The following is a 72,089-nucleotide window of genomic DNA, read 5'->3' on the forward strand; positions in this document are numbered from 1 at the left end:
GGGATATAGGGGTAAGCCTTGATAAGATGCTAAGTGTTCAAGATTCGAAAGGTAATAGGACTCCTTGATAATTTTGAGGTTTTAATTATCGTCTATTGGTTGCAAACAATAGATAACACCTACTTTGATTTTCTTGAGATATGAAATCAATTATAATAGGAAGTTAACTATCAACAAGGACTTACAAGCACTGAAAGCTTCCATTTAATAATTGACACTGTAACAAGGTTGATTAACTCGAGGTAAAGTTTTGTAAGTGAATATAAATTTTCAAGTTCGAGAGGATTAGGTAATTAAATACTTAAGTAGGTCGAGGGACATTTAGGCATAACTTCGATAAAATAATCTGTTGTCCTACCTACTGTGAGAATCTTGAATCACTATTCACATCTTCCAAGTTCCAAAACCCCCATTGATCATAATTCTCATTTTTCCAAAAACTCTTGATTACACACACCGAAGCTAAAGTGACCAACATTTATTGGCTAATCTCCAAAACCCCCCATTTTTTCTTTTTGTATCATCTGTTTGAATTCAACTTGTAGCTATAGTTTTAAATTAGTTTAATTGCCACTCACATTGTTTCTTGTTGATTCGACCCCGACTCCAAAAGTTGGGTAAATATATTAAAGATGACCGTCTTGCACTAAATTGACGTGTAAGCTGAGCGTTACCAATAGTAGAAGAAGAGTTGTTAATATTTAGTTTCCAAATAAACCAGTCCTTGAGTATAGGGATATTACTTCAGCACTTAGAGGTCAGCTTGTTTCATACCTTAGAACAAGAAAAATGATATCCAAGGGGTGTTTCTACAATCTGGTTTGATTTAAACACATTGATTCTAATGCTCCAAGTCTTGAGTTAGTTTTAGTAGTGAGGGAGTTCCCAAATATTTTCCTTGAAGATCTTTCCAGAGTCCCTCCTGAAAGGGAAATTGACTTCAGAATAGGCCTTCTTCTAGACACCCAACCTATCTCTATTCTACCCTACAGAATGGCTTTAGCAAAGATTAGGGATTTAAAGAATAGTTGAAAGATTTGTTAGATTAGATTTATCAGGCCTAGTGTTTCCCCATGGGGCACTCTGATACTTTTCGTGGGAAATAGAGATGGTTCTCTCAAAATATGCACCAATTACTATCAGTTGAACAAAGTCACAATGAAGAATAAGTATCCACTCCCCAAAATTGATTACTTGTTTGACCAACTTCAGTGTGCCAGTTATTTCTCTAAGATAGACCCCATATCCAGCTATTATCAACTCAGAGTTAGAGAATGTGACATTCAAAACACAGCTTTTAGAACTCAGTATGGTCACTTCAAATTTCTAGTCTTGTCTTTCAGTTTTACAAATGCCCCAAAAGCTTTCATGGACTTGATGAACAGAGTGTTTAACTAGTACTTGGACATGTTCGTCATAGTCTTCATAGATGACATTCTTGTCTATTATCGTAGTGAAAATAATCATGCAGACCACCTCAAAATATTATTGCAGTCTCTTAAAGCCCATGAATTTTTCACCAAATTTAGTAAGTGCGATTTTGGAAAAGATCAATAGCTTTTCTTGGCCATATTATTTTTGATGATGGCATTAGAGTTGACCCTTAAAAGACCAAAGCAATGAGAAACTAGCCCAGACCCATTTCTCTATCAGATATAAGGATTTCTTGGGTTTGGATAGCTATTACAGATGGTTTGTTGAAGGGTTTCTGTTTATTGCATCCCCCATGTCCATATTGACTCAGATGAAAGTCAAATTTCAATGGTCAGATTTTTGTTAGAAAAGTTTTCAGGAGTTGAAGGCTCAACTTACCTCAACGCCAGTTTTGACCTTGCTGGATAGTTCAATAGGTTTGTTGTTTACTGTGATGCTTTCAGAGTTGGTTTGGGTTATGTTCTAATGCAGATAGGTAAGGTCATAGCCTATGCCTCTAGAAAACTTAAGCCCCATGAAAAGAATTATCCTACCCATGATCTTTAGTTAGTATTTATTGTGTTTGCCTTGAAAATTTAGAGGCATTATCTGTACGGGGTGTATGTCAATGTGTTCACGGATCACAAAAGCTTGTAGTATGTGTTTTCACAGAGAGTTAATCTTTATCAGAGGAGGTGGTTAGAATTATTGAAAGATTATAATATGAGTATTTTGTATCATTCAAGCAAGGCCTATGTAGTTGCAGATACCCTTAGTAAATTGTCTATGGGTAGTGTTGCTCATGTTGAGAATGATAAGAAGAAGTTGGTTTAGGAGGTTCATCAGTTAGCTGGATTAGGATTTCTCTTGGTTGACTCAACTAAGGGTAGTGTATGGGTTCAGAATAGTCAAAAATCTTCTTTGGTTGCCGAAGTGAAAGTAAAGCAAGATAGGGACCCTAGTCTAGTTAAGTTGAAGGAGTCAGTCAGAGATCAGAAAGTAGAGGTTTTATCCCAAGGGGGATATGGTGTGTTTTGGTGTTAGGGTAGACTGTGTGTCGTGTATAGATGGTTTGAGATAGCTAATTCTTGCAAAAGCGCAATGAGCGCATTACTCTATTCACACAGGAGTTACTAAGATGTACTGTGATTTGTGGGAAATCTATTGGTAAAGCAGTATGAAAAGGTATATTACAGAGTTTGTAGCCAAGTGTGCTACTTGTCAGTAGGTTAAGGTTGAGCACCAAATTCCTAGTGGGTCTATGCAGGAGCTCAGCACTCCCACATGGAAGTGTGAAGAGGTGAATATGGATTTTGTGATAGGGTTGACTCGTTCATGTTGCCAGCATGATTCAATTTGGGTTATTATGGACAGAATGATCAAATCAGCCCATTTCTTGTCATCCCATACTTCTTATTCTGTCGAGGATTATGCCAAGCTCTATATTAGAGAGTTGGTTAGATTCTATAGAGTCCCATTATTTCAGATAGAGGTACTCAGTTTACCTTTCATTTTTGAAAGGCTTTTCAGAAGGATCTTGGTACTCAAATTCATCTCAGTACAGCCTTTCACCCTCAGATAGATAGTCAGGTAGAGAGGAATATTCAGACCTTAGTAGACATGTTGAGAGCTTTTGTTATCGACTTTAAGGGAAGTTGGGATGATCAATTGTCATTGATTGAGTTTGCTTACAATAACAGTTATCATTCAAGTTTTCGGATGGATTCATTTGAGACTCTTTATGGGAGGAGATGTAGATCTCCTATTGCTTAGTTTGAGGTAGGTAAGATTGTATTAATAAATCTATATCTAGTATTCGATGCTTTGGAGAAAGTTTAGTTGATCAGAGTGCGGTTTATGACAGCCCAGAGTCATCAGAAATCCTATACAGATGTGAGAAGGAGAGATCTTGAGTTTGAGGTTGGAGACTTAGTTTATTTGAGAATCTATGCCATAAAGGGAGTGAAAATGTTTGGCAAGAAGGGGAAACCTAGTCCCTGATATGTAGGCCTTTATAGGATTTTGAGCCATTTTTGAAAAGTAGCTTATGAGCTTGAGTTGCTCGCAGATTTGGATTCAGTGCAACCAGTGTTCCATGTTTCCTTATTAAAGAAGTGTATTGGACATCTAGCTATCGTTGTTCCTTTAGAAACTTAGATGCTCAGAAAAGCCTTTCTTACGAAGAACTCCTAGTTGAAATCCTTGATTGTCAGATTCATAGACTAAGGAATAAAGAAGTTTCTTTGATCAAGGTTCTTTGGCGAAATCACAATGTAGAGAGAGACACTTAAGAAACAGAAGCAGATATGAGAACCAAGTACCCTCACCTTTTCTCTGCAAACTCAGACTCAGCTCAAGGTAACAGTATTTCTTAGATTATCTATTTTCCATTCTCAGTTCCATCTATGTAATCATGGTCATGTCATTGCATGCATTCATGAATCAGTTTAGTTAGTCACTATGTTTCAGACTCAGTCATGTAGTCATGTTTTTAGTTATGCATATTCAGCATGTAATGTTAGTACCTCTGTATTTTCTCAGCTTAATCAGTTTCATTCAAGGATGAATGTTCCCAAGGGGAATATATTGTAATGCCCCATATCAATTCAGCCCATAGTACATGTATAAGAGGCTTAGAACCTGAAAATTTAGCTAAGTGTTGGAGACTTAGTTTTTATTTTTGGCCTCTTAACATCGAGGATTTTCAAGTGACCTTCTCGACCCCGAGATGTAAGTTTTTAAGTTAATTATGCTCAGGAATGTAAGTAGCATGTCTTGGGTAAGTTTTGGATTTTTCAAATGAGGTTTGGAACATATTTGGATTTCCAAAATAGCAAGTCACCTCAATTGTGGTGCGTTTCGGTGGAAATAGAGGTGGAAGCCTTAGTGCATCATGGTGAGAGCCCAATCAGCATTCTAACTACTAATTTTAATTTCCCAAGGGAAGTCTGACTTTTCTCACTACCCCAAATCATGAAAACATGGGATTAAACTGCTGAAAGGGCATAATTTACCCACATTCCCCAATTTTATTCAACAAGAAACCCTAAACTCTCTTATTGTTCATCAAGCTAAACCTTCGGTCCATCCAATAAAGATCAAGAACTGGTGTCTTCCTAGCTAAAAACATTCAAGATTGTGATATTCTTTAGGATTTAATCCTTAGAGGTATGTTAAATGTTCATCCATGGGATCTTTTCACCCATGGAGTCCAAGTACCTACTTTTGTATTCTAAATCATGAATTCACATGTTTACAATGAGTTAATTTCATGAAACTTTTGGGAATTTTGATTATGTATGATGTTTACAAGTGTTTTTAGTTGGAAAGTAGCCTTTACATGTTTGGAGCATGAAATCCCATGTTAAATTCACCAATGTATGCTTTTAGTGTTATGATTATGTTATTCCCACATGTTTCAATCACTCTTATGCCTAAGTTCATGAATTTCAGGTGTTTGATTAAATGTCTAAGTGGTGAATTTTGAGCAATGACTACTTATTATACTTTTAAAGTTTTGGTATGCTTTTACTGTTAATGTTATAGAGTCTTACGTGTTATGAAAACCCAAAATTAAGTTGTATGCTTAGTCTTAGTACTTTCAGAAGGGTTTTTAGACATATATGAGTATTATTAGTTTAGCCATTTATCCTATCAATCAAGTTTAGATCAGTTCAGTAGTTCGACTTAGTTCAGTTGGGACTAGGAATTAGCAACAAGCAAACCCAGGGATGGGGGCTCACCTACCAGTTTAGGATGTGACCTTTAGAAGTAGTCCCTATGTTCCATAACTATGTAGCCAGTGTAGGTTAGAGATATGAACCTTCCAGTTGAGGGTTCACATATATCTCACTAGAGCACCTGCCAGTAGAGAGTGACTTTTTAGTCCTTTAGGACTTCACTTCATTTGATCAATGCAGCAATTGTTAGTGCTTGTGGCATGGTACTGACACCCTTCCAACTGGGTCACAAGTTGGACCACAATTATCTCATATTGAGGCATGTCGGTTAGATGATATCTCCCACATTCTCAGCCCTGTATTCAGTTCAGAGTTCAGTTTTCAGGCTTGCTTGACCATGACATACTATTTTTAGTTGTGCAGTATTAGTATTTCAGTATTTTAGTTTACAGACTATCCCAGTATCCTGTCATATGCTTGGTCATGCATTCTCAGATTTTACAACTTCCTCGCATACTATTGTAACGCCTTGAGACTACACCCTAGGCATCAAACGGTGCTTACAACCCCGAAGGACTATAAGCTAATCCATGACTGGCACCTGCTATGAATACTGAATAATAATCATGGAATTATACGGGCATAAAACTAAAAATTCCATAAGGTTCAGAAACTTAAATCAATACTGAGTACAACTATGGAATAAATGCCTACTGAAAGTATATGAAAGCCTCTAAATATCTGAAATAAATGAGTTGATGGGACAGACCCCAACTAACTCAACCCACTGTCTAAAAAATAAATGAAGTAATGAAATAATGCAATGACTGAATAAATATCACATGCTCGATGGATGAGGACTCACTACTATAGTTGCGGCTAATCGACTGATCTGGCTAATTACGGTCAGGAACCTGAACGTCTGAACCTATGATATGAAACATTATAGCGCAGAGAGAGTATGTGTTAGTACTTCAAATGTACTGGTATGCTAGGTGAGGTTAGGATAATATGCATGGGTTCATGTACATGAGTAATAATAACTAAATATCGTAAAGTAACTGGACTAGAGTATATATAAGACTGAGACTACTATAAATGCTAAACATACAATACCAAGCATATATCGTCTGTCTAAATTAGACTGAAACTAAAGTACTGACTTCTGGTAACTGAATAATGATAACTATAAGTCATGATCATGTAGAACTGAACTAAGTTCTGTACTGAATATTGAATACTGAATACTGAACACTGAATACTGATTACTAAATACTTAAACTATAACTGTGGAAGTTATCATCTAACCAATATATACTGATTATAGACTGATTTAGGGTCCAACCTGTGACCCCAGTTGGAAGGGTGTTAGTACCATGCCACAGGTTACTAACACTGGCTGGGTCAACCCTAATCTGGCAGGAAGACTCATGAGATATATATGGTTATGTCAACCCTAGCCTGGCAGGAAGATGATTTACCCTACACTAGCTACGTAGTTCTGTAACTCAGGTACTACTACTAAGGATCAAACCCTATGCTGGCAGGAATGACCCCATCCTTGGATTCGCTCTGTGCTGAATCCTACTACCAACTGATATGACACTGATCACTAGACTATACTAAGCTTGACTGAACTCAAACTGATTTTGTTAACTGGCTGAATGCTACTGTTTGGGATACTACGAGATCATTCTATTATGATTGGAAACCAAGAATGCATCCAATTTTGGGTATATAACACCTCCAAGACTCGATAGCATAAATAATGGAACCATATCACAACTCTAAGAGCATTACAATTAGGACATCATGCACAATTTTTTCACATAGACACTTTGTCAAACACTTGGTGAACATGATTCTTGGGAATGATAAAGAATAACATGGGGATATCATGGATACAACATTCAATTCACAATTCATGGGTTATGACATGAGGAGTACATAAATCAACAGACATGCTAGTTTATTCATATGAAATTCATAATCTTCCTAGTTTGAAATTTATACAACAGCATATTCATGAACATAATTCAATTTATGAATGTAAATCATAATTTAAGTTCTCAAAAAGGATTCTTGAACTCCAAGGGTGGAAGGAACCCAAGGATGAACACCTAAACATACCTTAATTTTTGAATTTGTGAGAATTAATGGTGAATTCTTGACACTTGCACTTGAGTTTGGTGAACCTAGGGTTGTGTTCTTAAGAGTTTTCAAGTGAAAATATCAATTTGGGGGGGGGGGGGGGGGGGATGCTGTTTTAGGACTCAAATCCTACATTTTGGACTACTTCGGTAAAGGTAAAAGACCATTTTTCCCTTAAAATGCTAAATAAAATTGTAAAAAAATACACCGGCTGGACTGGCCAGGGGTCCGCAGGCTCCAGAGCGCTGCTCTAGGCTGGGCACCATGGGCTCCATTGTAGGATCCCCCCCAGCACCAGACTAGGATATGCGTCGCGGGCTAATCTCCCTGAGCTATTGTTTTGGAGTTTCAAACACGCCCTTAAGCTTGTCCGAAAATTCCAAAACTCACTCGAGATGTACTATTAACTTCCCCGATCATGAAACAACTTAGAAACAAACTTTTTGATGTTGAGAAGGTTGAGAATAAATTCATCAAAGTTGAGGGCTCTATAAATGACTAAGTCCTAACACTTAGTAAAATATTCTAAGTCTTAGACCCCTTCCTACTTGCAAGAATAAGCTGAAACGAACCTACAATCTTATGAGGTCTTAAAATATCTCCCCCTTGGTAACATTCGTCCTCTAATGAGGCTGGTTAACTAATTAAGGCCCTACTACCGCGGCCTCACCTACTTCAAACCAACCAATGGGAGATCTACATATTCTCCTATAAAGAGCCTTAAGCGGAGCCATTTGAATACTGTAATCATAGCTATTATTATACGTAAACTCAATCAAAGGTAAGTGGTCATCCTAACTACCCTTAAACTCAACGACAAACACTCTCAACATATCTTCTAAATTCAGAATGGACCTTTCTACTTGACCATTTTTCTGAGGGTGGAAGGCTGTATTGAGATGGACTTGGGTACCCAGACCCTTTTGTAAGGCTCTCCAAAAGTGAGAGGTGAACTGTGTACCTCTACATGAAATGATGGACAATGAGATACCATGTAACCTGACCAACTCTCTGATATAGAGCCTGGGATAGTCCTCGAGTAAAAAGGAAGTATGGACTACTGGAAATAGGCGAACTTGGTCATCCTGTCTACAATGACCCAAATCAAATCATGCTGATGAAGACTATGAGGAAAACCCATCACGAAGTCTACATTCACTTTTTCCCACTTCTATGTACGAATACTGAACTCCTGCATGGAACCACTAGGCTTTTGGTTCTTAATCTTCACCTACTAACAAGTAGAGAACTTAGCCACAAACTCTGTAATGTTCCTCTTCTTCCCACTCCACCAATAGACTTTCCATCAGTCGCGGTACATCTTAGTGGCCCCTGGATTAATAGAGTAACATGCACCATGTGCTTCAGCAAGAATTCATTTTCTCACATCATCTACATATGGTACATATAGCTTACCCTGGCAACGCAACACACTATCTCCCCCATGGGAGAAAACCTCTATTTTCTAGTCTCTGAATGAATCTTTTAATTTAAATAAAATGGGATCCCTGTCCTACTTTTCTTTTACCTCAAAAACTAAAGAAGATTTCGAACTATTCTGCACCCAAACACTACCCTCAGCCGAATCCACCATTCAGACACCTAGTCTGGAAAAGTGATGAACTTCCTAAACTAACTTCTTCTTACCATCCTCAACGTGAGCAACACAACCCATGGACAACTTGCTGAGGGTGTCTGCCACTACATTATCCTTTCCTAGATGATACAAAACACTCATGTCATAGTCTTTCAAAAACTCTAACCACCTTCTCTGATGCAAATTTAGGTCTTTCTATGAAAATACATACTACAAGATTTTTTGGTCTATAAATACATCAACATGCAACCCATACAAATAGTGTCTCCAAATCTTTAAGGAAAACACAACAACTACCAACTCAAGATCATGGGTGGGATAATTCTTTTCATGGGGCTTAAAATGTCTAGAGGTGTAGGATATAACCTTACCCTCTACATCAAAACACTCCCCAAGACAACTCTGAAAGCATTATAGTATATAAAAAAACCCATCTAAACCATCTGGCAAAGTCAAAACTGGGCTATAGTGAGTCGAGTCTTTAACTCTTGAAAACTCTTCTCACAAGAATTTGACAATTGAAACTTGACTTTATTCGGATTCAATTTGGACATGGGGGATAAAATAGACAAAAATCCTTTAATAAAACGTTAGTAATAGCTAGTCAAACCCAAGAAACTCCTGATATCTAATGGACAGATAGGTCTAGGCCAGTTTGTCACTATTTTGGTCTTTTGAGGATCAACTCTAATACTATCACCAAAAATAATATGGCAAAGAAAAGCTACTGATCTTACCCAAAATTCAAACTTAATGAATTTAGCGAACAACTGATAGACTCTAAGAATCTACAATTCTATTCTAAGATGGTCTGCATAATTATTTTCATTACGAAAGTAGACAAGAATGTCATTGATGACGACTATGATGAACATGTACAAGTACTGCTTAAACACTTTGTTCATCAAGTCCATGAAAGTTACTAGGGAATCGGTAAGAACAAGTCATGACTAGAAATTTAAAGTGACCATATCGAGTTCGAAAAGCTATTTTTGGAATGTCACATTCTATAACTCTGAGTTGATGATAGCCAGATCTGAGGTCTATCTTAGAGAAGTAACTGGCACCCTGAAGTTGGTCGAACAAGTCATTGATTCTAGGAAGTGGGTATTTATTCTTCATGGTGACTTTGTTTAATTGATGGTAGTCTATACACATTCTAAGAGAACCATCTTTATTTTGCATGAATAGAGCTGGTGCACCACAAGGAGATACATTGGGCCTAATGAATCCCTTATCTAAGAAATCCTTCAACTATTTTTTCAACTCTTTGAGTTCAGCTTAAGTCATTCCGTATGGTAGAATAGAGATAGGCTCAGTATCTAGAAGAAGGTCTATTTTGAAGTCAATTTCCCTTTTGAGAGAAACTCTGGGAAGATCTTCAGGGAGTACATCTGGAAAGTCCCTCACTACTGAAACTGACTCAAGATTAGGAGCCTCAGGATTAGAGTCTTTAACTTGGACAATATGATAAATACACCCCTTGGATATCATTTTTCTCGCTCTAAGGTATGAAATAATTTGACCCTTAAGTGTTGTGGTACTACCCCTCCATTCAAGGATTGGTTCATTTCGGAACTGAAAGTAGACAATTCTGCTCTTACAATCAACTGAAGTATAGCATGAATGGAGCCAATCCATGTCTAGAATGACTTCAAAATCCATCATCTCTAACTCTACAAGGTCTGTTAGAGTAAATTTCTGAGACACCATAACCAAATAGTTCCTGTATACCCACCGGGCTATGATAGACTTACCCACTAGGGTAGAGACTGAGAAAGGCTCTATTAGGATTTTGGGGTTGACTTTAAAGTTGATAGCTGTGTAAGGAGTTACAAAGAATAGAGATGCTCCAAGATCTAAAAAAGCACAAACATGTAAATGAAAGACTTCCAATGTACTAGTAACCACATCAGGAGAACTCTCCTGATCTTGTCGGGACTGAAGTACATAGATCTTGTTTGTGTGCTACCCATTGGTGGCACTGGAAGCAGCACCCTGCTGATACTGGCAATCGGACTGAACTATGGGATGATTATGCTGACTTTGTGAACCCACCTGAGGACATTCTTTGACCCTATGTCCTAGCATACCATACCTGAACCACACGTCGCTACCATCCCTATAGACACCCTGATGGTTTTTTCCATATTTATGACAAAGAGGATTTGTTCGAGCATTATTCGAACTACCCTAGGATGTAGATCCCAGTGCCCTATTTTTATTGTCATTCCTAAATTTCGGCATCAGTGAAATACCCGAAGACAGAAATAGGACTAAATATATTGGGCAAAACTGAGCACTAACTTTGGTTGAGAAAAATTGAAACTACCTATCCTAGCCCTCTTGTTCTCTCTCTTTCTCCTTAGTCTTCTATTTCTCAATTTGTTGAGCATGGACCATCAACCTAGATAAGCCTATCTCCTTAATCAGCATTGCAGTCCTATACTTCTTGACCATACTGTCAGACATACCAGACATAAACTTGCTCATCATAGACTTGCTATCAGCTACCATATAAGGAGCTTACCTTTCCAACTAAGAAAGATTGAGGGAATACTCTTTCACACTTATATTGCCCTGCTTCAGGTTGATGAACTCTAACACCTTATCCTCTCTCAACTCCAATATAAAGAACCTATCTAAGAAGGCAGTAGCAAACTCTTTTCAATCTATAGGCCATGTATGAGCCATATCTTACAACTAATAGGCAGTTAACTCAGCACTCTAACTAGAATTTACCCCCATAATGTCTGTTATACTCTACACCAAGTTAAGGAATTCTTGTGGATCCTCCTTAGACTTAGACCATAAAAATGAAGGAGGTTCATTTGGGTGAAGTCTCGAATCCTAGCTACAGCAGTATTGGCCACTGGGTTAGCCTCAACAGCAGCTGGTCAAACATTCTGAGCTACCATAGAATGGTGTAGAGTGGTGAATACTGCTCTGAATTCTGCATCAGAAATATGCTTATTTAGGGGATCTTCCGAAATGGACGGAGATGTTGGCTGGTTCCCAGTTCTTCTTCTGTTAGTTTTTCAGTGAGGCATGTTCTATAAACGGAAGGAAAAGTTGGATTAGACAGAGAGTTTAACTTGAGCCCATGCTCACTCGCATAATATGAACACTAAAAGAATGAAACTTTTCTTAAAACACCTCATAGCCTCTTTCCCATAATTATGGCGCTCTACTTACCCATGCACAAGACTCTACTTGACATAGCTTTCAAACTCCCTAGGATACTTTAGAACCTTAGGCTCTGATACCAAGTTGTAATGCCTTGAGACTACACCTTGGGTGTCACACAGTTTTTATGACCCTAAAAAATATTAATGGATTAGGACTCACTATTATAGCTATGGTTGATAGATTAATCTAGCTAAGTACGGTTAGGAACCCGAATGTCCAAACCTATGATATGAAATATCATAGTACATAGAGAGTATGCCTCAGTACTTTGAATGTATTAGTATGCTAGGTGGGGTTAGGCTAATTTGCATGGGTTTATGTATATGTGTAATAATAATTAAATACATGAAATAACTAAACGAGAGTATATATAGTACTGAGACTACTGCAAATACTAAACACACAATACCAAGCATATATCATCTGTCTGAATTAGACTAAATTGAAGTACTGAGTTCTGGTAACTGAATACTGATAACTATAAGTTATGATCGTGTAGAACTAAATTGAGTTTTATACTGAATATGAGTACTGAATATGGAGTACTGAATAGTAAAACTATAACTGTCAGAGCTATTATCTAACTGATCTACCCCGATTATAGATTGATTTGGGGCCCAACCTATAACCCCAGTTGGAAGGGTGTTAGCACCGTGCCACGAGTTACTAACACTGGCTATGTCAACCCTAATCTGGCGAGAAAACTCATGAGATATATATGGTTACGTCAACCCTAGTCTGGCAGGAAAATGATTTACCCTACACTGGCTACGTAGCTTTATAACTAGGTACTGTTATTAAGGGTCAAACCTTATGCTGGCAGGAATTCTCCCATCCTTGGGTTCGCTCGATGCTAAGTCCTACTCCCAACTGAAACGACACTGATCACTGGACTATACTAAGCTTGATTGAACTCATGTTGATTCTATTAATTGATTAAATGCTACTATTTAGGATACTACAGGATTATTCTATTACGATTGGAAACTAAGTAAGCAGCTAATTTTGGGTATATAATACCCCCAGGACTCGATAGCATAAATAATAGAACCATATCACAACTCTAAGAGCATTACAATTAGGACATCATGCATAATTCATTCACATAGACACTTTATCAAATACTTGGGAAGTATGACTCTTGTACATGAGAAATAATAACATGGGGATATCATGGGTACAACGTTCAACTCACAATTCATGGGTTGTGATATAAGGATTACATAAATCAACACATATGCTAGTTTATTTCAACAACACATTCATTAACATAATTCAATTTAAGAATGTAAATCATAATTTAAGTTCTCAAAACTGATACTTGAACTCCAAGGGTGGAAGGAACCCAAGGATGATAACCTAAACATACCTTGATTTCTGAATTTGTAAGAAATTATGGTGAGTTCTTGAGACTTGTACTTGAGTTTGATGAACCTAGGGTTTTATTCTTGAGAGGTTTTGAGAGAAAATATCAATTTGGGGGTAAAAATATTGTTTTGGGACTCAATATTGAAAAAAACTATAGAAAATACACGGACCGGACTGGCCAGGGCGCTACGAGCTTTGGAGCACCGCTTTAGGTAGGGCACCACGGTCTCCCCCCATCACCGGACTGGGCGGAGCACCGCGGGCTAATCGCTCTGCGTTACTATTTTGGAGTTTCAAACATGCCCTTACGCTTGTCCAAAAATTCTAAAACTCACCCGAGATGTACTATTGACATTCCTGATCATGAATCAACTTATAAAATAACTTTTCAATATCGGGAAGATCTAGAATAAATTCATCAAAGTTTAGGGCCCTATACATGACTAAGTCTTAACACTTAGTAAAATATTCTAAGTCTTGGACCCTTTCCTACTTGCAAGAATGAGCTGAAATGAACCTAGGATCTTACAGGGTCTTACAATTATACATCAGTTATCTCATGTTATTTATTCAGTCAGTTATTATTCATGCATATGACCAATGCATATCATTCTAACCTCATTTATCATGCCATTACATTCAAAGTACTGATCGTATACTTGTTTCTGACGCTATGATGTCTCATATCATAGGTCCAGACGCTCAGGTTCCCAATCGTACCTAGATATCCCAGCACACCAGAATTAGCAGCAGTGGTGGGTCCTCATATTTGGAGGTTCGCTTATGTTTATTTTATTGTTTCAGTTTAGTAGTCAGCCAGAGTTAGTTGAGGACTTGTCCAATCAAATCCACAGTCAGTTAGTTAGAGGTTTTTAGATAGTTAGTCTATTATTTGATGTTATTGACAGTCTTTACATTATTATTTTTGGACATCTTATTTCAAAGATATTTTTGAATGTTTAAACCTTATGGCTTATCCAGCTTTGTTTTCCGTACATATGCATCCTTTTATTACTAGTTTATTCAGAACTCACAGTAGGTACCAGCTTATGGGTTAGCTTGTGGTCACTTGTGACTATAAGCATTTGTGGCGTCCAGGGTGTACTCTAGGGGAATTACAGTTAAAGGTAAAAAATATACCTTTCTCATTGACTCTTAGAAATTATATGTCATTATATATCACTTTACAATTCTATGTACAAGTTCTACCAGGAATGCTTCAGTTGAGTTATGAACTTTCAATATAAGTTAGTTCTTATATCCAACTATTCAGTTCAGCGATCAGGCAGATAAGCTCTTCTAGATTCTCATATTTTCATCTGGTCTTACTATACTAAGTTTCTCGTATATTCCTATTCCATGAGGTTCTTTATTTCCATTCATTCCTTGTGTATACTCAATTGAGTCCTTACTCTAAGTTTAAATCAATCCCAATGATAACAGATACCCAGATTTAAAAACTGATATCATGTTAGTTATCCAACTTCAGAATTCAACCAGACAATACAAGTGAGCTCCCTAATTATCAAAATAGTCAAATTTTTAGTTGGAAATTTATTCATCATGACTATATTCAGCTCTTAGAATTCTATGTCATGGATTATATCTCTTTCCCAATTCTTACAGCCAAGTCATTCTTCATTCGAGGACGAATGATCCCAAAGGGGAGATATTGTAATAGCCCAAAAATCCAAGTCAATATTAGAACCATGTTTCAAGTAAATGCAACATAAAAAAATCATGTTTTGATAGTATGATAAGTGATTTATACATATATTAAGGCCACAGATGGCTCCTAGCTCATAGATAAATCAAAATATTCCATACTGATTGAATTCTTGTGAAGAATATTGATATAGTCAACTTCCAACGAGCATAAAATTTATATTAATTATAATTTTTAAGATCAATATCCAAAAAATATAGATAATTGAATTAGCTTTCCAATGTATCCTATTTTACCTTAATCTGATATCGGAGCAAGAGTTATATCCAATTTGCTGAAACACTGTCAAAGCTTCTAATGATGACTTGTCATCAGGGCACTATGAGTAGTAGGATGACTTATTGTCATGGTAGTGGGGACAAAAATTTGAGTCCAAAATATGAATCAGGCTATGACTCATCCCCAGACCCTATGGATCGTCACCAAACTCATCAAGAATACCAACAACTTTTCAAAATATTATTAAGGGGTTATTTGGTCTTTTTCCACTCTTTTAACCCCAAACCTACGTTATTTTAGTTGTTACAAGAGGTATAAATCTATTTAATCATCCCAAATACCTCATTATTTTATCTAAACTCATTTTAAGTTAGAAAATCTAGCGATTCAACTCTTAAGCAAGCCTAAGCCTAGGGTTTTTCTCAAAGCCAGATTCCTAAAGATACATTCCAATATTTCATCGATTCAGGTATGTGGGTATTCAATAAGTGATTCCTTTCACACTTATTCCCAAAACATAGCTCTAAAATATAAATGTCAGTTATGATTTCTGTGATTCTCATAAACTAGGGTTTTCACCCAAATAGAATTCAAGATTAAATTTTGTTCTCCTTTATATATTTTACATTCATGAGCATGTTTTTACGATTATTTATGATTTCTTATGACTGTATTACAGTACGTAGTTCTCAAATCCATGCATGATTTACTTGATATTACTTCGGATATAAAGGATATGATCAAGTTTTGTGTTGTTTCAGTTTTCAATACTATTATGCATTATTTATCTTAATTTTGGGGATTTTAGTCTATACTAGTTGACATACTATGTTTTCTCATGAAATTTAGTATTTTCACCTACTTAGAATTATGAACCCTAGTATGTTGCTAAATTCATGATTTTGGACTCGTGTTATTAAATTTCACATTTCTCTTCAGATTATAAAATTTATCATGATAGTAGCATTCTTTAGAGATGATGGGTTATGAACACTCCATGACCTAGTATATCATGCATTATCAGTCAAACACGCAATCCTTTAGTTTTCATAATTTCTAATGATTTTAGGAAAAAAGAACTTATATATCAACCGCAGGACTTCAGTTTTATTGAGTTATTCAGTATATCAATTAATATTCAATTGAAAGTAGTACTTAGCACCGACAGACGTAGGAATAAAGGGTCACTCATTAGTTAGGCTGATACCTTTAGTAGAAGTCCCTAAGTCCCAAAATTACAATGCCACTATAGGTTCTAAAGGGTCACCCATCAGAATAGGATTGAAACCTTAGTCTTTTTGGAAATCAGTTAAGTGGTACCACGTCAGATCAGCCTTTATACTCTAGCAAGATATATTGGCCCTTTTCAATAGAATTTATGCATCGACTCCATGTTCATCTCACATAGTTATATGTCAATTAATGGTTTCTCCCACATTAAAACTCAGTTATTGCATGACCTTGTAATCAATTTATTCAGTATAGTGTTGATCAATTATATGTTTATTTACTTGGTCGTCGCATCTGTACACATCCTACCATTTAAGACCCAGTATTCATACTTGACCCTGAGTTTTGTTTTACTTTCTTTTATATTATGAATTTTGAGACATCACTGCACATTAGTGTATATGTATTTTATATAGGGTCATTCTACTACAATTCAGCTCCATGCATTCAGTTTGCACTCAAGCTCATTTCTTTATTTTCAATTAGCATTAAGTATTAGTTTACATCATATTCAGAATTAACTTGAGATTAAATACTTTTTCATGTGATGTATATTCAGGTGCTTACAATTCGGATCATAGTCAAACATATCATTGCATTCAGGAAGCAGGTGATGAATTCTCTTATTTTGAGGAGTCAGGTCAGTTATTATTCTTGTATTTTATTTTCTTATTTATATATAAGATTAGGGAGAGTTAGGGTCATGTGCCAGCTACCTATAGTTCTTATCTATAAAGGCTTCATAGATCGATAGTTAGAGTTATTATATGTAGTTTCAGCCCCACTTCTTTTAGATTACGGTGTCGTAAACATTGAATAGTAATGTACTAAAGCAACTCATCTCATTATTAAGCTTCCACTCAATTAATTTAACTTTTACATATGTTTTAATCAATTTCTCATGCATTATGTCAGTATCATGGGTTAGCTTGGGATCACTTGTGGTTTTAAGCACTGTGTTATGACTATGGGGTAGTCTCGGGTGTTGACACTACTCTTCAAACAAATACTTCAAAAAGTCAAACCCACTAGCTATATCCATATTCATGGTTACATATTACCCAAGGGTCAATTAATTCTCAACCCATCTCAATTAATGGAGTTTTAAAGATAAAGGTCGTATCTTTATTTAATTTAAGATCCCCAATTATCAAAATTCATATTTTTGAACCAAATTTTTATACTACAAGAGCTAATTTACAATCTAAATCAATTCAAAAGTGAAAATATACATACGCATAAGTTTTTTCTATTATTTCATGAACATAGGATTCTAACTTATAAGAATTTCACCATAATTTTCCATTCTTATGATTCTAGAAGAAAAATAGATTAATCGATGTTAAAATAGAGTAAAATCTTCCCTCAACGAAGAATTTTCACACTAACCATGAGCTAATCACCCCTCAGAGCTTAGGAATGAAATTTTGGAGTTTATGAACTAAATTTTGGCAAAAATAGACCATTATACTCCCATTATCCTGCTATAGCAGGAAAATTCCTGCAATAGCGACTTCAACTTCTCTACACGAATAGTTTTCAGTAAAATGGTCATAATATTTTACTGCACAAGAAGATTAATGAATGTCCAATGGCATTGATGAGAAGACTCAGAGATCTTTAATTTGGTGCATATTGGGCCCCATAATTCTTCATATTCTAGGAGAAGTGCTCGTTTGAAGTTGACCCTAGTTTAAACTTAGCCCAAAACTAAATAAGTATGGGCATTTCCAACTTAACTTTCTGTTAGGGATATTATCCAGCCTTAATTTATGTCTAATACACTCCCATACTTAGGAATAGATTCTAAAACTTCTGATGAAAGAGATTCTTATGAATTTACTGTAGAATCTTTTGTAAACGATGGAAGAGGTCATTACATCATAAAAAGCACATTAAATATCCTTACATAAATAAGCTAACACTATCAACTTTGGCCAATGAATGGCCTATTATCACATGATAGATACATGACTATCCTAAATGTAGTTTCCAACCCCAACTGCTAGGCCATGTTTAAACTTAAATACTAATATAATGCTTATCCAAAGCTGCTAAGTGAGCCAAAATGTCCAAGAGATAACGAAACTACTCAAATGAGAGCGCCTGTGCAAGGCTCACGCTTACAACCCTCAATTTAGGTGCCTAACACCCACTTTGGTGCTAAGCTTATATCTTTCCGACATGCCCACCTTATGTGAGGGCCTTACCTCACATAACTTGTCATTGGTGCCTATTTCTCTGTCTTTATTACTCAGTACATAGCCCATGAACTTCACTCAACCACATTCATACGACATCTAGCCTTATCTTATCTCAGACTGTGCAGTCCTTAACATACCTTAGATACACATTTATCTTGTATTTCTTAGCCACAGAACTACCAAGTTCTTGCTATGACCTACCGACATGTTCATATTGGCAGACTGACCTCAAGGGAACTTAATCCTAACCGAATTGATTGGGACATGAATAGGTTTATCATCTAAATTCCTAGCCATCCCGAGTAGCCTAAACCATCAAGCCAAGGGTCTAACAAGAACCATGCCACCCGCACCTGCATATTAAAAATACCATGATGCAACTACGGAGAGGAAAAATAATCAAAATACCACAAAATTTAAAAATCACTATAATCGTTGTTAAAAAATTCAAAATATCATAATTCTCACATTTTTTTTATTTCATATCATTGTAAAGTATTCACTGCCATTGAAAAAATGTAAAATGGTAAGTCAAGAAACAAGTAAGATAAATATATCTATTATAATATTTATTTATTTCTCTTCTATCTATAGACTATGATTTGATTCAGTTTTCTTTTAAAGAAAAATAAACTAAAATTTGAACAAAGAAGGAACGATTTAAGTCAAAATTTTACTTTGTTCTTATCTACATGATACAAGTTATATCGCGTGATCTTAAGATTGTTGTCTTTATTTTCTATATCATTTTTTAAGAAAAGACTTGATTCACTATTTTATCATAAAATAAAATTCACATTCTCTTATTGTTAAAGATATCACCAACCATAAATTTGATTGAGAAAAAACTCTACATTTATGGAAAAGAAAATTCAAAATTTTTTACCTTTATATATGAGACCTATTTTTGTTTTTCTATATTAACCCGAGAAAAACAAGTAACTATACGTATTTTAAATTAAATCCTTTTTATTTATAGCTAATATATATAAATCAAGAATGTAAGAAATAAAGTAAACAAATAAAAGAACTGAACATGTTATAATAATACTGTAAAGGATAAATAATAAATTACACAAATAATACCCTAAAAAATTTATTGTTATTATCTTTTCTTATTTTAATAAGAGGGTCATTTTATTCTTATTTTAATAAGAGGTTCTTTTTATTTTCTACTTTTCTCTTTAAAAAATAGTTTTGTGATTTTTTTTGTTTCTAATTTATTGACTCCCATTTACCTGCATATTTTTAAAATGAGTAAAAGAATATGGTTGTTTGCAAACTCATTTCACTTTTCTTTTTCAGTTTATTACTGTGCCCATAAGTATCTAGATTTTTTATTCCTTGATTCCTCCAACAAAAATATCTTGCCATGTGGTACACACCTCAATCACAAACATAATTATGATGGGTATTTGTTATGTTTTTTTTACTAGTCTTTTCAAATAGTTAGTGGATGATGATAATCACTCCCAACAACATTACTTATGTGGCCTTCCCTAATTGGATGATGATATTTTTTTGGTTCAATTCATGCAAATTTTGTGAAGAGATCTATAAACGTAATCAGACATTGATTACAAAATAATAGAAAGATAAAATAGACATTAAAGCATCAACACTTCACTCCTCCTATATAAATCTCTCCTTTGTGTCTTTTAATTTCACATTATGTTTTTCTTTTATACTTGCTCTGTCATCTGTCTAAGCTCACTCTTTATCTCTCTCTAGAATTTCATTTCTCTTTATAGAGATTAGGGTTTTCTTATTTTTTCCGATCTTTAATTTCATTTGAAAGCTTCAAATTAATTCAAGGTTTCTTTCTGGTTGACTATGGTTTTAAGTGTTGTAGAGAAGGATGATGCATTTTAGCTCAGATGAAAGGTATTTTTTTTATCTTCATTATTTTTTTCAGTTAGTTTTTTTTAATTTAATTTAGTTTTTCTTGTTGTTGGTTTCTTTAATAACTATTTAATTTTTTATGACTTCTTTGATTGTTTATCTATAAGTTTATTCTTTGGTGTATCAACATCATCGACACTACAAAAATAGTTAACTTGTCATCAATTTTTTTTATAAAAGATTTTTTCGTAGATCTTATCTAAATTTAGCAGATCTTGCTTGTGTTAACAAATTTTATGTGAATATTAAAATTTTTATGAAGCTTTGCCATTTTTTTCTTTTCAATTTAAGTAAATTTTCTTATAAAATGCTAAATTAGTTTGAAATTAATTATCTTTTGTTAATAATTGTCTTATGTTATATCTTTTTTCTTGTACATCTTTTCTAGTTTTATTTTATTTATGATTTTATAGCAGTTTTTCATTAAAACTTTGATTATTATTCTATGAAGTTTATCTTTTAGGTGTATCTAAATCTTCAATGCTGCAAAAATTCTTAACATGATTTTTTTTATTTTTAAGAATGACTTTTACTTAGATCCGATATAAATTTAGCAGAGCTTTATAGTGTTATAATGATTTTTATGTGATTTTTTAAAAAATTTATGAAAAAATGTTATTTTAAGAAAATATTAAATTATTTTGAAATTAATGTCATATGATTTATTACTTTTTTTTCCTACACTTACTTTGTGGGTTTTGTTTTTCATATAATTTTACCATGATTTTGATTAAAATTTTTAATTTTTGTCGATGAAATTTATCCCATAGGTGTATAAAATTATTGGTCCCCTGAAAACCCTAATTTGACTTTTGATTTATTTGATGGATGAATTTTGCTTAGATCTAATAAGAATTTAGGAGAGCTTGATTGTGTTATAGCAACTTTTATGTTAATTTAAAACTTTTGATGAAACATTGTTATTTTACCTTTTTAGTTTAAGTGAATTAAACTAAAAGAGGTAAAATATCAACGTTTCATCAAAATTTTTAAATTTAGTTTAAGTGAATTTGCCTTAGCAAATTAAGAAATTATAATTTCGAAATACTCTTTCTCTCTAATGTTTGTCTTCTAACGCTTCATTTCAACATCTCTTTGACGTGATTATCCGGCTCTGGTGAAGCTAACGTCAGTGGCGTAACATCACCGACGACAGGTAAGGGTAATACTCTATTTCTCTCTCCATCTCCCCATTTCATTTCTTGGTCTTCTTTTATCTCCCCTTCTAGCTCTTTCCCAAACTCCCAACTGCCAGTCACTGGAACTCCGACGGCGGCGTGGACCTTTAATGTTTTCTTCTCCGACGATATTAGGAGAACCATCTTGATGGTCGACGATGGTGATGGCGATTTTCCCAGAACTCAGAATAAATCTGTTTCGGCAATTCTTCGAGCGATGTTGCCAGATGATGGAGAGTCTGGTGAACCACTTCTACGTTGCCCAATGAATTCTAACCTTAAACTTTATTTTTATCGTGATATTTTCAATATCTTTCCATGCTTAGAATTTGTGTGGATTAATCTATTTGTTTATTTGGTGCCTAGTATCGATTGTTCTATGAATTTCGGTGGTTTTCTGTGTCTTGTGGTGCCTGTTATTGATTGTGTTATTTTTTTACCATTGGTGCTTGTGGTTATTTGTTGAGTAGTTTTGTTGTGAGATGGCTATTTTGTCTATTGCATCTATTGGTATTGACTATTTATTTGCGTTTTGTGCTGTGAGTGTGTCTTTTATAGCTATAGCTGTTTTTTGCCTTCACTGTACTTTTTATGAGTAGTGGCTTGGGTGACTTATAGTGGAATAGGGTCATGTCTTGGGGGTTAGGGGTAGGATTGAGAACTAGTGTTGGGTTAAGTCCGAGTTGTGGAGTACGAGGTATTAAGGGAGGGGATAAGAATGTTGATAGGTTAATGGTAGGATCGTGGAACATAAGAACCCTGCAGAGGAAGTTCATAGAACTGGTTAAGATTCTTAGGAAGAGAAGAATTAATATTGTGTATATTTAGGAGTCCAAGTGGGTAGGTTCAAAGTCTCAGAATGTGGATGGGTACAAGTTGTGGTACTCAGGTAGTGAAAGGCATAGGAATGGCGTAGGTATGTTAGTTGACGAGGAGCTTAGAGAGCATGTAGTGGAGGTTAAAAGGGTTAATTATAGGGTGATGAATATCAAGTGGGTAGGTCTTCGCATTACTTAGATAGTGCATATGTGCCACAGGTGGGCCTGAGCGAAGAGGAGAAGAAGAATTTTTGGGAGATTTTGGATGAGGTGGTTAGAGGTGTGCCTAATTCGGAGAAAATTTTCATTAGTGGGGATTTTAATGGGCACATCGGGTCATTGCCATTAGGGTATGATGACGTCCATAAAGGGTTTGGGTTCGAGGTTAGAAATGATGAGAGAGCTGCTTTTTTGGATTTTGTGAGGGCCTTAGGATTGGTGGTAGTGAATTCCAGTTTCCCAAAGAAAGAAGAACATCTGGTTACTTTCTGTAGTAGTTTAGCCAGGACCTAAATTGACTTTTTGCTGCTTAAGAAGGGGGATAGAAATTTGTGTAAGGATTATAAGGTTATCCAAAGTGAGAATATGGTGACCCAGCATAGACTCCTGGTGATGGACTTGGTTATCAAAAAGGTAAAGAAGAGGTGGGGTGGGAAAGGTAGGGTGCCTTGACTCTAGTTAGTGCTTTGGAGATAGGGGCGAAGTTAGAAGGGATGGGGGTTTGGGAGTGTAGTGGGGATACGGATAGTATGTAGGATAGGGTTGTGGGTTGTATCAAAGATTCTACTAAAGAGGTGTTGGGTGTCTCAAGAGGCTGGTCTGGCAAGTATCAGGAGGATTGGTGGTGGAATGAAGATATTAAGAAGAAGGTGGAGATGAAAAAGGCGGCTTATGCTAAGCTAGTTGAGAGTAAGGATGATAAGGAAAAGTGGGTAAGTAGGGAGAAGTACAAGTTAGCTAAGAAGGAGGCTAAGTTAGCAGTTACGGCTTCTAAGACAACAACCTTTGAGAGTTTGTATGAGGGGGTAGAAGAGAAAAGTGGGGAGAAAAGGTTATTTAGGCTGGCCAAGACTAAGGAGCGGAAGGGTAGGGATTTGGACCAAGTGAAGTGCATTAAGGGGAAGGATGACAGAGTATTGGTGGAGGATGTCCTCATTAAGGAAAGATGACAGTCTTATTTTCATAAGCTCTTGAATGAGAAGAGGGACAGAGGTATTATGTTAGGGAAGTTGGAGCACTCCGGGGAGCGTTGCGATTTTAGCTATTGTCGATGTTTTAATGTTGAAGAGGTAAGAGAGGCTATCCGCAAAATGCGAAGGGGTAGGGTAACAGGGCCCGACGAGATCCCGGTGGATTTTTGGAAGTTTTTCTGGTGGGGTAGGGTTAAGGTGGCTGGCCAACTTGTTCAACAATATTTTCAAGTCCACAAAGATGCCTGAGGCGTGGAGATAAAGCACGATGATTCCTTTATATAAGAACAAGGGTGACATTCAGAGTTGCAACAACTATCGGAGTGTTAAGTTGTTGAGTCACACAATGAAGATTTGGGAAAGGGTGGTGGTACTGACGCTGAGGAAGATTGTGTCTATTTCTGAGAATTAATTTAGGTTTATGCCTAGTCACTCTACAACTAAGGTAATTTACCTAGTACGGAGACTGGTAGAGCAGTATAGAGAGAGGAAGAGGGATTTGCACATGGTGTTTATTGACTTAGAAAAGGCGTATGATAAGGTCTCTATGGAGGTTCTTTGGAGATGCTTGGAGGCGAGGGGGGTCCCTATGGCGTACATTCGAGTGGTTAAGGACATGTATAAGGGGGCAAACACTAGGGTGAAGATGGTAGGAGGCGATTCTGAGCATTTTCCAGTTTTGACAGGGTTACACCAGGGATCAACTCTTATCTCTTTTTTATTCTCTTTGGTGATAGATGTGTTGACATAGAGTATACAAAGCGAGGTGCCTTGGTGTATGCTTTTTGCGAATAATGTAGTTTTGATTGATGAGTCCCGATAAGGTGTTACTGATAAGCTGGGGGTTTAGAGACAAACCCTGGAGTCTAAAGGTTTCTGGTTGAGTAGGACCAAGATGGAGTACTTGGAATGCAAGTTTGGTGACTCAAGGCAAGAAGACGAGGTGGTAGTGAAGTTGGATTCCCAAATAGTTTGTAAGAGAGATAGTCTATTGTGTATCTTGGATTGACGATTCAAGAGAATAAAGAAATAGATGAGGATGTCCCTCACTGTATTAGGGGAGGTTAGATGAAATGGAGGCTCGCTTCAGGAATTTTATGCGATAAGAAAGTGCCCCCCAAGCTGAAGGAAAAATTCTATAGAGTTGCAGTCAAGCCGGCTATGTTATATGGAGCTGAGTTTTGGCAGTTATGAATTCTCATATCCAAAAATTGAAGGAGGTGGAAATGAGGATGTTGCATTGGATGTGTGGTTTTACTAGGGCTGACAGAATTAGGAATGAAATTATTTGGGAGAAGGTAGGAGTGGTGTAAGTGGAGCATAAAATGCGGGAAGTTAGGTTGAGATGGTTTAGCCATGTGATGAGGAGGGGCGCGGATGCCCCAGTTCGTAGGTGTGAGAGGTTGTCCTTGGATGGTTTCAAGCGGGGTAGGGGTAAACTTAAGAAATACTGGAGAGAAGTGATTAGATATGACATGGAGCAGTTACAGTTGACTGAGGACATGACCCTGAATAGGAAGGTATGGAGAAAAAATATTAGGATAGAAGGTTAAGGTGGGTGGATAAGTTGTAGTCAGTAGGTAAGAGGGCTTGGGTGTCTTTTGTTTGGCAGTGTTGCATATTTTTGTGGATGGCGTATCTATGTTTTTATCGAGTTCCATACTTATGATGTTTTTATATACTATCCTTTTTCTTGAGTCGGGGATCTATCGAAACAGCCTCTCTACTTCGTTAGAGGTAGTGGTATGATCTGCGTACACTCTACCCTCCCCAAACCCCCCGATGTGGGAATCTATTGGGTTTGTTGCTGTTGTAGTTTAAGTAAATTTGCTCATTGGTTTGAACTTAATTGTCATATCTTATAATAATTTTTTCTTATACTTCTTTTCTGGGTTTTATTTTTTTATGATTTTAGTGTGGTTTTGATTAAATCTATGAGTTTTATCCAATAAGGTTTATCGTTCGGGTGTATCAAAATACTTGTTGCAGGAAAAATCTAATTGACTTTTGAGTTATTTATGGATGAACTTTACTTAGACATGATATGAATTTAAAAGAGTTTGATTGTGTTATAATCATCTTTTGGAAAATTTAAAATTTTTCATGAGGCTTCATCTTTCTTACCTTTTAAAATTAAGTAAATAAGTTTAGGAAACCACTAACATAACTTAAAATTAATTGTCATGTTTAAGGTTCATTAAGCTTGTTCACGCACTTGAGTAATGCTTTCTGATTGAATGATAGGATGATGAAAAACACTAATTCGAAAATTAAGATGTAGTTTAGCTCATAAAGACTTTCACATTTAATTCACTAAATGGAGCGTATATATTAATGTGTTTTAATCATATCATTACCATTACATTTAATATATTAGCTTTGTATCATTTAACTTTGAATTTACCGATGCATACAAATTAAACACATGTAGATCCATATATATCTTTGAAGATATGTCCGCGTTTCAATGGCGGCATTAGTTGAAGGAGTTTATCATGAGACAACTATATCAATATCTTCAGGATCAAAGTTCGTGCTTAATGGACTATCTATTAATTTTAATTTTCCATTGCCAATGATAGTGAATGGTAGGCGCTGTCGGCATTTCTCGATATGATTAGTCTCATGTTTTAATCTTGTATACACGGAACTTGTTTTTACTTTTTTATTTACCCTTCTTTTCACTTCAATTAAATCATCTTAAATTAATCTTAAATGTTAACTACAACATTTATTTCAAAATGTGTATGTATGTACTGACAATCTCTAGTTGAATGCATATTTCTCCGGTTGAATGTGTATTCTCCTTTTTCATATTGCTTGTATTAGAAAGTTTACTTAGTCCTATGTATAGATGCTAGATATAGTACTCTTTGTATGATACGTAGTGAATAAGTTCTTTTTTTCATTCATTACTATCCATATCTAGAAAAAGAATAAAAGATATTTTTCTGTGAAAGAATGAAATTTTCTCTCCTGCATTAATTTCTCAAATAGCCACTTAACTACACTATATGTATTGGTTCAGAATGTCATCGTTCTTGTTAATTTTAATTTTTTTCAACAATGGGCGTAATTAATTTTGAGATAATATCTTGCAGTTGAGGGATCACTTACAAAAATTATATCTCCATCATATTGAAAGACAATAATCAAATATATTTGTTGGCCAATTTTTGTGTGATAGAATCAATATGTTGTTGAGATGAGAAAGTACATGAAAATGTGTTCATCTTTTGTATCAAGTAGTAACTCTTTGGATAAACTCTCTCCTCTATACATTCAAGAACATAAGTATTGGGGTTGTGCTAAGTTCAACTGTAAGATTGGTAACACTATAAGAAGTGTTCATGAACACATTACCAATCTAACAAATGCATTAAGCACAAAACTATTGCTTATGCTCTTGAATGACTAGAGGAAGAAGCTACTCCGAGGGTTCCAGATGGATGCAAAAGGTGAACAAATTTTCATGTCCTTTTTCCTCATATCAGAAACATTTCCACTGTAACACAAAGAAATTGACCAACAATATTAGATTATTTCCTTTTAATATAATGGAGTTGATTCTTAAAGTGATCGCACAATAATTAGTTATTATCTTAAAATTTGTCACTTCATTTGTTGAAAAAAAAAATATGAAAGATAACTTTGTGAAATAATAATTTTAGTGTAGTTGCATCACTATCTGATAAATTAACCCTCTAATGGAGGAAGAAAATTTCATCCTTTCACAAAAAATTCCCTATTTTCTATCCTATGGAGATGAATAACAATGTATGAAAAAAGAATGAGAACTTGCACACTAGGATCATACTTAGAGTACTCTATCTCGCATCAATATACAAGGCTATGTAAACTTAAAAATCCAATGAATTTGATAAAGAACAGTACCAAAACAAGAGGGATATACAATCAACCAAAAATAGCCAATTCATAGATACACATCGGTAACGATCCATTTCGTCGTTATTAAATTATCCATAATAAATTCATGAAAATTCTTAATTTTCACTTCTAGATATTAATTTCAGTTCAAATATTTTATTTATTATGTCACCTCAAATTTTTTGGCGCATAGCCTTCGAATGTGTCTAGATACACTCAAAGTTGATGAATTTAATTATTCATGAGTTATAATATCAACTCTTTAGTTTGAAAGTTATTTAGGTATGAATTAAGGTCGTACAATATTCCTAATATAAAGTTAAGTTCATAACATTCTTTCTTATATAGTTTTGATATGGGTTTCTATTACGACTAATTTCAAATGACCATATTTCCTAAAATATAATGAGTTAATAGGTCTAATACCTACCAACTCAAAGATCTACGAGTCCTGTTTCCAACGCAACAAACCATTCGTCAATCTGAATTTGGAGTAAAACATTATGACTGTTTTACTGAGCACTATTCGGGCTGAAATGGGATTTCGCTGTAGCAAAAATTCTGATGATATTTAAATCAGCTTCAGCCGTATTTTTGGTCTAAAACCCCAAATTTCATTCTCTAACCCTGGAGAGGTGATTTTCCAAACGAAAAAGGTAAAATTCCTTGAGGTAAGTTTTTTATTAGTTTCTTCGTCTTTTAATTCTTTATCATCTTAGAATCCTTAAAAAGACCTTTAATGGCGGAATTTTTTTGGAAATACTCATGGTGTTATTAATATGACCTACAGATGATTCTAAACTATAAATTAAAGATTTCTAACACGAATTTCATAAACTAGATTATTAATTTTAATGGTTAGGAACTTTGAATTCCGTAAAGATGGGACCTTTAGTATAAAAACTCCATTAATGGAGATGGATTAATCTTGAAAGAGCTAATTAATGGATAATTAAACTTGGGGGATTATATAAACCTTGAATTAAGGGTATAATTAGTGGGTTTGAATACCCAAATATTTGTTTGAGGAGTAATTATTTAATTACACTTATAATTACTTGATTGTTAGATGATTGATTATTCTAAGGCATAAAGGAAAGGAAAGAGCATCCTTGTTATAGCTTGCTTCTTCCAAAAGCTTGGCATCCAGGTAGTCTAGGTTTAATGAGTAGAAGATTGTATTAATTTATATTTTCATAATTTAGAATTTATGGGAGAAAGCATGTCTTGGCCTGCGGACATGGAGTTGAGGTGGATAAAGAGATCATAAGAACTTAACTTTAATTCCGGAAATTATTTTATTGATTTATTATGTGATACTTGTGATATTATGTGCTATGTGCCCGCAAGGAGATTGTTGTAAATGAAATATGTGGACACGATAGTTCTTAGTTGTTCTAGTGATGAACCTAGTTAAGTTATAATGATATTAAGTTGCATGTATTAGACAATAATATAATGAGAAGAATCATGCTAGGATCAAGTATTGATGAGTATAGTAATATCTAAAGAATAGATGACTTGAATTAGTGTAATGATTGTATTATATGGAAAGAGTTAGCGACATTTTAATAATTAATGAGAAAGTAATGCTCCAATTGTGACTTGCATGCTTAAGTGTTAAATTGTGATTTATTTTGTGATATTCCTATTTTGGTATTAATAAAAGCAATTTATCTATTGAATACCTATGAGAGGATAAATTAGTGATAATGATAATTTATTGAATTGTTCCTATGAGATGCTTGTTTCATAATAATAACTCCTTCTATTAATTCCATGAATGGCTTGTTGATAATCATAGTGAATTATTAAAATAATACTTGTGAGAGGGTTAAAATATTGATAAATGAAAGCACTTGATCGAATTTCTTTATGATTTTAAGTGCACTTGTAAATTTCGTACATCATGTTGCATCTCGAAAGATAGTGCGAATTTAATAAAATGTATATAATATGGTTATGGAGGATCGGGTACTGCGTCGGTACGAATATGAATATTGATAATATTTATTTGTGGAGGATCGAGTATCACGCCGGTACGGATATAAAGAATGATATTATTTATTTATGAAGAATCGGGTACCACGTTGGTACGGATATGATTATTGATATTACTTATTTATGAAGTATCTGGTACCGCACTAGTATAAATATGAATATTGATAATATTTATTTATGGAGGATCGGGTACCACGCCGGTACAGATATGAATATTGATAATATCAATTTACGAAAGATCGAGTACCACGTCGGTACGGATATGAATATTGATATTACTTATTTATGGAGGATCGGGTACCTCTCCGTTATGGTACATGGACTTAGATTATCCCCTGTAGTTCATGACTAGTTGGACAAAAATAAGTTCCTTAGCATATGTGTATAAATTAGTGTTGATTTTGAAGGTTCGTGTGGTTTAATAAGCTAATAACAAGATAATGGTGTTCTGATTATGAAATTTAGAAGGACGTAATTGTTACTTACGGAAAGATTGTTATTAGCAATGTTGCCAATGCTAAAGATTGCTAGTGAGACTTGAGTTCTCTGGTGCGTCTTATTGATATATGAGTTGACTTGTATTCCCTACTTGATTGTATCCTTGAGATTGATTGTGTGATACGTATTTAAAAAAGTGAAACTTTGTACTTACTTATATGTTGGTTGACCTGCTTCATTTATACGTGTTGTAATGGTAGCTTACCAGAATGGCTAGCTATCATTCTTTAATATTATAAGATAGCATTTGGTTGTTAGCCCGAGAGTTTAGTGTGGATTGTCTATGATTACGAGTTTGTTTCTTTGAATATGAGTAATGAAAAAGATAAGGTGAATAAAGAAAAATAGTGATGTATTAGCGTTGGATTGTGGTTGATGGTGTGACTTAATAAGAATAGAGTATTAGTAGTGAATATAATATTGATGGAGTTGGAAGAGTAGTTGGATGATGTAAGTTATATAGGTAAAGTAATAATGTTATTACAACGTTAGTAGAAATATGTTCCATTCAAGATGCCATGATTTAACACGGTCGGCCGATGATGTCTACCAGTACGTGTGGTTGTACTAACCCTACTCTTCTACATTATTTCTTGGGGTGTAGACTGGATGTAGGTTAGTTTATAGTTACTAGATGGATGACGATATTCAGCACTACTTTCTGCACTTTCATCCTGGTAGATGTTAGAGTATCATATTAATTATTTAATTTCTAGTCTATGATGTAGTAGATAGCTCTTGTAGATGTCTGACTATGTCTTGGGATAGTGAAGGACACTTGTAAGAAGTTTTATTAAAAAATTTATTTATTAATATTTAATTTACTTTATTATATTTAATCCAGTATTTCCTAAAAAACAGAAGTCTTCCATATATTTTTAGTTGGGTAATAAGAGTTCTCCTAGCTGCTTAGAATAGTGTAGGTGCCCATACGGTTCAGTAGTTTGAATCGTGACGACATCTTGAAATTAATATTATAATTGTGCAATAAGATTTATTTAAGATGAGTAATTAGTTGAAAAGGGAGAGATAAAAGAATAAAATAATTTAATGTACAAAAAACTAATAAAGGAGACTAACCATATCAAAAAATGTTGACATTCCCTCCCATTCATCATCATTGGAAATGAAGGATTAAGATTAATAGATAGTTCAATTCGCATGAGCTCTAATCACAAGGATTTCGATACAATTGCCTCGTTACAAACACCATCAACTGATGTCATCATCGAAACTCAAACATATATTTCTAAATAAAAGTTGATGTCATGGTCCACAGTCAGGCATGATAAATAGTAATATAGGCTCAGCATTAAGCTCGAGGAATTCCAATCTGATTATACTTAATACATATAAGTATTATATATTTATCTACTAACTTTTGAATTTAAACTCTTAATGTTTAATCTTGTATTATAAGTTCAATCCTAGTGAGGGAATTTTCAAGATCATCTCAAATTCTATAAAAGATATGAATGTAGGCTTTTGCCTGACTTGGCACCCAATGTTAGTACTCTTCAAGAGTTAAATGTTCAATAAGTTTTAAGGTAATTAAATATATGAATCTATTAATTTAATTCAAGAACCATACCTTTATTTATTGATTACTAATTTAATTTTCAATTTGAAAATCCTATGAATGACTTCCCAAGCATGATGAAAAGATTGCAGTCAATTTCGAGAAGAAATTCAGGAACATACTATCAGACTTAATTTAGGATGATCATATGCAGAATAGAGAAGTTCAACTAGAGGAATGACATCGTAAAGTTGGTCAAAGCATTTGAGAATGTGGTTATCGGCATACTTGTGGGACTATCAACAAATCACTGTGAAAAGGATACTATACATACTTATAACTCGAGAAGAATTACACAAAGTCACACAAAAAAAAAAAGACAAATCCCACTGATCCAGATAAGTGGATTGAGAATGGAATGAGAAAACCTACATAAGTCTTCTAATTAACTTTATAATCTAAAATATTACTTTTTTCTTAGTTAATTTATAATCTTCAATTACTTCAATATTTTAAATTTAGAATCAATGTACAAAATATAAAGTAATTCTTCCATCCTCAACCAACTAGTAGTCAAGGCACACAACTCACCCAAAAGCAAATAAAAATAGTTTGGTTATGTAGCATTGAGCAGAAGATCAATAAACTATCTTGCAAGCATATGTTGACAACTTAAAGAGAGAATCTTAGGTACAAATATCTTGCAGAGACCTCCATAAGGAAGAGGCTGAGGGACCAACAGTATGAGGGGATTCAAGCTTACTATTTGTCCCTTAGCTTTGATAGATAAATTACTTGCTAGGGGGTATTTTCTATTATTCCATTTTCTATTGATGTTTTCCAACCTGGAACACATAAGTGCATGCAGTCATATAAGTAATGAAAAATTTTTAAGTCCATATTACCCATAGTGTCACGACCCGAACCAAGGCCCTGACTGCGATGGGCATTCCAAACCATAAAGGCCCAAGAGACCCCTTAGCATGTAATTATAAGCATAACTCATATGGTATAACAATGCAGAAGATAATCTAAAATTGTGGTAGTCCCACAAACAAACTTAAGAACTTCATAACATCGTATCAAAAGAGAAAACCCAAATCCAATCTAAAACTATCTATGAAGCTTCTACTGAACTAAAAATAATAGTGTGTCTAAAACGCAACAATGCCCCCGATCGGACCATAAAATAATTAAAAACTATCAGATGGATAAGGTGTCTTCTGAAGTAAAGGAGGCTCACCAACTCCGAAATCTTGGAATAATCTATTGCTGCTGAACTGGGCCGCGAGACTAAGCCTCAGATCCTACTTTATAAGACAATGTAGCTGCCATAAAGGACGGTCAATACTTGGAATGTATTGGTATGCAGAACTAACAAAAAATAACATATATTCCAAATAAAATAGTGGAGAGCATTAGGAAATCAATTTAACATAATAGACATCAAAAACACATGGGCATAAGCAATGAACTTCTAAACATTCTAGTTGGTCATGACTAAACTCTTTGTTCTACTTCTAACCTAGATGGTACATCGTACAATCCTATAATCCCATGGGCTATATGGGATCCGCCCTTGACTCGGCAGCCAAGCCCTCAGCCCTAGTTTGCTAAAATGGCTGGAGTTTCTGGTTTTTATATGCAAAGGGAATAAGGCCATTGTATAATCCCCTCTTTCAGGACACATCCCCTCTTTCAGGTCATAATAAATCTTGTATCGGTAAAACTCAATTTCAGGCAATGAGTTATCTGAACTCTTGCCTTCTTCGGGTAACCACCTGACTCTCTTCAAGCTTAATTTTAGCCTTTTAAAACCATGCTTCATGATTATAACATTATATACTTTCATGCTATGGGCATTTCATAATCGGTATCGTCATACCTAGACTTGCAAGCCATATCATATCCACAACCCTTTCATTCAAAAATTATGTTAATGACCACCAAAAGATTTAAATATCACATGAGAGTTCTTATTTCAAAAACATATAAAAACTTATGCAACATACTCTCTTTTTAAGTCTTTAACCCATGGTGGCCAGTTCTTTTATTCAACACATGCATTTCTTTCAATTAAGATACAAGAGCCTTTAGCACAAGAAATACCCCATTAAAAATGTGCAAAACAACAATGAATAATGGTTGAAGTGGAATTTAAAACTCAAGAATTATCATCATTCATAAACCAGCCCCAACATTAGTTATACATAAATCTCATGATCTAAAAGGGGCTTTTAATTCATGCTCGCAAACCCAATTCACCATTCAAACCATGAAAACACCATAAATTTCATCATGGGGAAGGGAATTTCACAAGTAACATTCATAAATCACTTTTCCAACTCAAATCATGTATGCATAAGATTATAAATCAGGCTTATGCAAAAAAAAATCATGATAATTACGTACTTTTATCAAAACGGGTTTATGATGCATGCTCTTTAAACGATTTACAAAACCCCTTTATATATGCATACATATATCTCTTTAAAACTTGTTAAAAACATAAAATTTATGTCCATAAGATTTAGGATATTCCCACATACCTTTGAATTGACGAAAACATTGAGAAAATTAACCCTTGAAGCTTAACTCCCCAAACCCTAGTTAATCTCGCTTCTTTTCCTTAAGCAAGATTATTTAGGGATTTTTGTGAGTGTTAAGACGTGTTTAAAGACCTTAAATTCATCCATGTAGGGTTAGAAAAGTTTTGGAAGGATGAAAAGACCTTAATGCCCTTAAAATTAAATCAAAACAGAGCAATTTTAGGCACTGTGCTTTTGCTATGAGGTGCACGCCAATGGCACACCTGAGGTTGTGTGGCACACGCCAATAGCACACCTGAGTTTGTGCGACACAAGGCAATATCATACCTGAGGTTGTGCAGTGTACACCAATAGCACATCTCATCCAGCGGCTATTTGCGATTGCTATGTGACACATGACCTTAGCACAAGGTCTAACATGCGGCGCACATTGATTTTTATGTCCTAAAAGCACCCTCAACTGATCCCATAACATCTAAACATGGTCTACCATCGAAATAGAGGTCCCAAATGTCATTTTTAATGCATTACTCAAGTGTTAAAATACGGGGTGTTACACCCTCAAAAGCCCTTTTCATGCTAGGTTAATGACCATGACACTTATTTTTATATAGAAATAATATGATTCATGATTATACACTTAGAAATGATGGTTCAAATTCTAGACCGAAAGTGCAAGGTATTACATTATCTCCCCCTATCCATCATTCCTCCTTGAATGATGGATAGGAATCTTTTAAACCTTTAGAAGTATGGAACAAAGCATATAACTTCTCATTGAGAACTCCCCTCCATAAAACACATAAAGGAATGAGAACTAAAGGGCTTCTTAGAATCACCAAGTAAATTTTATGGACACGAATCATAAAAAGGTTTATTGAGGGACTAGAGCACAAGCATCAAGAATGGAAGTAACACTATTCACTTATAACTTATATTTGTTTGTCTACTCAAAATGGGGCATGAAATGCCAGATACAATGCAATATGCACGAAGTGCTTCATATATCAAATGCCTAGATCATAAATAGAGAGTCGTTCATATATAACATACACAACATGAGTCCTTAGAACTGGGCATAGTGAGAAACATATGAGCATATATCATGAGTTGTATAGCATAAAGGCAAAATTCACGTAGTCAATGATTGAGACAAGAATTGCCACTTGAATCTTTTTCTCTACATTTCAAGAATTAAAAATGGCCATGAGTTCGCAAAGTTATCATCGCTTTGGATAGACCCGACATAAAATGAATCGATAACATATAGAAAGCATAATTCCATAGAACTAAGCATGATATGAGGCATAGACTTATGGATCATGAATATCATAACATAGAGCTTGAATATTTGAAATATTGGATTACTGAGGGACATTATTTCTTTTAGTTTAGAGGTTGGAATATAGACATAAGATGTGTAGAAAACTCAAAGCTTAGTCATAGGCATGACTCAAATACATAAGACATTTGTAGATGTCCCCTTAAATTGAAGAAAGGGGAGCTGACTTGCATTGGAATAGATTTATCGTGACCCTTACCTAAAATTGACACCATGAGAAAAATTCAAGAATTATTTTATTTCACCATCTCCCCCTTAGATCGACGTCACAATCCTAAACCTGTAGACATAGACTAGGTGTACATGACATGCATAACTCAAAACTGAGTACTCTGTATTCTTATTTCTTAAGGCTCTTATCCATCTAATGATTTAGCTATCCATTCTATTTCAATATTAGACCTCATGCATATATCACAATTACACACTCCATCATCTTATAAGTCATCCACCTAAGATCTTTCACACATCACATCAAGACTACTACTTCATTCCCACAAAACATGCATCCTTAATCTTAAGCTACTATTCTTAACACCAGAATCCATATCTACAGTTCAAACCTATAGTCTAGAATCAAACATGTAACACCGATAAAGCTTGCCATATACTAAACTAGTAAATCATATTAGGAAATCAACCTTAATTCCTCATTTCACTTAACTACGACCTATAAACACTACCCCTCCATGATGTTACCACTACACCTCATAATATACTATATACCTCCTCATAACACATCTACCTACACACGCATACATCCCAACTACCTGCAAGATTCAATAACCACTAGTGAGGCTCTACTTATAACTTATTGGCTAATCTATCCCCTTTGCAATGATATATACAACCACCATAACTATCCATTCTAAGCTCCTTCCCTATTTTAAGTAAATGATGACCATAGACAATTAATTCCTCCAAAGACTACCATACAATCTGCAAGTCTTGCTACAATATTAGTCAGTCATAAATGGTAAACATCCCCTCAGTCAACCAACTGGTACACCAGGAATTACATAAGACAAAGTAGACCCAAGATCAAGTAACACATATACATCATGGGAGAAAATTTGTAACATACCCATAATATTTGGTGAAGCCTCTGAGTCCTGACGAGTAGACAAAGCATGCAATCGGTTACAACTCCCTCCTACCCCGAGAGCATTTCGTTTAACAACTAAGGCAAAAAATGTAAAAACTGGGCCTTTACTACCCTTAAATATCCCCTTCCTTGAGGGGAAATCCCTATGAAAGTAGCCCAGTTGACAACAAGTGTAGCATAATTGGCTCTCAACTGGCACCTTCCCATGTGATTCCTCCCGTATTTACCATAGTGTGGGTACAACCTAAAGGACTAGGCCATACTTTTTTTAGACTGGGTACCCTACATTCTTGACCCGCTGTTAGACTAGATATTATAGAATCATAGACTTTTGATGGGTTTGGGCGTTGAGGGGTTAGCTAAAGACTAAGCATTATTCCAAAATTTCATAGTAGACCACTGCTTTCCCTACTTTCTACCTTGCTACTGACTGAAATTTTGATCTGCTATCTTAACCCTCTTAGTTTGCCTTTCTCTTTCCTGTAATTTTTCCTGCCTCTTTTTCTCCTCTTCTACCTGTTGCATAAACATTTTTAATCGAGACATACCCATGTCCTTATTTAATATTGCCCCCTTACATTCCAATACCAGATCATTCGAGAGGCTAGATGCGAACTTCTTCATATGAGCCCTCATATTTCCTACTAACTCCAGAGCATAACAGGACAACTATGTGAATTTCAATGTATATTTTTTGACACACACTTCCCCTGCTTCAAATAAACAAATTCCTTGTCCTTGGCCTCCTTTAATTCCTGGGGGAGAAAATGATCTAGGAAAGCCTCTAAAAATTACTCCCATATAGAAAGTGTAGCACCCTCACCCCTCAACTCTTTCCATTCCCCTTACCACTGGTTGGCTATGTCCTTCAGCTGATAGGCTGTCAATTCTACCCCCTCAGTAACACGAGTATGCATGACTCTAAACATTTTCTCTATTTTATCAATAAAACGTTAAGGATCCTCCTAAACCTTGGTTCACGTAAAGTTTGGTGGGTTTGGCCTCATGAACTGGCCAACTCGAGTGATTTTAGAAGAACCAAGCACAGAACTCACATCTCCAGAATGATGAGACTGAGACGCCACAAGCTTAGCAATCATATGGATGGACTAACAGAACTCAACATTCAAGACTTCTCTCTAAGGAGACTGAGTATATTCAACACCAAAATGAGGAGCCTGAGGAGGGCTAGTATAGAATGAAGAAACCCATAGAGTAGCAGTAAACTCTGGGGGTGCGGGCTCTATAACGGGTCCACATCCTATGAGTAGGGCAGACATTATTAGCGTAGGTGTTCTGCTCATTGTATCTATGGGGAGGCACGATTTAAAATGTAAAACACCATGAGTTAGGAAGCATTTAGACTTTATAGCGCGAGCTAAATCATGAAGAAAAGAGGAACATTCTTATATGACTTATACTTTTTTCCTTATAAGTGTGGTGCACTACATGCCCATAAAAAGGACTCTACTCGACTCGGCTTCATAGATACCCTAGGACCATTAATCGTGCTCCAATACCAAACTTGTCACGACACGAACCAAGTCCCTAGCCACAATGGGCATCCCAAACCACGAAGGCTCGAGAGGCCCCTTAGAATCTAATTATAAACATAACTCATATGTTATAACAATACAGAAGATAAACTTAAAACATGGTTGTCCCGTAAACAAACTTAAAAACTGCATAACATCATATCAAAAAGAAAAACCCAAATCCAATCTAAAACCATCTACAAAGCATCTACTAAACGGAAAATAATAGTCTGTCCAAACTGGGATAAGGCCCCTGGCCGGACCATAGAACAACTGAAAACTATCACATCAATAAGGTGTCTTCTAAAGTAAGGGAGGCTCACCAACTCCGAACTCCTGGAATACTTTACTACTGCTGAACTGGACTGCAGGACTAAGCCTCAGATCTTACATTATAAGACATTCCAGCCTCCATGAAGGACGGTAAATACCTAGAATATTTTGGTATGCAAAACTAACCAAAAACAACATATATTCCAAATAGTTGAGTGCATCTAACATAATAGATATCAAAAACACATAGGCATAATCAATGAACTTCAAAACAGTCTTGTAGGACATGACTCAACTCTTTGTTTTACTTCTGACCAAAATGGTACACCCTACAATCCAATAATCCCACGAGCTATATGGGATCCATCCTTGACTCGGCGGCCAAGCCCCCAAACCAAATTTATCGCAACGGTTGGAGTTTTTAATTCTAATATACAAAGGTCACAAGACCAGTGTATAATCCCCTATTTTAGGGCGCATCTTTTTTTTTTAGGCAAAATAAATCCTGTATCAGCAAAACACGATTTTGGGCAATGAGTTATCTGAACTCGTGCCTTCTTCGGGTAACCATCTAACTCACTTTAAGCCCAATTTTAGCCTCTTAAAACCATGATTCATGTTTATAACATTATCTACTCTCATGTTATGGACATTTCATAATAGGTATCGTCAAACCTAGATTTGCAAGTCATATCTTATCATATCATATCATATCATATCTACAGTCCTTTTATTCAAAAATCATGGTAATAACCAATAAAATATTTAAACATCACACAAGAGCTCTTATTTCAAAAATATATAAAAACTTGTGAAAGATACTCTCTCTTCAAGTCTTTGACATGGTGGCCAATTTTTTTATTCAACGCATACATTTCTTTTAGTTAAGACACAAGAGTCTTTAGCATAATAAATACCCCTTTGGAAACGTGCAAAACAATAATTAATAATAGTTAAAGAGACATTTAAAACTCAAGAATTATCATTATTAATAAAACAGCCCCAACATTAGTTATACATAAATCTCATGATCAAAAAGGGATTTTTAATTCATGCTCTCAAATCCAATTCACAATTCATACCATTCAAAGACCATAAATTTCATCATGGGGAAGGAAATTTCACAAGTCACATAATAAATCACTTTTCAAAATCAAATCATGTATAAATAAGATTATAAATTAAGCTTATGCAAAAAAAAAAAATACTTATGATAAATGGGTTTATGATGTATGCTCTTTATACGATTTCCAAAATCCCTTTACATATATACATATATATATATATATATATCTTTAAAACTTGTTAAAAACATAAAATTTACGCTCATGAGATTTAGGATAGTCCCACATACCTTTGAATTTACAAAAACATTGAGAAAATTGACTCTTCAAGCTTAATTCCCCAAACCCTAGTTAGTCTCTTTTCTTTTGCTTAAGGAAGATGATTTGGGGATTTTGTAAGTATTAAGGCATATTTAAAGACCTTAAATTCATTCGTGTAGGATTAGAAATATTTTGGGAGGATGAAAAGACCTTAATGCCCTTAAATTTAATCAAAACGAAGAAATTTTGGGCACTATGCTTTTGCTGTGCGGCACACGCCAATAGCACACCTGAGGTTGAGTGGTGCACGCCAATAGCATACCTGAGGTTGTGCATCTCATGCTAATAGCAAACCTCATCCAGTGGCTATTTGCGATTATTATGCGATGTACGACCTTAGCATAAGGTCTAATATGCGGCGCACATTTATTTTTAAGGCCTAAAAGTACCCCCAACTCATCCCATTACATCTAAACATGGTCTACCATTGAAATGGGGGTCCTAAAGGTCATTTTGAATGCATTACTCAAGCGTTAAAACACAAGGTGTTACACCCTCAAAGGCCCTTATCAAGCTAAGTTAATGAACATGACACTTATTTTTATATAGAAATAATATGATTCATGATTATACATGTACAAACGATGATTTGAATTCTAGTCCGAAAGTATGGGGTGTTACACGTAGAGACTTGAAAGATTATTGATCTAATTCAAATTATTGTTTGAAAATAAATGATTATTTAAGTTTTGATTATGATAAAATTAGCTAGAAAATAATGGGAATTATTGTGATCTTTGGAAAAAAGTTTGGCTTAAGTCTATTTTGAGTGAAGTCCTCAATCTTTGTGATTGAAAAATTCAGTTGAGTCTTCCTATCTTCATGTCAATTTGTTTTTTTGATTAATAATTGCATGTTAATATCACTCTTTAGCATCTTTTGGATAAAACTCTAAGACTACTTAAATATACCTAATGCATGTATTTCTGTGGTCGTCGGTTGATAATTTAGTGCAAGTAATATTTCATTTGTATCAACTAATCAAGGAGACAAGGTATAGGTCTATCATCGGTAGCGAATCGATTCTCCTTCCATACAAAGTTCACAAATAAGAACTAATTTTCTTATTAATTACGCTCACAATTTTGTTTTATAATTAGTTTAATTAATTATTCACATATAGTATTCATATGGTGATAAAGCAAATGTATAATTAAAATGAAAAGCGAATAATTAGGATCAAGAAGAAGTAAATACCTCAAAATATAGAAAAATATATATGAACAATATTAAGACTTCAACCATAATGTTTATGTGAAAACCCATGAACTAAATAGTTTCGCTACTCATGATTCTCAAATGATGATAAGAATTCATGAATTTACAAGAAATAAATAAAATAAATAAAACCTAAAGAATAAATTGGTTGCTTAGATTTTTTGTACAAAGTAAGTTGTAAACCTTTAAAATACATGTTAAAGACCTATTTATAGAATCTAGAAAGCTTTGGGCTTTTAGAACCCTATTCTAAAATGGACTAGGATCCTGAGGGTTCACACCACCCTTGCTACGAAAGGCTATGGTGCAAAATGAAAAAGGAGATTCAACATGCAGGCTTGTATCGAGCCACTCCTTCTATAACAACCGTTGCTGATTTATGTCACCCTTGCTACAGAAGGGGTGGTGTGAAGACCAATCCTATTTTTGTATTTTGCTTCTTTCGCCATGCTTTGCGATGTAGATTTTTCCTTGATCATTTTGTCCTTTCTTGTATTTTTTCCTCTTATTTTAGCTCCAAGTCTTTCAAACCACTTCTACACATCAAAACATACGAATATTGTCACAATCCATAGAGTTAACATTCTAAGATATGATAAAAGTACTAAAAGTGAGGTGAGTAATGACTAAATTATACATATTTTTCGAACATCAAAGGCCCACACTTAAGATCGTCCTTAAGCAAGAAATTAATAATTATTAAATTACTTGTCATATCGTGGTAAGTGAATATGAGAGATATGTTCTATGTTTATTTTCTCCTTTTCCGTATTCTAAAAAGTACTATTTGGACATACTGAATAAATAATTGATGACACTCACGTTGCTCTTCATTTTCAGTGATTTTTCTACAGTTTACGAACACATTCCTAAAATAAAATTCCGGCTTTGAAGAAGAAAACTCACTCAGAGTCTAAGGAATGAAAAACTTCTACAAAAGGCGTTCATTCCTCTATTAGGTCTTACGTAATATAAATTAATTGAATCATTAGTTATTGAATACGGGATAATTATAATAAATGAAAAACAGATCACATTATGTAATCATGTTTATTAACGACCAAGCACCAATAACTAAATTTATTTGGATTCCTTAATAAAAGAATCTCTAGTTTGAGGATTTGCTTTTCTACGTAGATCTTATCATTAGCACAAGTAATTTACATCCAAATCCATCAGTTAAAGAATAAGGGAACAAAGATAAATATCTAAATTCTATAAAACTAATTAAGGCCATTAAGTTAAAAGTTGACTTCAACTTAGCTGTACTGTAGTCTCTCTTAGTAATTAAATACAGCATTAACTTTTAGTTTAGGTGTGTATGTATGGAGTTTGACTTACTTATCACGGGAGTATGATAGGTGTCATCATGATCGTATCTTGGATTGTAACATTTAGTAACATTGAATTTGAATTTATTCAAGAAGAAGAAGATATAGGTTCTTATTAGGTTGTGGAGCATGCTTAATATGTGACATACTATTATATATTAATGTTTAGGTTGTACCTTTTATTCTTATTCTCTTTGTAATTGCACATACTCCCAGTCATTAATATAAAGAGCCTATCCACCGTGGAGGTTACCCACGGGTGTTACCACGAAATTAATTCTCTCTCTCTCTCCTAAAGAACTCTCTCTTTAGTTTTCTCCATCCTCTCCACAGATTTAGTGTGTGTGAACTGCTAATCGATCCTAACAACTGATCTCAAAGCTTAGGAAATTCATCACAATCACTGAATATGGAAGGATCAAAGTTTGGAATCGAGAAGTTTGATGGATCTGATTTTGGTTTCTGGAAGATGCAGATCAAAGACTATCTGTACAAGAAAGATCTTTATGAACCCTTGACCGAGGTGAAGTCAGAATACATGAAGGAAGAGGACTGGAAGCTCAAAGATTGGCAGGCTCTAGGGCTAATTCGGTAGAGTTTGTTGAGAAATATGGTGTTCAACATTGTCAAGGAGAAAACCACATCCGATCTGTTGAAGGCATTATCAAATATGTACGAAAAACCATCTGCAATGAACAAGGTATATTTGATGCATAGATTGTTCAATTTACAGATGTCTGAGAATGGATCTGTTGCTGATCATATCAACGAGTTCAATATGATTGTTAGTCAACTGTGTTCTGTGGATATTAATTTTGAAGATGAAATTAAAGCATAGATTTTGATGTCATCTTTACCCGAGTCTTAGGATACTGTTGTTGCTGCAATTAGCAGTTCTCTTGGATCTAAGAAATTGAAGTTTGATGAAATCCGAGATGTTGTTCTTAGTGAAAGCATTCATAAATGATAAATTGGGGAATCATCTGGTAGTGCGCTCAGTGTTGACCGAAGGGGAAGAGACCAATTGAGGGGTTAGAATACACATGACAGATCAAAATTGAAGAATCATGGAAAATCTCCACAAAAATCCAATGTGACATGTTAGAATTATGGAGAGAAAGGACACTTTTGGACAGAGTGCAAGAAACCCAAGAAGAAGAAGAATCGAAAATCTGGAGATGATAATGATTCTGTTAATTCAACAGAAGACATTGGGGATGCTCTAATTCTTAGTGTGGACAGACCGGTTGAATCTTGGATATTGGATTTTGGTGCATCTTTTCATTCATCTACTAGCAAGGAATTATTCCAAAACTTCAAGTCTGGAAATTTTGGAAAGGTGTATCTTCCTGACAATAAGCCATTGGCAATTGAAGAAAAGGGGGATGTCTTCATAAAAACTCCAGAAGGAAACCAGTTGACATTGGAGAATGTTAGATATATTCCTGGTCTCAAGAAGAATCTGATCTCTATTGGTCAGTTGGATAGCACAGGCTATGCAGCAGACTTTGGAAAAGGTTTGTGGAAGATTGTGAAGGGTGCTATGGTTGTAGCACGTGGCAGAAAATCTAGAACTTTGTACACCGCTACAGGGTGTATAAATATGGCTGTTGTGGTTGAGGGTGCTTCTGGTTCATGTCTGTGGCACAACAGACTTGGAAACATGAGTGCCAAAGAAATAAAGATGTTAGATGCAAAAGGAGCTTTATAGGGGCTAAAATTTATTGATATAGGTCTTTGTGAGAGTTATGTTATGGGTAAATAGAAGCAAGTAAGCTTCATGAAGACTGCGAGAGAGCTGAAGCAAGTACGGCTAGAAATAGTCCATACAGACATTTGGGGACCATCTCCTATTTCATCACTTGGTGGATCCAAATTCTATGTCACCTTTATTGACAATTTCAGCAGGAAGGTATGAGTTTATTTCTTGAAACATAATTCAGATATGTTTGCTACTTTCAAGAGGTGGAAAGGTAAAGTTGAAAATCAGACTAGCTTGAAAATCAAATGCCTAAGGTCTGATAATGGAGAAGAATATGACAAGTCAGAATTCAAATAATTCTGTGCAGCTGAGGGAATCAAATTGATGAGGACAGTTTTCGAGAAGGCAAGGCAGAATGCAATTACTGAAAGGATGAACAGAACATTGAATGAGCGTAAAAGGAGCATGAGGATACACTGTGGGCTACCTAAGACGTTTTGAGCAGATACTGTAAGCACGGCTACATACTTGATCAATAGGGGACCATCAGTTCCTATGGGGTTTAAGATTCCTGAAGAAGAATGGACTGGAAAATAGCTCAAGTATTCTTACTTGAGAACCTTTGGTTGCACTGCTTATGTTCATGTTGATCCAGAGAAGAGAGATAAGCTTGATGCTAAATCTATAAAGTTCTACTTTATAGGTTATGGTTCTGACATGTTCGTGTACAGGTTTTGGGATGACAGGAACAAGAAAATCCTAAGACATTGTGATGTGACATTTGATGAAAACATCTTGTATAACAACAGAGAGAAAAAGGTTCAAGAAACTACAAAGCAAGTGGGAGTTGAGCTTGAGTTGCTGAAGAGGATACCTAAATATGTTGCAGCAGATACTCAACAAACTTCAGAGACTGTCGTTGAGGAAGCAGAGGTGGAGAAGTGACACCTGAGCAGGCTGAGAGGAGATCATCCAGGACTATTAGAGCACCAGATAGGTATTCACCATTATTACATTATCTGTTGTTGACTGATGAAGGGAAACTAGAGTTCGTTGCTGAGGCCTTGCAGGTGGAGGATTCAATCAAGTGGGAGCAAGCCATGGATGATAAGATGATCTCACTTAAGAAGAATAACACGGGGATGTTGACTGAGTTACCTACAGGGAAGAGAGACTTTTTGAACAAGTGGGTGTTCAGAATCAAGGTAGAACTAGATGGCAAAAGAAGGTTCAAGGCTCGGTTGGTAGTTAAAGGATATTCACAAAGGAAAGGGATTGATTATGCTGAAATATTTTCTCATATTGTGAAATTAACTACTATCCAAATTTTACTGAGCATTGTTGAATCGGAGAATTTGCATTTTGAACAAATGAATGTAAGGACTGCATTTTTACATATAGATTTGGACAAGGAAATCTATATGCAGCAGTTAGAGGGGTTTTTAGTTCCAGGCAAGGAACACATGGTTTGCAAGCTCAATAAAAGCTTGTATGGGCTGAAGCAAGTACCTAGACAGTGGTACAAGAAGTTTGACTCTTTTATAAGCAAGAGTGGCTTCCGGAGAAGTGAAAAGGATCAGTGTTGCCTCTTTAAGAAATACACTGATTCTTATGCATTTTTACTCTTGTATGTCGATGATATGTTGATTGCAGAATCCAGTATAAAGGAGATAAACTCTCTGAAGGCAAGCCTGTCTTCTGAGTTTGAGATGAAAGATTTAGGTACAGCAAAGTAGATTCTTGGGGTGAGGATTTCTCGGGATAGATCTGCTGGCAATTTGAATCTATCCCAAGAGCAGTACGTCGAGAAGGTATTGGCCATATTATAAGTTAATTATGCCAAACCCAAGACTACTCCATTGGCAAATCACATAAAATTATCAAAGGAGCAGTCACCAAAGACAGCTCAAGAGCAGGAACACATGGCACTTATGTTGTGTGCTTCTACAGTTAGGAGTCTGATGTATGCTATAGTCTACACTAGAACTGACATAGCATATATAGTGGGAGTTGTTAGAAGGTACATAGCAAACCCCGAGAAAGAGCATTGGGAAGCTATGAAATGGCCTCTAAGATATCTGAAAGGTACATCCAGTACTTCACTTTGTTTTGGTAATGGTGAAGTGATTCTACTAAGTTTTGTTGATGCTGATCTTAGTGGGGATGTGGACTCAAGCATGAGCACTTTCGGATACATTTACACCATAGGTGGTACAGCAGTGAGTTAGATGTCCAGGCTTCAGAAGTGTGTTGCTCTTTCATCTACTAAAGCTGAGTATGTGGCAATAGCTGAAGCTAGAAAGGAGATGATATGGCTGGCATATTATCTGAAAGAACTGGGCAAGAAACAACTTAAGAAGATTCTTTACACAGACAGTGATAGTTCCATACAGTTGATGAAGAACCCGATCTATCATTCAAAGATGAAACATATTAGAAGACGGTACCATTTCACTCGCAGGGCAGTGGAAGAAGGTGATATGTGTATGGAAAAGATAGAGGGTGCAAAGAATCCAGCTGACATGTTGACTAAATGGGTTGATGTTGGTAAACTAAGGTTGTGCAAAACCTTAGTTGGCTTTCTGTAGTTGTGTTTACAGATGTTGTGGTGTGGCGAACATATTGATGATGGAGGAATATTTTTATTTTTTTTTGAGAATGTAATTCTTGGATGATGAAATCAGTCTCCAAGTGGGAGAATTGTTAGGTTGTGGAGCTTGATTAATATGTGATGTACTGTTATATATTAGTATTTAGGTTGTACCTTTTATTCTCATTCTCTGTGTAATTGTACATACTCCAAGACATTAATATAAATAGTCTGTCCACCGTGGAGGTTACCCACGGGTGTTACCACGAAATTAATTCTCTCTCTCTCCTAGAGACCTCTCTCTAGTTTTCTTCATCCTCTCCACAGATTTATTGTGTGTGAACTGCTAATCGATCCTAATAGTTCTTTTTATCATACTTTAGGTAACAAATATTATATTTATAGATTTAAAAGAAGAAGAAGAAAACAACTCTTTTTTTGAGAATCCATAATAGGTTCTTTCAATCATATGTTAGATAACAATTATTATATTAATAAATATAGACTTCAATTTGATGCATAGTAGCTAGGCGAGTATTTTAGACTTTTTTTTAATCCAAAGGAGTATTTTCAGACTTTGATTTAACATTTTTGACATATCTATTTGACAACAAAATTAATTGTTAAAATCTTCAGTTAATATATATATATATATACACACACACACACTAGTGTAACCATACATTCCTCGCACGTGTAACATTTGATTATTTAAAGTTAAATAATTATATCTATTACAGAGATTTTTAATGAAGTGTAAAAAATTCAAATCACTTTTCAAAGATCATTCACACTTTAATTTAATAATATGAACATAAACATTTATTGTATTGTAAGCATATATATATTTTACCATCTGAAAGTCCAAGTAGTTGAAGGATCTATTGAGAAATGATTCAAAAAGATACTTGACCAAGTCTTCAGGAAGTTAGTTGTTAGTTAGTTTCCTTTAATGTATCAAGTTTATATAGTGTTGCAGATTAGTAGCTAGTCAATAAATGAGTGGGTTAGTGGACCTAAATTTTAGAGTTTTCTGTTTGATTGTGAGCCTATTTTAAGGCAGGCCTCTTTACTTTTATAATGCAATTAGAAATAAAAGATTAGTGCAGTAGTTTTCATCTCTTTTGCTCTATTTTCTGTCCATTTTCTCCTTTAGCTTCCTTTTTCCTTTCCAACAATCTGGTATCAGAGCTCAATTTCTTTTTGAAATTTAATAAAGCATGAGGCTTATATTAATTGAGTATTTAAATAGAACGGAACAGAAAGTGTGAGAGCAAAAGAGAAATGACAGTAAATTGTGAGGTTTTGCAACTACTTATGCCAATTCTTACTGGTGAAAATCATGAATTTTGGAGTATCAAAATGAAAACTCTTTTTAAATCACAAGAAGTTTGGGAGCTAGTACTAGCAGGATTTGTGGATCAAGCAGGCTCTGACGGAGAGGCAGACAAATTGAAAGGGATCAAAAAGAACGATGCCAAAGCGTTGTTCCTGATTCAACAAGTAGTCCATAACTCAATTTTTTGCAAGAATTGCAATAGCAACTACATCTTCGGAGGCATGAAATATTTTCAAAAAGGAATTTCAAGGTTCAGTCAAGGTGATTACGGTAAAATTGTAAACTTTTCGTTGTGACTTTTAAACTCTTTCTATAAAGAACAATGAATTTGTTCAAACTTATTTTTTAGAGTTTCTTATCTTGTTAATCAAATGAATTCTTATGGTGAAGATATATTTGAAAAAACTGTTGTAGAAAAAGTTTTAAGGAGTCTTACTCCAAAGTTTAAACATGTTGTTGCTGCGATAGAGGAATCTTATAACTTATCTGATTATATTTTTGATAAACTAATTAGTTCTTTGCAAGATCATGAAGATAGGCGCCTAAGGTCACATAAAAAAATTAAAAGAAGGCATTTCAGGTGAAAGGGGAGTCCACTCATAAAAAAAAACAAGTTAGAAAACATATCAAATCTATAAAGAAATTAGGTTGTGAGTGGATATAGACTCAAAACTCTTCGGATGGATAGAGGTGGTGAGTTTATGTCTAAAAAAATGAGTTCCTTTTGTGAAGAAAATGAAATAAATTAGGATCTCATAGCACCTTATACACTGAAGCAGAATGGTGTAGCCGAATGAAAGAATTGCATACTTGTTGAGATGGCAGAAGCATGATGGAAGGTAGAAGTTACCAAAATGTTTTTGGGCTAAAGTTGTTACCACTGCTATCTATTTGTTGAATATTTCCCTCACCAAGGTTATGTATAATCAAATGCCATGCGAATCTTGGAGAGGTAACAAGCCCAAGGTAAGCCACTTATGTGTCTTTGGTTGTATAGCTTATGCGTTGGTAAATTCACAAGATCGACATAAGCTTGATAAAAATGTGAAAAATGTATCTTTGTTGGATATAGTACACAATCCAAGGCTTATAAGCTATATAATCCAGTGAGTGGAAAAATTACGATCAATAGAATTATTGTGTTTAATGAAGATGCAAGATGTAACTTTAATTCTGAAAATAAAAGTTCAAATATTCAATTGTTACCTTCTGACGATATTGTTGATCAAGAGTTGCAGCAGATCCTGGTTTGACAAGTCCATCGACTACCTCATCAGTTGCACTAGCAATGTCTCCAATATTAAAAGAACCTTTAGCTGAGCCAACTCCATTAAGAAGATCAACAAGGGATAGAAAATCAAATCCTAGATATGCTGATAGTACATCTTGTACTTTTGCTTTACTTATTTCAGATCCTATTTTCTTTAAAGATGTCGAAGGGGAGGATAAATGGTGCAAAGCTATGGGAGAGGAGTTGTTAGCTATTCAAAAGAATCGGACTTGGGACTTGGTAAACTTCCCAGAAGGAAAGAAAGCTACTGGGATCAAATGGGTGTTTAGAACTAAATATCATGCAGATGGCAGCATCCAAAAACACAAGGCAAGGGTCATCGCAAAGGGTTATTCTAAACAAAAAAGTATCGACTTTGATGAAACTTTTTCTCCTTTTGCTAGCTTTGAAATTATGAGAACTTTTTTAGCCTTGGCTACAAAATTAAATTGTCCAGTGTACCAATTTAATGTTAAATTCGCTTTTTTAAATGGTGATTTAGAATAGGAAGTTTATGTTTCACAACCTGGAGGTTTTGTAGTTAATGGTAAAGAAGATAAGGTTTATAGGTTAAAAAAGATACTATGGTTTAAATCAAGCGTCGTGGGCATGGTACTTCAAACTTGATTCTTATTTCTAGGAAAGTGGCTTTGAAAAGAGTAACAATGAGCCTACTCTTTATACAAAAAAGGAGGTAAATATGACTTTTTGGTTGTATGTCTTTATGTTAACGATATGATATATATGGGTTCGAGAGACTCTATTATCATTGAATTTAACTATTGCATGTGAAAAATTTTGAGATGTCTGATTTGGGAATGTTGTATTACTTTCTTGGTCTTGAGATGAAATGGGAAGTTGATTTCATATTTCTTTTACAAAGAAAGTATGCAATTGATCTTTTGAAAAGGTTCAATATGGAAATTATAATGTTGCTTCTACTCTGATGAATATCAATGAGAAGTTGTGTCGTGATGATGGTGCTGAAATAGCAAATGCAACTTATTTTAGAAGTCTGGTTGGTGGTTTGAACTATTTGCCTCATACAAGACCATACATTGCTTTCTTTGTTGGTATTATATCAAGATTTATGCACAATCCAAGCAAGCTTCACCTAGGAGCTGCAAAGAGAATATTGAGATATATCGCAGAGACATCAGAACGTGGAATTTGGTGTTCTAAGGTAACAAATTTCACATTAAATGGTTTAACTGATAGTGATTACGCAGGTAATATTGATGACAGAAAAAGCACATTTAATTTTTTATTTGATCTCGAATCCGAAATAATTTCATGGAGGTCAAAGAAGCAGGAAGTGGTGGCCTTATCAACTTCAGAGGCTGAGTATATTGCACCAACTTCAGTACCTTGTCAAGCAGTTTGGTTAAAAAGACTTGTTGTGGATTTTAATCAGAAACCAGCTGGTGCGACTGAGATTTTTTGTGATAATAGATCTTTTATTGTGATGACGAAGAAGCCATCTTTCCATAGTAGAACAAAGCATATAAATATTCGCTATCACTATATTCAAAATCTTGTTTCTACTAGAGAAATCACTTTGAAGTCTTGTGATACAAATGAGCAAGCAGCAGACATCTTCACCAAGTCACTTTCTCAAGCAAAGCACGAGTTCTTTAAAGGTCAACTTGGAGTTTGCATTTTTGAATCAAGGGAGAGTGTTGAGAAATGATTCAAAAAGATACTTGACCAAGTCTTCAGGAAGTTAGTTGTTAGTTAGTTTCATTTATTCTAGCAAGTTTAGATAGTGTTGCAGATTAGTAGCTAGTCAGTAAATGAGTGGGTTAGTGGACCTAAATTTAGAGTTTTCTATTTGATTGTGAGCCTATTTAAAGGAGGGTCTCTTTACATTCATAATGCAATCAAAAATAAAAGATCACTGCAGTAGTTTTCATCTCTTTTGCTCTGTTTCTGTCTAGTTTCTCCTTTAGCTTCCTTTTTCCTTTCCAACAGGATCATCACTAGCTAGCATCCAAAGATGACGAACTTAAAATCATGAAAAACCCTCAAAATAGGATTTGAGGGAGTTTTTTGGTGGATGTTTTAGAGTGGGTAGCTTGAGAGAGTAATTTGGTGGTTGTTTTGAAATTTTTACACGAGGGAGTAATTTGGTAGTAGAGGTAGGTTTGTTGAAAACGTGAGTGGGGTTAATGATTTTATAATAGTAGTATGAAGACGTTTAGGTGACGTGAGAAGAGGTAATTAGAGTTTAGGAGTAATTAGTAGTATTGGATTTTTGTGTGTTAGTAGGGATATGGTGGTTGGACAGTTTGGGACAGTGAATTTAGTAGAGTTTTTTTTGTTGGATTAGACTTAGTTAGCTGGGAAAAGAAACGTGCCAAAGGTGTGTTAAGAGTTTGATTTATTTTAGGTTAGTTTCTTATTATGGAAAGATTTTATCATAACTATTTTTAATTAATTTTCAACACTTAACTATTACAAAAAAAATAATGAAAAGACGATTTTGTCTAAAGAAAGGACTTTTAGTGAAAGACAAAAAAGTTCAAACAATAATTTTAAGATCCTTCACACTTTTAATTTATTATATAAATTATAGATAAAGATATAGATTATAGATATAGATATAGATATAGATATAGATATAGATATAGAATAGAATATAGATTATAGATTAGTAAAAGAAAATATTTATACTATTAATTATATATAATTAAAATTCAATACTAAAAGTGAAAAGTGACTAGATTAGAGTTTTCTAGTAAATTTTGTACAATGATTCGATTAATATTTTCTTCAACTGATGGATTTGGTGGCAAATCATTTATGCTAATGGTATGATCAATGAAGAAAACAAAATCCAAACACCGGACATCATCAGTCTTTAATTTTATGAAAAGTTTTAAATAATTTTTCTTAATTAGTCGCACTTCTTACATTTAATAAAAATGATTATAATTGTTAGGGTTTTCGAACCCAACAATAATCACCATTCACGTTGAATATACTGTCTATTTTAAATTATGTGAACCTATTTAAATTTTGAAAAAATATGATCTTAAGTATGACATAAGATTTAAAGATTTTAACAAATAATAACATATCCAATATATTCTCACAAGTGGGGTCTAGAAAAAATGAGTGCGCACAAATACCTATGTTTGTAGGGATAGAAAGATCGATTCAGTAAGCTCTTAGCTCAAAAAAATTGATATCATTAAATAAAACAAGGTATGAAAGACATGCAATAGTAAGAATTATGATAAAAGAATGGAATTTAAAAAAGCACTGAGAGTACAATTAATAAAAGTAAAAGAAACATAAGACTAATATAATCGAAGCATAAGAAAATGATATCACATTAATTATAGTAGTAATAGTAATAGATAAATGCTCCAAACTCGAACCCTGATCTCCCATGAAGACACTCTATTACCTAACCATCTACCCTAATCTTTAACCTTCATTCTCTTCTATAAAGTTATGACCTCGGTGAGTTGAAGGTGTGTCATTCACGGTCTAATAATATTTTGCCAATTCTCCTTCGATCTACCTCGATCCAAAGCTAATCTCTCTCATCTCTTCATGGGACATTTGTGCTCTGCACTTCGCATGTACAAACTTGAGAAAATTGAAGGAAAAGTGTCTTTTCAGTTTTGAATAAAGGATCGGTGACATTGACCAACTCATGGTCAACCATCATTAGCAAACTTGATTAAGTTAATTGTGGACATGATTAATATTTTTAAAACCTTCTAATCTTTTCAAACATACAAATCAACCCAACCTACATCCCTCTTTAATTCAAATCAACCAGTCTCTCTCCTCTCTCTAGATAGATTCTCTCAACTCTCTCCGAACCAACAATTCTGCAAATTTCTCCTTTCAATCCTTGGCAACTTCAACCTTCAACGACAAATAATTGGGCTTTGAGTTCTTCTCTTCAATCAAAATCAACAGTCTCTCTCCTCTCTCTCCCTCTCTCTCTCGACAGCTTCTCTCAACTCTGTCCCAAACAACCGTTCTAGAAATTTCTCCTTTCAATCCTCGGTGACTTCAACATCCGATGAAAAATAGTTGGGCTTCGAGTTACTTTTTGACTTCAACCTTCAATCGACGTGACAGCCTTACTCTCCGACCACAACAGCTTTGAATTCTCCAACCTTCAATCGACGTTACAGCCTTGCTCTCCGGCCACAACAGCTTCAAATTCATCATCGCTCCTTTTCTTCTTTCATAGGTAAAAATTTATGGCATTTTTAGTTTTGAAGAAAATGAGGAACTTGAGTCAACTTATCTTATACTATTAGTTAACAATTTTAATATTTGTTGCTTTAATTTGAAATGTGGTCTGAATAAAACCCTAATTTCTGGTATTTTTTCCCTTCTCTTTTTGAAGTAAATAATAATTTTTTGTTGTTTGTTAAATTTTTTGAAGTTTGATTTTTGTTGTTTGTGTTTATAAACACAAAAAAATAATTTGGGTTGATTTGTTCCATTCTTGTTCTTGGTAAAAATAGCGATATTGTTGTTTTTTTGTTGAATAAAATCGTGCTACTATTTTTTATTTAACCAAAAGATTATCCATCTGGTGCAATATATTAACCATCTAATGCAACAGATCAACCATCTGATGCACCGAGGAACCATCAGATTATAATTCGGGTGCAACAAATTAATCATCTAATGCAACAGTTTAACTATCTGATGCAACAGACTAACCATATGTTGCAACGGATTAAGCATTGGATAAAAATCTAATGCAACTGATTAAACATCTGATGCAATGGAAGACCCATCGAATTAATGATCTAATGCAACAGATGAACCTCTTGTTGGATAAAATCCTATCAACTATTCCAACAGGACATGTCCAAGACTTGATTTTTCCAACTGATCATTCATCTGCCATGATAGACAACCCTATGTTAGAAGAAATTTAAACAATATTGACTGTTGACAATTGTTCCAACAGATCACTCATGTGTTATAATAGATTGTGACCAGTTGCACAGACCATTCATTTTTCTCAACAGATAAGTGTATGTTCGGTATTGTCGCAATAAATTACTCAGTCGTTGTTGTAGGTTAGTTAACTGTTCCAACAGATCACTCATATGTTGCAACAGATGTGTGATCTGTTATATAGACCATTCATCTTTCTCAACAGATGAGTGATGTGTTTTGTAGAGTTGCAATAAATTACTCAGTCATTTCTATAGGTTATTTAACTGTTCTAACAGATCACTTATATATTGCAACAGATGTGTGATCTGCTGCACAGACTATTCATTTTTTTCAATAGATGAGTGATATATTTTGTATTATGGCAATAGATTACTTATCCATTGCAATAGGTTATTTAATTATTCCAACAAATCACTCATATATTGCAACAATGCGTGATTTGTTGCATAGACCATTCATTTGTCTTAAAACATGAGTGATATGTTTTGTATTGTTGTAATAGATTGCCCATCCCCTGCAACAGGTTTGTTATATGCTGCAATAGATATACTACCTGCTGCAACAGATAAAGGATATGTTGGAACTGTTATTTTACTCTTTTGCTTGTTAGATTTACTATTATCCTTTTTTAATGATGCGTTAATCAACTATAATATATTTTTTTATGTTCCTATTAATTTTAGATAGTATGGCTTCCAAAAGAATAGAAACTGAATTAAGTCCAAGTAAAGGAACAAATAAAGCAGCTAGGCTACATCCACCACTTTATGAGCTTGCGTTACAAGCGTTATCTCAATCAAGAGCAGAATATGATGAACACGGAGAGGAGGAATATTTCAAAAGAGATGATCCAAATGCTAATAGCTCTCCCTCTAAAGAGCTGGTCAAAACTTTCAGCATCGATCATTATCCTATGTGAATGCAGTGCGATGGTGCCATAGATTTAATGGCTGATTTCGTGGTTAAGTCAGTCATGGAAAAATCTTTCGATGCCTTCAGAAAAATACTTCGAGAACAAAAACTAGATGATTATTTTAGGGACAACTACTTTTGCAAATATGTTGATTTATCGGAGGACAACAATGCTTATTTTCAAATAAAAATGGTATATGAACTTCTCAAGCGTAGTTTTATACATAAAAACAAAGATAAGATGGATGAGGTGTGGATAAATTTCTATGGAAGGCCTATTTATTTTGGTTGGAAGGAGTTTGTCATAGTTATTGGACTAAAATCTTATCCTCCTTCTCAAGTTATACCTATTCTAACCTAAAAAAGCACCCCATACACCCAAAAAGGGCAAGTCGTGTGATCGTGATGATCTGACGTCCATTTTTGGTCCAAGCTTCAAAAACAAAAATTTGATAGAAACATTGAAAGGCAAAGGACTTTCAAAGAAGCACAAGTAGTCATTGTGCTTGGTTTGGTTTGTACATAATACTCTTTGGGCGAGAGACGTTAACAACAACATAAGTGTTGGTTTAATAAAGCTCTCTGAGGATCATGAGGCATTTAACAACTATCCTTGGGGTTATAAAAGCTTCAAAATAACTGTCAAATATTTGTTAACTTCGTTAGTCCCAAAGACAGTCAACTTATATGGCTTTCCATGGGCTTTCATGGTAAATGTTTCTTTCTTTTATTATGATCTCATTCTTTTTTTTACTCAATAATGATTTTGATTTATTGGTGTTATTTTATAGGCTTGGGTGTTTGAAGTTATTCCTTATTTGAGACAACAAGTGAACTACCAGGAAGAAGTTTTCTGTCCAAGAATCTTGAGATGGTTGTCGGCCAATACTGATAAAAATGCAAAATTTCTTGATCTCTTCAATCCCCCGAAGGATGCAGTAAGTAAAATTATAATTAAATTTTTATTTTAATTAATGATTTTTTTGATTGACCTAATCATCATTCTAATATATGTAATAATTTATGTTAGATTATGCATCCATTACTAGTTCCGACCAATCGAGAGTTGAAGATGCTATTTTTTCTTACTTTACGATTTGTGCAAATATTATCTGATCCTAAGGTCATTGATAGAATAAAAACTAAATTATTTGGAACAACAACCATTACAAGAAAAATAATTTTGGGGTGTGGGCTTGCTGTTATTGATGGTCTTAGTGGTGATAGAACTGTTGGTAGTGGTAGTGGTGCTGCTGTGGGTGCTAATGATGCTCCTCTTACAGTATTTAAAATAATTCATTATGAGTATGATCATACTGGTTATACAGATTTTGCCTCTCCTAGCAAATGTTCTGCATGCAAATGTCAACACTGCAGGGCAAAATATGATGTAGTGATTAAGGCTATTAATGCATTAACTACTTTTGTATAGGTACTGTCATCTAAGAAGGGTGTCATTCCATCAAATAAGATTTTATTTCCATCCACTCCATTAGAGATTAAGGCTAAGAGAAGAAGGAAAGTGATTTTCAAGGCATTATCAAGCATCCAAAAAATAAAATTGCACCTCATCTGTCCGTGTGTTGCACTAAGCAATGTACAATGTCCAAAGAAGAGCAGCACAAACTGAAGAAGGTAAATATGTATATCTTCCAACTAACAAACAGACATATTTCTATTTTAACAAATGACACATCTGCTGAAAATTATTAAATAGATATATACATTTGTTGCAACAGTTGACTAACTTATTGCTCCAGATAAAGTATCTATTGCGACATCTGTCTCGTCTATTTTAGAAAATCAAACAGTTCTTCGTACCGCTTTTATTTGTACCAATAAATGATCTATCTACTACAGCAGATGAGTCATATGTTGCAACAGATGGTTTATCCATTGAAAATTATCATACAGGTCTTCCTCATGTAGAAATTTATCCCAACAGTTGATTCATTATTGCAATAGAAATACAATTTGTTTAGGATAATTTAAAATAGGAGGAAGACCTATTTGATTTGCTACAATAGATGAGTTATCCCCTTCCGTTTTGTTGTATCTCCGTGATAAGCATTGACCAATTCTGGCTTTTCAGGTGGATGTAGAAGTTACTGTTGAACAACATTGACAATATGCTACTCTACTCCTTTTATGGAAATACAGAGAACAGAAAGCGCAAAAACCTTACATAAGCGACAATAAATATCCACGACGCACAAAGTCGAATTTCATAGCACCGGATGAACAACAACTTGTCCATATTGAGTAGATCTTTATAGCTTGAGTCTGTCAAACTAATAAATCTACCCCTCCTTAGGAATCCTTGGCATCAATACTTAAATTATTGATGTATTTGTTGAGATATGTACCCATAATAATTTTTTTTTACATTTTATTTATTCGTTGATTTATTTCAGCTAATTTCTTAAGGCTTCAATTTATTTTATTTTGTCTATAAATTTTATTTTTTTCTTATATTTGAACTTATTAATTGAAATAGAATACTAGATTCAAATATTGCAACTGATAATGTATCTATTGCGGCGGACAGACATCTGTTGGAAAATATCGAACAGATTTAGACATATGTTGCAACAGGTAGATTATCTATTTGAATTTATCAAAAATGTCTTCCTACTGCTGCAACAGATAGACTTAGATAGAAACACCGACATAATGCAACAGATGACCAACCTATTGCAACAGATAACTATATGTCAAAACAGGTAGAATATCTATTATAACGGATGGAGAATCTGTTGCATTATAAAAATTCAAATTTCATTGGACATAAAAAATTATCACTACATGTAAAAAAGTGAAAATGAATCGAAATAAAAAAGGCGGAACCCATCAATAGTGTTCAGTTCAAACACCTAAAAAAAATAGGTATCAAGTAGATAGTGTTCATTTTAAACACGTAAAATAAAATAGGCATCAAATGTTTTAGGTTGGAAATTTTTGCTGACTTGGCGTTCAACGGTTATTTTTTTCTCCAATATCTTATATATTCATATTCTTCCTAAAATTTAATCCTAAATTCCCAAATCTTGTTCTTCGTTATCATCTTTTTTTTTATCTATCTAAATTCTTCAAATTATTTGCATTTGTTCTTTCTTTTCTTCATCTTTTTTTTATTTTTTCCAACTGAGCTTGACAATGTCGAGCACATCTTTCACTGTTTTTTGTAATAATGATTTTCGATATTGTAAGTGCGGTCATGAAGCTCTATTGAAGACTTTTTGGACTCAACAAAATCCAGATCGTAGGTTTTTTACTTGTAAAATTTCAAAGGTAATTTTTTTTATTTAATTAGTTGATTAATTATTGACTTGTATTTATTTTTCAATTGTGTTCTTGTTTGTATAGAAATTGGGTGGATGCGATTACATTGATTAGTATGAAGAACGACACCCTTCATAAGCAAATCGTGTAATTTGGGTTTGTTGAACAAAGTCAAGGCTTCTGAAGAGAAACAAAATTAAGCAAAAACATACTACATTGTTGCCATTATTACTACTGGTTTGGTGTTGTTGGGCACATGGATATTCAAGCCTAATTGGTAAAAATTTTATGGTGGTGTATTTTTTACTGGTTTGGTGTTTGTCGAGCACATGGATATTCAAGCGTAATTATTGTAAAGTATCAAATAGATTTAGGCATATGTTGTAAAATTTAGGTCATCTGTTGGAAATTATCTAACAGGTCTTCCCATTGTTGCAACAGATTAGTCTTATATTAGATAGAAATAACATCGGAATAATTCAATAAATGACCAACCTATTGCAACAAATTAACTATCTGCCAGAACAGATAGAATATATTCTATAATAGATTGACAATCTATTGCATTACAAAAAACTCAACTTTCATTCATCAGAAAAAATTATTGTCACTACATGTACATGTAATTTAAAGTAAAGTGAAGTGTGACTTGGAATAAAAAATTATTATTTCACAGGCTCTTCTATATACACAGACTCCAAGTGTCCTGTTAGTACCCCATAATCCAAGACCTATTTTAGGTTTGCCACAGCATTATCGCACAGAAAGGTCATTGGCTCGACCATTTCTGTGTCGGTCAGCAAACATTTGATGTGTCCAAGAGCGTGCGAGCCACTTGTGTAAGCGGTATCATTTTTTGGAAGGGTCATGCCCTTGTTTCGACCTTTAAAATCCCATGATTTCTTCATCAATACTTTCTTTGGTAAATGATTCATCAGTTTACTTTTCCTCACAAGACGGGCAACAGCTCCATTAGTGGCTGCATGAGGAGAAAAATATCAACCATGTCAACGACAGGTTCATTTCAATTATAAACTTTGATTCAACAGCCCGATAATGTATGTCATTCACGCTAATGACTACAAGAATCCTCTTTACCTCAGTCCAGCTCTTTCCATGTGGATTTGTTCTCTCCCCCATAACATATTTTATCATTTCTTCTTCCTCCAAGTCCAACTTAGAAACTAAGAAATCAAGTCCCGTGCCATAGGATGATGCATCAGAATTGAGTTGATTGTACTTATCCTTGAGCTTCTTGCATAATTCAAGGTCCATTATCCTATCGGCAGCGTCATAAGCTTCTGGGTACATTAATTGTCTTTGCCTCATGAGGCAGAGAATTTTGTCAACCTGCTGTGATATAAGAAGTTAATTTTTAAATAGGTTAGTAATTGTAAGGATGGGCCATCTGTTGTATAGGGTTCTCTAAATCAATAATCCAACGCAACTTATGCAAAAGATGAATAGTAAAATTGCAATAGAACCACTACCAGTTGCACCAGAATAACCAGCTGTTGCAATCAATTTCACGTTTGTTGCATAGCTTCTTCTTCATGGGGTAGATTAGATTAGAAGGCCAGGTTAGGAAAAGAAAACTTACCTTGTCCTATACCACATATGCATATCTATCATAGTCTGAAAGTCTTGGGGGGGAGGGAGGCCTGAGGTAATCTGGTACACCTGGCTTGGCATTCTTGGCCTGTCACAGATCCCTCTTCTCTTTGGTGCCATGTTCTGCGTATATGTCCACCTTTTTGAATAGCCCCTGAACTTCAACATCTTTTTTAGAGGAAAGAGTTGCAATTATTTTTTATTTCCGATCGGAGAGTACATCGGTTATTGCTCTTTTCTTCCTCCTAACCAACACTGTAGAAGTGTATGGCTCTCTCACCATCTGTATATTATAACATCCCTCTTGGATTTGAATTCCTCGATAGCTTTAGAGATAGCCTCTACTTTTTCAAAGAGTTTATCCTGGCTTTCCTTGCATTCTTTGCATTTGCAACGAGAACACGAGGGTAAAGAAGGGTGAAAGGGACCTGTGTAAGGGTGAAAAAAGCTGTTTTCAAATATATTTATTTTTTCTTAAGAATCAACATGCTCATCATCATGAGTGGTAGCAGCATAAGCATTCCTACCACCAACACCAACTTCACTAGAAAAAACACCTGGATCTGCCTTAGTAGGTTAGTCATGAAGAGCCTCAATATTAGGCTGACCTTGCCTAACAGTTCTTATTATGGCTGTTTCTCCAACCAATTCCTTCTTTATTAACTACACCATTGGGTCTGCTATAGTATCATCATGACCTAGAGTAATATAAAAAGTCATCAACGACTCCTCCTCAGTAGGCACGATCCATGGATGCACAACCTAGAAATAAAATAAAGATATATTTAAATCATATAATATAATAATTTTCACAGTTGGGTTACATTTTAACAGTCAACTTCTATAATAGATTAACAATATGTTGCATCAGATTACCTATCTGTTGCATAATTTGTAGTAAATGGTTAAAATCCATTTGAGTTAGGTTTAGAGAACCAGAGAAATACTTGGACAATTTGATGCAAAATATCAATCATCTGTCATAATAGATTACCAAGATGTTGCACTAGTTGCACAACACAGGTAATTTGTTTGGTTATATGTTATGCAACAAATGATCTGTATGTGTATTAATAGCATGTTGCATCAGATTACACATCTATTGCATAATTTATAGTAGATGGTTAGTCTGTTAGGAGTCAGGTTCAGAGAACCAAAGCAATATATGGGTAATCTGATGCAAGATATCAATTGTCTATCACAACAAATTATCCATCTGTTGCACCGATTAGCACAAGATGGATAATCTGTCGCAACAGATATCCCATCTGGTGCATCAGATATAATATTTGTTACACCAGATATAACATCTATTCAATATCTTTCATTTAGTAAAATTATTTTACGTGAAGAAGACATACTTCATCATCCAGAGGGTTACAGAGATAAGCCTCCTTAATTTTAGTGTTTCTCTTTGCAGCCAACCACCTAAATATCTTAGATAAGAAACCTCATCCGATTAATCCATTGCCTGCTTTTGGAGGGGAGGAATGGCTTTAAATGCCCAAGCCTAAAAAATATAAATAGGAAGCAAGCAAAAAGAAAAGTCATAATAACTATATTCAATATAACTTAATGGATGAGTTAAAATAGTGATTAATTTTACCATGAAAGCCCAAGGAAAGTCGTATAATGTAGTCGTCCCTAAGGATAGCTTTGTCAGTAAATACTGGACAGTCAAGTAGAAGTTGTCATATCCCCAGGGATAATTGTTAAATTTATCAAAATCCCCAGCACGCACCAAAAAATCATCTTCTATAACCTTGTTGACGTCTCTTGCGAATATAACCAAATGGGCAAACCAAACTAAGCATAATTGCTCCCTGTACTGCATCGGTATGGTTTTATCCATGAGATCTGTCAACAAGTCTGATGCATTGTAGCCACGTCGAGCAATGTCAAACAACCCATCTATTTTTTTCTTGCATTTTCTTGCCTTGGATCTTTTGCAGGGTGTTCCCTTGGCGATAGGTGGTTCTTCTGGATGATGGAATCTCAAGTCCGTCACTATGGCAAAGTTTTGCAAGATAAAACAAACTGGCATGCTATAGTAGTTGATCCAGATTTCGTCCATCTTTTTTTTCCTCTCCTTCATATCTTCATCATCCCCCACTTACTTGATCCTGTGCTTGAGAAAACCATATATCATCCTTATATGGAAATGGGCAGGTGACTCAAGCAGCTTAAGAAATCATCCAAAGAAGCTCTTCTTACAAAGTTCATCTATGTTTTCGTCCTTCATAATTTTCGTAAAATAAATAAATTTACTCCCCATCTGAAATTTAAGTACAATTTCACCAGTTAGTTCTTCTTCTATTTTTTTTATCATTTATAGGCATCGCAAGTTGAAACTTGTAATACTAAAAGATTTGACAGGATCATGCTGGGATGTCGATATTAATTCACGCCCCATTGGTAATCCATTATTATCATGTTGATGATCATCCCCTTTCTCTTTCTCACTCTCTAATTCCTCTTCTTTCTTACTTTTATTTTTTTCATCACTATCTACAGACCCTTGTCTACCTCTCTCAATATTGTTTTCATATCTCTCCTCAGCTTCACTTTGTTTCCCTAACTGAGATTATTCAGGAAGCTCCTCCGAATCCTTCTATACTGTACCTTTTTTTTTGGGTGGTCAGACGTTGATCCACTTTCACTTTTTTTTCTTTTGGGAGACACGTTTTACCTACAAACAACAGAAAAACAAAAATTATATTTCAATTGATGTATGCAAAAATTTTTAAAAATACATTACAAACACCACTAATAACGACACACCAACAGACACCACCACCACAAACACCACCAACCAATGTGACAAACACCACGAATACCAATACCACCGATAGTCACCACAAATACCACCAACAAATCCCACCACCAACTAATGCTACCAACAGCCACCACCAGTGCTACTACTATGACGACGACGACGACCATCACCACCACTACCACCACAAATACCACAAACGCCATCCAATAATACCATGATAGTCAATGGAATACTGCGACAGAAACTAGGGTTTTCTCAAGTTCTTCCTACTATTTTACCATCAAAACTCAAAATTGTAAACCCATTCTCGAAAATAATACAACTAAAAGTTTCATTTTTCATCATTAACTTAAAAGATCTAATTTTTTAGAAAAAATAACAAATATAGAACTTTTCTCAAAATCTTTTACCTATGAAGACAAAGAAAACGACTGATACAAGCAAGAATGAAGTCAAAAATAACACCTATGTGATCGGAAATGAGAAAAAATTGATCAGCTGTGAAGGATAGAGCAATTTATTAAGTAGTTGTTGTCTATATTGTATAATTGAGTAAGAAGGAGAAAAGAGCGAGAACTCGAGATTTGAAATGATAAAACATTTTTCTCGCAAATGGATGATTTGTATGGGTTGATTTGTATTTTGAAAAAGAATGACAAGTTTTGAAAATATTAATTTGGTCTGAATTGATCTTAATTATTTTTTAAAATTATAAAAGATATGCATAATTTTTAACCCTCTCATCATGCAATTGCGAAAAGACTCAATTGAAGTTGTAGTTGACCCTATGAACTCACCCACCCCTAGTCCTAGATTAATCAATTTAGGTATATGAAATCAATTAAAATTGTATAAAAATAAATATTTAACCTGTTGCATCATATATACATCTGTTGTAAATTATCAAATAGATTAAGTAATCTGTTGTGACAGATTACCTATCTTTTGCAAATTATCAAATGGATTATCACATATCATAACAGATTAGCCATCTGTTGTAAATTATTAAATAGGCGCTGCCATCTGTTATAGTTGACCCTATAAGAACTCACCCCTAGTCCTAAATTAATCAATTAAGGTATTAGTTGAATATATGAGGTAGTAAGAATTGGTTCAGCTCAGAGTGATCGATCGACGACTCTTGTCGGGAGGAACACAATACCGTCTCATTTGCAATTGTCAAAAGACTCAATTAAATTTGTAGTTGACCCTATGAGAACTCACACCTCATCCTACATTAATCAATTAAGGTATTGGTCTAACATATGAGGTAATAAGAATCAGTTCAGTTGAGAGTGATCGATCGACGACTCTGATAGGGTGGAATGCAATACCGTCTCATATGCAATTGCCAAAAGACTCAATTTAAGTTATAGTTGACCCTATGAGAACTCACCCCTGGTCATAGATCAATCAACTAAGGTATTAGTCTAATATGTGAAATCAATTGAAATTGTATAAAAATAAATATCCATCCTGTTGTAATAGATTAACCATTTATTGTAAGTTATCAAACAGATTAAGTCATTTATTACAATAGATTACTCATATATTGTAAATAATCAAATAGATTAAGTAATCTGTTGCAACAGATTACCCATCTATTGTAAATTATCAAATAGATTGTCACATGTCACAACAGATTACCTATCTATTATAAATTATCAAATAGGGGTTGTTATTTGTTGTAGTTGAAACTATGAAAACTCACCCCTAGTCCTAGATTAATTAATTAAGGTATTAGTTGAACATATGAGGTAGTAAAAATTGTTTCAACTCAGAGTGATCGATCGATGACTCTAGTCGGGAGGAATGCAATACCGTCTCATATGCAATTGTCGAAAGCTCAATTGAAGTTGTAGTTGACCCTATGAAATCAATTGAAATTGTATAAAAATAAATGTTCAACCTTTTGCAATAGATGTCTTTTCTATTAGATTTAATCAAACAGATTAAGTCATCTATTGCAACATATTACACATCTGTTGTAAATTATCAAACAGGTATTGCATCTGTTGCGATGGATGACCGAGCTTTGAAAATTTTCAAACAGAAATTGTTATCCATTGCACTTTGATGTTTTAAGACCATTTATTTTTAATCCAATTTAGGTATTTCTTGTCCAAGATAAAAAAAAAAGTTAAAATACTAAGGCAATAAAAAATATTACTTGGATAACTCAAAAATCTCCTGAGTGAGTAGTCTTTTCTGGTTTTTTCAATGTCACCGTCTCCTTATGCCCCTCTAAATTCAAAAGTTATTAATGAATATTTAAAACACATATCTAGAAGAATACACTCTCCTTCAGCCATAATATAAAGTAAGACTCAACTCATCTATCACTCTTTCTTCTTTATTCTTAATTTTCTTTCTTTCTTTGTACTATTTTTATCTCTTCTTTCGAATAAGGATCCTTTCAGATCTCAACCGATCAATATCTTTTCTTGACTGAACTGGATTTTTTGACCCCTTTGCTTTTTTCATAGTGCAAGTATGGTTCACTATTGCTCTTTCTATCTCGTCTTCTTCTTTGTATGTCATTTAAATTAGATATTTACATCTGTTGCTATTAAAGATTTTCCCATTACTAGTTTTATATTTATTGAGAAAATTAAAGGAAAGGTGTCTTTTAAGTCTTGAATGAATGAACCGTTGATTTTATTAAAATATGCAAAAAAAAAAAAAAAGCCATATGTTGGGAGAACTTAAAAAGCCTTGTTGTCAATATAGTTTGATGAATCAGCTGTTAGAATAGACGGGGCAACTGTTTGAAGAAATCAAGCTAGTAGTAAGGCTAGTTTGATTTATTCCAACAGATGACCCATCTGTTGTAACATGTCATCTATCTATTGCAACAGATGCCTCATCGGTTGAGCAGTGGGTAATCTGTTGCATCAGATTGGTCATCTATTAATTCTCTTAATTTTGTGTTACTCTTTTGTAATGTTCTTTTTCTTCTTATATTATTTGACATCAAATGTATTTATCTTGTTTGTTGATAAAAAAAAAGTAAAACTGGATCTCTTTTTGCCCGACCAGCATTGAAGGCTAGAGTAAAGATGGGTTCGGAGGAATAAGCTGCTCGTAGATGGAACCACTTCATATGTGAGAGGTATGTATTACTGATCAACCTATCATGAAAACACATATCCAGTACAATAATTTTGTGAATGTTTGTTCTTTACCTAATAGGCATTAATTTTTCAAACAAGATATGGCATTTAACAGTTAAGATTGGTAAGTTTGAACTGATAAAGATGAGGGACCAAGTAGGTGGTGCTGATATCCTGCTATAATTTAATGATCATTTATGATCATGTTTTGTGTCAAGTTTGGGGAAGGTTTTAAGTTTATAGCGGTAGTGTAAATATCCAATAGTGATTGGACCAGTTTTAATGGCTGAATGGACTTCTTGAAAGGCCTCCAAAGCCTCACACTACAGCAAACAATAATGGAACCAATAGAAATTCTCCTAGCCCAAATTTATATGGATGAGCTACTGGAGAAAACTATTATATAGCAGTAGGTGTTTGGGAGAATACCTGAGCGGGAAGGGGGAGGTTGAGAAGGCCATATATCATATCAAACCTTGTTTGTAGGAAGAAAAGTGTAGTGAAATTGGATGATGAAATTGACAAAAAAAATGAAAAAACTGGATGAGCTGCGAATGCGAAAGTGTATCTAAAAATGAAAATCCATCAGTCATTGAAGAAAAAGAAGAATGGTCAAGAGGACTTGAGCTGGTCACTTTGCTAGAGACTACAACTAGCGAGCGTGGCCTCAATGAAAACCCACAAAATACAGGACCAAAACTCTAAGGAAGCATCTTCGCGAGTACGAAGGGTGGTAAGATTATTAGTTCAAATTGAAACCTGAACCAACTACTCCTGAATTAAAAATATAGGATCAAGCCAAGATGGCAATTTCTCAAGTTAAAATTGCATCCCATGTCTCCTATTTATGGCTCTGTTCAGGTCAAAGGCAGTAGATACAACAAGGCATGGGATTTCTTCCCAACTTCAGACCTTTTTTACTACTGACATTGACTTGATCATAGCCACAAATAGAAGGCATGACATACAAGTTAGACTTCAGAAATTGAGACCTTGGCTTCCCTTATTTTTAATTCAGGAGTTGTTAGTTCAGGTTTCAATTTTGACAGACAATCGTATCAATTTCCTGTGCTCACGAAACTTCTTCCTTAGAGTTCTGGTCCTGCACTTTGTGAGAGTCTTCATTGAGGCCACGCTTACTAGTTACATTCTTAAGCAAAGTGTCCAGCTCCAGTCCTGTTGACCATTCTTCTTTTTTTCAATGACTGACGAATTTTTATATTTGGGTACACTTTCAAATTTGAAGCTCATCCAATTTTTCCATTTCTCATGACAATTTCATTGGCTAGATTCACTAGAATTTACTTGCTTGCTCCCTTGTGTTTCCTCTTAAATAAGGTCTGAGATAATATATGGCCTACTTTACCTCTCCCTTCCTGCACAGGTATTCTCCCAAGCACCTTTTACTATATAAAAGTCTCCTCCAGTAATCCAACAATATAAATTTGGTCCAGGGGAATTTCTATTGGTTTCATCATTATTTGTTGCAGTGCGAGGCTTCGGAGGCCTTTCAAGAATTCCATTGCATTATTAAAATCGGTTCAATTACTATTGGATATTTACACTGTCACCAAAAACTTGAACCCTTCCCCAAACTTGACACAAAAATATAAGCATAGACCGTCATTAAATTGTAATAGGGTATCAACACCACCGTCTTGGAACCTTTCATCCTTATTAGTTCACACCTATCAAAATAAACTGTACAATGCAGGATCTTATTTGAAGGATCAGTGTCTAATTGGTAAAACTGCATTCACAAAATTATTGCACTTTATGTGTGTCTGTCGGGGAAGACTGATCAATAATACATAACTCTCACGCATAAAATTGGATCCATTATACGCATCTTATTCTTCCTACCCTATCAAGACATGTTGTTTATTCATCTACACGCATGTGATGACTATTAAAAAAGGTGTAAAAAGTCATGACTTTTTTATCTTAACACATTCAAAATAGCTGATGAATCCAAATCTCCATCTATTGCAACTGATGAATCAGTTGTTGGAAGAAATCAAAATATCTCCTCTAACATATGGTCCATTTGTCACAACTAATAATTCATATGTTGCAACAGGTTATGAATCTATTGCGATAGACCAGACATTGTTTATTCATCTGCACGCATGTGATGACTATTAAAAAAAGAGGTAAAGAGTCATGACTTTTTATCTCATACATTCAATAACTGACCAAGACGCCCAATTTCATGAGGAGTTGATTGGCCATAACCTTTATTGAAGGGACTTTTCCATCAGGGAAACTACTCTTGAAATATTCACTGAGGACCTTTGTCGTGGCGTGAGGATTTTGGATCGAGATGTCCTCCGAACCACATGTGTGATGCTTTTCATGTTTATGAATGACGAATCTGTCAAAACTTGCGTACTTCACTGCTCTCAACCACCACTTGCAGTTCAAATTAGCATATTTGAAGTAAAAGACACTGCTCGAATTAATCACCTTCTTTATTTTAAAATCTTTCTTCAATCAAGAAATATACAAAGTGGTAGATAGTTCATTCTTGTCCTTGAATGACATCCCAATAAAAAATCCGTTCCTATCATCTTGAAGATTTTTAGACTGTGTCAATTGAGAAGAACTGCAGATCGTATTGGTCGCATCAATGGACGTAGGTGCTTGATCATCATCTGAAATATTCATGTCTAGATTATCCAACCTATCATCAAAGATGTATTGTTGTTGTTCTTCTCCTATATTCTGGTTCTCATTCTCCCTCATCTTTTCAACCACGTACACCCTTAATGCTGTTCTGGATGAATCACTAAGATAAGCATGCAACCAAACCTAATCGGTTATCTTGAAAGGCAGTACCCTCTGATTTTCAAAGGAGCTGTGTATGTAGCTGATGACAAGTTCTTCTGATTGATAATTCAGTCCACAATAACTAATGATTAAGTTCACAAAATCATCATAGAAAACAACACTTTGGACTGTCATAGCTATCATCTCTAGCATTTCACCCTCGTTCCAATGCCATACATGTTGAGTGCTCTTCTCGATCCATTGACCATGACAATCCACCCCTATTGTTATTGATCCCTCGATTAGTGGTACCTAATAATGATTTCATAGTGCCGTAAATGAATCCCAACAGATGTGTAATCAGTCGCAACAGATTACTTACCTGTTGGGATTCATGTTACGCTCTTGAAGCTAATTTCAACAGATGAGTCATCTATTGTAATAGGTGAATCATATGTTGCAACATACTATATATCTGTTGGGATTGATATTACAATACTGAGGCACCTTTGAAGCTGATTCCAATAGATGAAAGACATGATGCAATAGAGAATTAACCTGTTGCGACAGATGACTTACCCGTTCCAATAAACGATGATCTGTTGGAATCGAAGTTAGTTTCTATCGTAACAGGTTACTAATATGTTGCAAAAAATATTTATCGTCTGTTGAAATTAAGTTTGAGTTCTGTTGCAACAGGTTAATAATTTGTTGCAACAGATATTTATCTCGTTGCACCAGATAACTAATCTATTTAAAAGATAAATCATCTATTGCAATAGATGACCCACCTGTTTGATTCATGTTACGGCCTATAGAACCATAAATATGAATCCAACATACCAGTCTTCCGTTAAAACAGATGTCTCATCTGTCGCAACAGATGATTTATCTATTTAAATAGATGACTCTTATGTTGGATTCATGATCGGGTTCTATCCATTATTGGAAAAATAGCATAATAGCAGTTACCCAGATGACAAATTCAACTAAAAATCATAATTTGATTTTCCAAAGTCTTCTATGAAGTAATTCCAAAGTGGAAAGTGATGTACGAAACAAAATTTAACCTAAAAATTGGTCAAATAGCAACAGTAGTGGTAACAACAGCAACGACAATGGTCAACAAGAAGAAGATGAAGATGATAATGAAGTAGAAGATGATGATAATGAAGCAGAAGATGATGAATAAAGTAGCAACAACAATGAACAACAAAAATCGCTATGAGAGAGAAAACAACAATGGATGAGAAGAGAGAGAAAGACGCCCTTTTTTTCCTCCGTTTTCCATTATATTAGGTAAACATTTGGATCAAAGTGAAAATTTAAAAAATTTTGGGCTATTCTCAAACTTACCCAACTTTCTTAATCCATAATAAAGTAATTGTCATCTCCACTCAATTATTAAGACTTGTGTCACCTACATCTCATTTTAAAAAAATTTTATCGCCTACAATCCAAAGCCCCCACAAACTTGGCCTTGTTTTTCACTCCATCCAACGACTATATTATTTATCTCAATTAATTGAAATTTATGCACATTTAGAGAAAAATAGAACATAATGGACGCCAAAGACCCATATAAGAAAAACTAAATTAATAGTTAAATAATTAAGGCTTACTCGGGTACGCTTACATTAGGAATCTAGTTTATGCACATTTAGGGAAAATAGAACATAATGGAAGCCAAAGACCCATATAAGAAAAACTAAATTAATACCGAGATGATTAAGGCTTACGCAGTACGCTTACATTAGGTCCAGTTTTCACTAACGGTCTATTCAAAGATTTGTAAGTCAGTAAAAAATATATTTTCAAAAAAAAGAAATCTTATGCTAGAGAACCCTACAATATTAAATATTGGAACGAGACGAGTTCAAGAGGACAAAATGGATAGTGTGAGCTAGGCTTCACATAGCTAATCCAACTAATTTGATATTTAATCATAGTCACTACTCACAAGTCAAGAGATCCATAGTTAACAGTCAAGGATTCACATTGTTTTAAAATAATACTTTTCAAATTTAAATTCTACTACAAAAATGCCAATATAAATACGTACAAGATAATATTACAGGGTGTTGCAACTTTGCTGATCAAGTATTAAACTTAACAAATAAAATGATTCTAATGGTAGTTAATTAAGTACCAGTCATCCAAAACTTTTGCTAATAATGTCTATTATATAGGAATTATTTTCGTGTTTGGTTTCGTAATTTCAATACAATTTAAGCTGCATATGGTGTCTTCTTGGTTTGATGGTCTTAGTTCAAGTTTAGTGGTTTTTAATTCGTCGGCTTCAAGTAAAGATTTGATTGTACAGCTTCAATATGTAATCTGTACTATTTTATTGAAAATATCTTAGGTACAACCTTACAAAAAATAAATGATTTGTTGGACATAAAGTTTTTATGAAATTGAATTACTTTTAACATGGTCAACATATTAATAAGTAATGTCTTTCAAACCAAATAAGGATATTAGTACGAAAACTAAATAGTTAATGAGTCATACAACAATCTAACTAGGAATATTAACCTAGCTTTGTTCCAATCTCACAATAAAATAAAAAAAGGATGACATTATTCTATTTATTATATATAGATTTTGAATTTAGACTCTTCTTATTATTTTTATTATTTTATATTTATACTAGACGAGCACCTATAGAAAACAACACTCTCAAGCTCATTGGACAACGAGCTTATTCAAATACACAAAAAAAAGTCTCATCCTAAAATAGGCTCCAAAAATTTTAGCCCATTTTATCAAATCATGGATTGTGCTAGACTGGGCCAGCAAAACAGGGCGAAGCCCATACGAATAATTAACAAAAGTATAAACCACATAAATGTCTTAAAATTTCGGTTGTCTTTCTTTCTTCCAAAATTGAGAAATATACTTATACATTAGATCGCATACATTGCTGGAATGTATGAGAAAACTAACTAGCCTATATTTATGGAAAAAAAAATCTGATACTATTTTTCTCTTCCTTAATTAACGTCATTAATTAGCTATCATTTTGTGGTATATGATTAAATATAGAAACTGAAATTCAAATTCAAAAAAATTCTAAAACATCACAATAAATTTTCTTCTTTGTTGAATTATATTCTGAAAAAAAAAAGTCATCAACTGCTTTCTTCAATTCTCAAAAATATACATATGAAAATCCCCATATTGTTGCGGCATTTGGGTATTTGGGAGTCGATAATTATTTATCAATCCTATAAAAGTGACGCAATTATTGTCTCGAAAAGTATAACCTT

The 72,089-nt window shown here is 34.5% G+C and overlaps 1 long non-coding RNA gene across 1 annotated transcript; it reads left to right on the top strand.

Moving 5' to 3' along the window:
• The first annotated feature begins 20,382 nt into the window (after positions 1-20,382).
• LOC124887992 lies at positions 20,383-26,664 on the top strand. Its single transcript, XR_007045770.1, has 2 exons — positions 20,383-20,661; positions 21,803-26,664. It is a non-coding gene; the product is annotated as an uncharacterized LOC124887992 (long non-coding RNA).
• Positions 26,665-72,089: the final 45,425 nt, after the last annotated feature.

Source organism: Capsicum annuum, chromosome 10, assembly GCF_002878395.1.
Source record: "Capsicum annuum cultivar UCD-10X-F1 chromosome 10, UCD10Xv1.1, whole genome shotgun sequence".
NCBI lineage: Eukaryota > Viridiplantae > Streptophyta > Magnoliopsida > Solanales > Solanaceae > Capsicum > Capsicum annuum.